Raw genomic sequence first — 72,089 nt, 5'->3', positions numbered from 1 at the left:
ACTCCACTGTGTATAGATGCCACATTTTTTTTTATCCATTCATCTATTGAAGGGCATCTGGGTTGGTTCCACAGTCTAGCTATTGTGAATTGTGCTACTATGAACATCTATGTGGCAGTATCCCTGTAGTACACTCTTTTAAGGTCTTCAGGGAATAGTCCGAGAAGGGCAATAGCAGGGTCAAATGGTGGTTCCATTCCCATCTTTCCCAGGAATCTCCAAACTGCTTTCCAAATTGGCTGCACCAATTTGGAGTCCCACCAGCAATGTACAAGTGTACCCTTTTCTCCACCTCCTCACCAGCACTTGTTGTTGTTTGACTTCATAGTGGCTGCCAATCTTACTGGAGTGAGGTGGTATCTTAGGGTGGTTTTGATTTGCATTTCCTTGACTGCTAGAGATGGTGAGCATTTTTTCATGTACTTGTTGATTGATTGTATATCCTCCTCTGAGAAGTGTCTGTTCAGGTCCTTGGCCCATTTGTTGATTGGGTTATTTGTTATCTTACTGTTTAATTTTTGAGTTCTTTGTATACTCTGGATATTAGGGCTCTATCTGAAGTGGGAGGAGTAAAAATTTGTTCCCAGGATGTAGGCTCCCTATTTACTTCTCTTATTGTTTCTCTTGCTGAGAAAAAACTTTTTAGTTTAAGTAAGTCCCATTTGTTGATTCTTGTTATTAACTCTTGTGCTATGGGTGTCCTATTAAGGAATTTGGAGCCTGACCCCACAATATGTAGATCGGAGCCAGCTTTTTCTTCTATCAGATGCAGAGTCTCTGATTTGATATCAAGCTTCTTGATCCATTTTGAGTTAACTTTTGTGCATGGCGAGAGAAAGGGATTCAGTTTCATTTTGTTGCATATGGATTTCCAGTTTTCCCAACACCATTTGTTGAAGATGCTATCCTTCCTCCATTGCATGCTTTTAGCCCCTTTATCAAATATAAGATAGTTGTAACTTTGTGGATTAGTCTCTGTGTCCTCTATTCTATACCATTGGTCCACCCGCCTGTTTTGGTACCAGTACCATGCTGTTTTTGTTACTATTGCTCTGTAATATAGTTTGAAATCTGGTATCGCTATACCGCCTGATTCACACTTCCTGCTTAGAATTGCTTTTGCTATTCTGGGTCTTTTATTCTTCCATATGAATTTCATGATTGCTTTCTCTATTTCTACAAGAAATGCCGTTGGGATTTTGATTGGCATTGCATTAAACCTACAGAGAACTTTTGGTAATATCGCCATTTTGATGATGTTAGTTCTGCCTATCCATGAATAGGGTACATTTTTCCATCTTCTAAGATCTTCTTCAATTTCTCTCTTTAGGGTTCTGTAGTTTTCATTGTATAAGTCTTTCACCTCTTTTGTTAGGTTGATTCCCAAGTATTTTATTATTTTTGAGGATATTGTGAATGGAGTGGTTGTCCTCATTTCCATTTCAGAGGATTTGTCGCTAATATACAGGAATGCCTTTGATTTATGCGTGTTGATTTTATATCCTGCCACTTTGCTGAATTCATTTATTAGCTCTAATAGTTTCTTTGTAGACCCTTTTGGGTCTGCTAGGTATAGAATCATGTCATCTGCAAATAGTGATAATTTAAGTTCTTCTTTTCCTATTTTTATGCCTTTAATTTCTTTCATCTATCTAACTGCTCTGGCCAGTGTTTCGAGAACTATGTTGAACAGAAGTGGTGAGAGAGGGCATCCCTGTCTTGTTCCAGATTTTAGAGGGAATGCCTTCAATTTTTCTCCATTCAGAATGATGCTAGCCTGAGGCTTAGCATAGATTGCTTTTACAATGTTGAGGTATGTTCCTGTTATCCCTAGTTTTTCGAGAGTTTTGAACATAAAGGGATGCTATACTTTGTCGAATGCTTTTTCCACATCTATCGAGATGATCATATGGTTCTTATTTTTAAGTCTATTGATGTGATGAATAACATTTATTGATTTCCGTATATTGAACCAGCCTTGCACACCAGGGATGAATCCTACTTGATCATGGTGCGCAATTTTTTTGATATGTTTTTGTATCCGATTCGCCAGAATTTTATTGAGGATTTTTGCGTCTAGGTTCATTAGAGATATTGGTCTGTAGTTTTCTTTCTTTGAAGTGTCTTTGTCTGGTTTCGGAATCAGGGTGATGTTGGCCTCGTAGAATGAATTTGGAAGTTCTCCCTCTTTTTCTATTTCCTGAAATAGCTTGAAAAGTATTGGTATTAGTTCCTCTTTAAAGTTTTGTAAAACTCTGCTGTATACCCATCCGGTCCTGGGCTTTTCTTAGATGGTAATCTTTTGATGGTTTCTTCTATTTCCTCAGTTGATATTGGTCTGTTTAGGTTTTCTCTATCCTCTTGACTCAATCTGGGCAGATTATATGACTTAAGAAATTTATCGATGCCTTCACTATCTTCTATTTTATTGGAGTATAAGGATTAAAAATAATTTCTGATTATCTTCTGTATTTCTGAAGTGTCTGTTGTGATATTGCCTTTTTCATCCCGTATGCTAGTAATTTGAGTTCTCTCTCTTCTTCTCTTAGTTAGCATGGCTAAGGGTCTGTCGATTTTATTTATTTTTTCAAAGAACCAACTTTTAGTTTTGTCAATTTTTTTCAATTGTTTCTTTTGTTTCGATTTCATTAATTTCCGCTCTGATTTTAATTATTTCTTGCCTTCTACTACCTTTGCTGTTGTTTTGCTCTTCTTTTTCTAGGATTTTGAGATGAAGTATGAGATCATTTATTTGTTGGTTTTTTTTCTTTTTTTAAGGAATGAACTCCAAGCAATGAATTTTCCTCTTAGAACTGCTTTCAATGTGTCCCATAGATTCCCATATGTTGTGTCTGTGTTTTCATTTAACTCTAAGAATTTTTTAATTTCCTCCTTGATGTCTTCTAAAACCCATTGATCATTCAGTAACCTATTGTTCATTCTCCAAGTGATGCATGATTTTTCCTTCCTTCTTTTTTCGTTGATTTTCAGTTTCATTCCATTATGATCAGATAAGATGCATGGTATTATCTCTACTCCTTTATATTGTCTAAGAGTTGCCCTGTGACATAATATATGATCTATTTTTGAGAAGGATCCATGTGCTGCTGAGAAAAAAGTGTAACTGCTTGATGTTAGGTGGTATATTCTATATATCTCAATTAAGTCTAGGTTGTTAATTGTGTTATTGAGTTCTATAGTTTCCTTATTCAACTTTTGTTTGGAAGATCTGTCCAGTGGTGAGAGAGGTGTGTTGTAGTCTCCCATGATTATTGTATGGTGGTCTATTAGACTCTTGAACTTGAGAAGAGTTTGCTTGATGAACATAGCAGCACCGTTGTTTGGGGCATATATATTTATGATTGTTATGTCTTGTTGGTGTATGGTTCCCTTGAGCAGTATGTAGTGTCCCTCTTTATCCCTTTTGATTAACTTTGGCTTGAAATCTATTTTATTTGATATGAGTATGGACACTCCTGCTTGTTTCTGCAGTCCATATGAGTGATATGATTTTCCCCAACCTTTCACCTTCAGTCTATGTATATCTTTCCCTATCAAATGCATCTCCTGTAGGCAGCATATTGTTGGGTCTTGTTTTGTGATCCATTCAACTAGCCTGTGTCTCTTAATTGGTGAGTTTAAGCCACTAACATTTAGGGTTATTATTGAGATATGGTTTGTTCTTCCAGCCATATTTGTTTATTAATGTTACTAAACCTGATTTGTTTTCCTCTTTGATTATTTCCCCCCCTTTACTGTCCTACCTCCTATTGTTGGTTTTCATTGTTATTTTCCATTTCCTCTTCCTGTAATGTTTTGCCAAGGATTTTTTTGAAGAGATGGTTTTCTAGCTGCAAATTCTTTTAACTTTTGTTTATCGTGGAAGGTTTTAATTTCATCTTCCATCCTGAAGCTTAATTTCGCCGGATACATGATTCTTGGTTGGAACCCATTTTCTTTCAGTGTTTGAAATATGTTATTCCAGGATCTTCTAGCTTTCAGAGTCTGTGTTGAAAGATCAGCTGTTATCCTGATTGGTTTACCCCTAAATGTAATCTGCTTCCTTTCTCTTGTAGCTTTTAAAATTCTCTCCTTATTCTGTATGTTGGGCATCTTCATTATAATGTGTCTAGGTGTGGATCTCTTATGATTTTGCATATTCAGCGTCCTGTAGGCTTCTACGATTTGGGATTCTGTCTCATTCTTCAAGTCTGGGAAGTTTTCTCGTATTATTTCATTTAATAGATTGTTTATTCCTTTGGTTTGGAGCTCTGTGCCTTCCTGTATCCCAATGACTCTTAAGTTTGGTCTTTTAATGTTATCCCATATTTCTTGGATGTTCTGCTCATGGTTTCTTAGCAGTCTTGCTGAGCTGTCTATGTTCTTTTCAAGTTGAAATACTTTGTCTTCATTGTCTGATGTTCTATCTTCTAAGTGATCTACTCTGCTGGTAGTATTCTCAATTGAGTTTTTAAGTTGGTTTATTGCTTCCTGCATTTCTAGGATTTCTATTTGTTTGTTTTTTATTACCTCTATCTCCCTGTGTAATTGATCTTTTGCTTCTTGGATTTGTTTATGTAATTCATTGTCAAAGTGATCTTTCATTGTCTGATTTTGCTGTCTCATGTCTTCCTTAAGACTCCAGATCATCTGAAGCATGTATATCCTGAATTCTTTATCTGACATTCCATCTGTTGCAGCTATTACCTCTTCTAGAGTTGAGTTGACCTGTATTGCTTGTGGTCCTTTCTTTCCTTGTCTTTTCATACTGCTCGCGTTTCTTTCTGCTTGGTGAAACTGTTGTGTTTTTGAAATTTTCCCTCTATTTATTTATATTGCTCTTGTATAGTTGAAAAATCTCCCTTGCAGGGCAGGTAGTGGCTGTGATCCTCCTCCAATTGGGGTGATCTGTCTACCACGCTGGCGGGCCGCTAGGTCTGCTCTGCTGGTCGGTCGCAGGTCCACCTACCCTGCAGGCGCGTGGGGCAGCTCTGTCACTCCGCAGGTTGCTGGGCCTGACCTGCTGGTTGGTCGCAGGTCCGCCTACCTTGCAGGTGCCGGGGGAGGGGGCGGCTCCGCCCCTCAGCAGGCCGCTGGGCCTGATCTGCCGGTGGTCACAGTTCCGCCTATCTTCCAGGCACGGGGGGAGGGGGCGGGCCTGCCCCTCAGCAGGCCGCTGGACCTTTTCTGCTGGTGGGTCGCAGGTCCGCCTACCCTGTAGGCGCATGGGGCAGCTCTCTAGGTTCCTCTTGACTCTTCCCATTTGAACTTAGTTATTGAGAGAAGAATGGAGAGAAGGTTAATTTTGCATTTTGCATTCTCTGTTATTGTTTTAGCATTAGGTAATCTTTCCCAAAATAGTATTTTTGTTTTTGTTCTTCCTATGAATATAACCTTTAAAGGATCCTTTTTGGTTGTTGTTATTTTACTGGTTTTCACACCTTTGAATTAATCCTGAAATTCTCTTTTTTGGTATTGTTATTCAAGGGTCATGCTGCTCTGTAGTATTTAAGTAAATGTACACATCTGTCCATTGTTTCTATGTTGTGTCCTATAGAAAAATACCTCTGCAGTCAATTCTGGCTAATTTGGGTACCTTTCTGTTCTTCCTTCCCCAGTGGGATTATTTAATTATTATTGCATTATTCAATTGTTATTTAAGACAATAGTACTTAACCTGAATAAAAGGAATCCCCAAAGGTAGGAGAAACTTTCTAAGGAACACTGCTGACAAGCACAATTTTATTTCTAAATCCTCAATATCCATTTCTCTTTTCTCCAAAAATTGATCTGCCTAAATTTTTTTAACAAATTCTCCTTTCCCATCTCCCCTTTCGTATTAGCCCTTTTCCCAAGGAAGAGGAGAAAGTTGAAGATCAAAGTGCAAATTCACTCATCTTGCAATTTGTTCAGTGATATAAAAATCTCCATACTACCAATGAGACAATTAGAAATAATTTTTTTTTGTGGAAGCCTCCTGAAATAATTAACCTATTATAGTATTTTTTTTCTTTCCCTGCCTGATGCACATGTCTGTTAGGGTAAGGTATAGCCTTGGAAACTATCCCATTGAGAATTTCTGAATATGTTACAGAATGGGGTAGGAGGAGTGTGACAATTCCCCTTCATTGAATTGCCTCTCCCACCCCTAAATATATTTAAAGAATGAATAGTTCTTGAGAAAGACATGTAAAAGCAAATGAAGACAATGCCTTTAAGAACTACTGAACACAAGGGCTTTGGAGCATAGCTTCGTGGCAGAGCACACACTTAGCATGCCCCAGGCCCAGGTTCAATCCCCAGCACTATAGGCAAAAACAAAACAAAAAAAGATACAACAAACACCAAAAAAGTCTCTCATTTTAACATAACACATTTTTTTCACTCTTCTCAACATTCTTCCCTATAACGTACTGTCAGCTAGAAAGAAAAATATCTTTGAACAGATTAGTCATGCTGATTCTTTAAAATATAACTGGAATGTTCCCCAGTACTTTGAAGATTTTTGAGACATGCGGGATAAAACTTGTGCCCCCATTCTGCACCCCAGAAAAACATTTTGGATTACTTCGGAGTAAGATTGCATTATTCAATAAGGGAGATAAGACTTATTTTTATCAAGTGAGCTCATAAAATAGATACTCTATTTACAGACCATCTTTCTGTGCCTTTGATTCCTCCACTGTAAAATATGGATAATAATTGAACTCTTTGTTGAGATGCTTTGGAGGTTAAATGGGTAAACCCATAATCAATACAAAACACAAACACTATGCCTGATGCATAATAAGTGTTCTTCATATCAGAAACTCCTCCTCCCTCGCCTTTAGTTTTCTTCCATCTGTACCAACTCCCTTTGTAATTTCACCCAGGCTCTTGGCTTTATATGCCTTCTATATACTAATGATGCCCAAATTTATATTTCAAACACCTGTCTGCTTACTCCAGCACTCTAGACTTATATATTAGGCAGCTCCTGAACAGCTCCACGTGGACACTTGACACTTCAAACTCACTCTCTTTAAACTGAGTTCCTGTTCTCTCCACACCTGTCCCACCTTCAGCCTTTCCCTTGTTATTTGATGTCAATATCATCTTTCCAACTGGTAAGATCTAAAACACTTGGAGTTGGGGCTGGAGTTGGGGTTCAGTGGTAGAGTGCTTGTCTCTTATGTGTGAGGGTTAATCTGGGTTAGATTCTCAGCACCACATAAAAATAAAATAAAGGCATTGTGTCCATCTATAACAAAAAGAAAATATAAAAACAAACAAACAAACTTAGAGTTAATCTTCACTCCTTTCTTTCTCTTTACCCCATATCCAATCCATCTTCTACAAAGAGATCCAGAATCTGGTCGCCACTGCACATTCCCCCCTTCACTGCTGCCCCTTGCTGCAAGCCACTGTTCTCTCTCTCCTGGACTGTTGAAATAGACTGCTTCTGCCTTTGCTCCCCACAGTCCATTTGCAGCCAAAGAGCCTGAGTGACCTTCTAAAATAATAATCAGATCATGTTATCCCCTGATTAAATTTTTTCAATAATAATTTCCCCATACATAACACAACTTCTTTTTAAAAAATATTTTTTAGTTGTCAATGGACTTTTACTTTGTTTATTTTTATGTGGTGCTGAGGATCGAACTCAGTGCCTCATACATGCTAGGCAAGCACTCTACCACTGAGCCACAACCCCAACCCCACAACTTCTTTTTTTAAAAAGTTATATAACCTAAGTTTCCATAATAGAAAACTAAGAAATTATGTTATAGTTTGATGACAGGTAATCTTTCAAGCATATATATGTTAATTTTTCAAAAAGATTGTTGAAAACATACAAGTTGTTTCCATTTACTATCTGAGGGTAGTAATATTGCAGATCATCACTTAACAATATTTGCCTTCTAAGCCAGTAACATTATTTTTTTTTTGGGGGGGGGGATTGGGAATTAAACCCAGGGGCACTGAGCTATATCCCCATTCCTTTTTACTTTTTATTTTAAGACAGGGTCTTGCTGAGTTGCTGAGTCTGGCCTTAAACTTGCAATACTCCTGCTGAAGATATATCTGGGTCACTGGGATTACATTCATGTGCCACCATGCACAGCCCGAGTAATGCTACATCTAAGAATTTACCTATAGGAAATAATCAGAATGTTCTCTTCCACAAATTTTAAGTTCAAGGATGTTAATCACAGCAATATTTGTAATAGGCAAATACCCTAAGTGTCCAGAAATTGAAAACTAAGAAACTATGTCATAGGTAATCTTACAACATTGAACATGGTTTTCAAAAAAATTAATCATACATTGTTAGTGGAAAAAAAGGTTTATAAAATATCAAGTACATTACAAAATCAACTTTATAATTAATAATTATAATCTTATATAACTTTATAATTTATTTTATAATTAAAAAATGTATATGAAGAGAGGAAAAGACTATTAGGACATGCACCAGAACATTAACAGCAATTGTCATTTAGGCCATGATTCAGAGCCAAACAGGGAAGAGCCCTACTTCCCATTAGTAAACCTGCCTGGAATTCACTAACTCAGAGCAAACGTGCCAATTCTAACCAACACTTGCTGCAACATTCTACAGTGTCAGTTTAAACAACCATCTTTTTTGCAGGCTGCAAATGCACTCAGTGTTTCATATGAATAAAATGTCATTTTAACTCTGAATTTATTGTAACAAAAATCAACCTTATGCATCATACTTAGCAAATAGGAAAAAAATGCTCCTAATGCTTTTAGGAATTTAGACCCTTTAAGTCTTTGCCAGATTAGAATGAGTTGAGCTATTTTTGCAAGGACTGATAAGAGTTTCTCAATAGTTTCTTATCAGTTCTGACTTGTTTGAAAGAGTAGCTGCAAGTGCAAGATATAAGTTGCTTGTGCTCCTCAGAGCCATCTTTTTAACGCACACTTTTCTTAGACTTTAAATTTGAACTTGAAAGTTCTTCAAATTTTATATTTCTTGTTAGTTAACAAAAGAGATGATCGAAAGAAAGAAATTTCAAATTCACAGTTCTTTCAACTCTCTTTAGCCGTTACCCAGAGAACACATTAATATGATTAAGAAGTCTAAGAAATAGCTGGTCATGATAGTATATACTTAAAGTTGCACCTAGTAGGGAGGTCGAGGCAGGAGGTTCATTTGAGACCAGGAGTTCAAGGATAGCCTGGACAACAAAGCAAGATTCTGTCCCAAAAAGAAAAGAAGAAAATAGAAAAAGAAAAAAAAAAGGAAAAAAAAGAAAATTTTCAAGAAGTCTAAGAAGTTTTCTCTGTTCGTTATATAACTAAAGCATATATACCCTCTGAAATACCAATTCATTCTCACTGAAAAGTAAACTAAACAAGCAAATAAACAATGGCACCAACCCCAGTCTATCAGAAATGACCTGAAAGTCTAGCTTGTGGACATTTTTTTTTCACGAATAAAGTCATAAAATTCAACCATAAAAGTTTCAGGTACACAATTACATGGGATGACTTCAGCACATTCCTTTGTTTTATCACTTGGTTTTGACATGAGGCAAGGAAGTTGAATAACCCATATATTTAATAATAAGAACATGAAATTTCACAGGACTTTGATTGCAAAACTAGATGAGTTATGTTAGAACATAGGCACTTTGCTCTTTGGTAACATGAAACAGAATTTACTGAAAACAGACCCTCCTGTGATTGTACCACTGAAGTCACCCCACAACTATCAGGACTGAAGACTGCCATTATCAACAGATGAGATTCTTCATGCTGTAATCAGCCAATTTTTTATTTTTTAAACATTTATTTTTTAGTTGTAGTTGGACACAATACCTTTATTTTATTTATTTTTACGTGGTACTGAGGATCAAACCCAGGGCCTCACACGTACTAGACAAGCATTCTACCACTGATCCATAACCCCAGCCTAGCCCATTTTTTAAATCAATGAAATATTTGCTATTTTATGCAAAGTATTCCTAAACTGAGTAATATAATGTACTTGTTGTTCTTGTTTTTCCAGACTATTTTGCTGTTGTTGAGAACAAGGTAAAATTCTATTGTTTTGGAGAGAGAGAAAATAAGAAATTACTAACATTAAAAATGAGCTGCTCACAATGTCAAATATGGATAAACTTCAGTCTTACTTGGAGTGAGTAAAATAAAAGGAATGCCCATTTGGATTATCTCCAAAGACATGTGCATAGTGTATGTTCACCCAGTTTAAAATTTGAACGTTAACAATATCTAAATTAAAACAAAAACAAAAATAACCTCTATGAATATGGGTAAAGCGAAAATCCTATTTATTTAGTTCCTAAATAAATTTAATTCCTAAATAAATTCTTCCTGTTTATTTAGTCAGATCTAAGGTGCTATGTCTCTCTCTGAATTTAAACTATGTTTTCAGTTTAGGAATTGTGGTGCTTTGGAGGAGATTTTAAGAATACTAAGGTCTAAACTTTTATTATTTTTCTCATGACAGTTAATTTTAAAGCTATACTTAGCACAAAATAGGAAATATTTCACTGATTTAAAAATGGATAGATTACAACTTAAAATATCTCATCTGTTGATAATGGCAGTCTTCAACCCTATACAGTTAGGTGGTAGTTAGTGGTATTTACAATCACAGAGAAGTAAAAAGGGCACTTGTTTGTCAATTTATAATCATCAAAACTACATAAGGAATTAGCTCAAACAAGGTAAATATCTGATATATGGCTATTAGGTATTTTCTGCAAATTTAAAATATTTATCTAAAGGTGAAATATGTAAGCTTTTAATCACTATAACAAAATACCTGAGTAAATAAATAACTTATAGGGAGAAAAGGTTTATTCTAGCTTATAGATTTAGAGGTTCCAGTCCATGATCAGGCAGACTCATTGCTTTTAGCTCTCTGGTGATGGTATCAGATTACAGTGGTTGGAAGCATGTGGCAGAGCAAGCTCTTCACCTCATGTTCAAGAAGCAAGAGTAAGAGGGGGGCTGGGATTGTAGTTCAATGGTAGAGCACTAGCATGTGGGAGGCACTGGGTTCGATTCTCAGCAACACATATAAATAAATAAAATAAAGGTCCATCAACAACTAAAAAAGTATATGTATGAAAAAAAAAAAAGAGGAAGGGACAAGGTCCCATAGTCCCCATTGGGGGAACATCCCCAATGACATGACGACCTCCCATAAGGCCCCCTTTCCTTTTCCTTTTCCTTTTTTTCCACAGTACCTCCCAATAATGCCACCCTGGGGCTTAACCTTCAATAATGGACCTCTGGGGGACATTCACCTTCCAAACTCTAGCAAGGGATAAATATTTACCTCAGCATTGAGGATTAATTCTCTGGGCCTTTTGCACAGCACTTAGTTGCCAAGGCTCCTTTCTATTTGAGAACTAAAACTTGACCTCCTTCGTGAACCTTGCAATTGGCAGATTTATGCTCAGTACATCCTGGATTTTTGCCCCTGCTTCCTTTCCTTCCTGTCTTTCCCCTCCCTCCTTCCTCTGCCCCCTCTTCTTCTTCCTGCTCCTTCTTCTTTTTTCCCCTTATCATTTATGTGTTGTACTGACTTTGCGGAACTCCGCCCAGTGTATGCTGAGATGGGCAGTTCCTTCTAGTCTTTGGCAATCCTCCCCTTTCCCTGCCACTCATGTCTGCTAGCCCCTCCCAGACCACAAGCTCCTTCCATTTGGCCATCCTGCTTTGGACTCTTTTGTATTGTTTTGGGGGTTCGGAAAACTGATGGGTGCAGAGTATCCTGGAGGGTGGGGAATCACTTGCCTCAGCTGTGCAGTGAGCAGGACCCTCGTCAGTGAGCCCTGCTGGCAGCAAGGTGAAGGCTGTGCTCTAAGGTCTTCCTGCACCCCAGGGAATAGCCAGTCCTCTATGATGACTCAGGAGAGCCCAGGTGGGAGGATGCCACCCTTTATTGGAGACCTAAATTCTAGTCACATGCTTTCAGATGCTCTTCCTCCTTCCAGCATGTTGAACTTTCATTTCCTTTTGGTAGATAACTGCATACCTTCTAACTGCATACCTTCTAATTGCATACCTCCTAACTACATACCTCCTAACTGCATTCCTTCTAACTGCATACCTTAGGTTTATGGTGTAATCTTTCTGCCCTGAGTCTTCCAAGCTCTTGCTCATTTTGAGCTTAAAAAAAAATGTCTTTCCCTCCACGTCATGTACAACCACAAGAATGGGATCCTAATTAGAATAAGTTATTCTCCATGTGTGTATGTCAAAATATACTCTACTGTCATGTATTTCTTTTTTTTAAGAGAGAGAAAGAAAGAGAGAGAGAGAATTTTTTAATATTTATTTTTCAGTTTTCGATGGACACAACATCTTTATTTTATTTTTATGTGGTGCTGAGGATCGAACCCAGCGCCCTGAGCATGCCAGGCGAGCGCGTTACCACTTGAGCCACATCCCCGGCCCGTACTATCATGTATTTCTAAAAAAAAAAAAATTTAAAAATGTGTTTCCTTGCTCAAAAAACCTTACCCTCATTACAAAAAGACTATGGCTTCATCTTAGATTTTAAAATTCCATTCAGAAATGTAGCTGTCTTCTTTCTTGTTCTTGGATATTACCCTCATCCTGATGCAATGAATGATATAGAATTAATGGATGGCCTGGTAGTTGGGAGGAGAACAAAAGATCTGAGAAGAGAAACATCAATTATGATCTCTGAATTGTGTCCTACTACATTTAGCAAATGTGTGTGATAAATGATAATCAGAGTGACACAGGCCCCCTGGTGGGCATTTGGAAATGTGCAGGACATCTTTGTCAGTGACTGTGACAGGAATTTGTGGTATTTGGTGGGTAGAGGGGTAGGTAAATACCCTGAAATGTGCATAACAACTCCATAGAAAATGCTGACAGCTTCTGGTGAAAAGTATCAAAAGCATTCTCCTGTTGGGGCTTTTCCAGACTCTGGCCTTGTCCATGTTACTCTATGGTACAGCCCCAAGACCCTCTTTGTTTTCAGGCCTTACTTACTTCCCTCTTAAGGCCCTGACTCGTTTTTTTCTCCACAATTCCATGGGACTAGCCCTGAATCTCCCTGCCATGTCTGCATCTGCCTGCTGGAGTAAGTTTGGGAGAGGAGTGAGGTGCCCTAACGGGAGAATATTAGATGTTCTAGCCTTTAAGTTCAGGTTCTTCTGTCCTGATTCCATGGAGTAACTTAAGGACTTGCTTGGTCAGTCATCTATAGAGAGTTTCACAAAAATCATTCTCTTGGTTCCCACCATCATTCCTATTATTGCTATGCGTAAGAGAAAATGTGATGGATCCTATATTTTGGTCTTGTCACTAACCAAGATTTTCAGCCATTTAGTTCCCCAAGCTATTTAGTTTTCTCATTTGTAAAAATGATTGAATTGGCCTAGAGATGTGGCAATTGCCTAGCATGCATGAGGTTCCGGGTTCAATCTCTAGCACTGCAAGAAAAAGGAGGAGGGGGAGAAGGAGAAAGGGGAGAGAGAAGGAAGGGAGAAGTAGTAGTGTTAAATGATTTATAAAGGCATTTAAATCTGTCCTTCCTTCTAAGCAATATATATATTATATATACATCAAGATATATTATATGTATCAATATATGTTATATATTACATATATGTATTATATATCATTATATCATTTTTTCTTCAATTTTTTTGGGGGGAGGGCACTGGGAATTGAACCCAGGGGTGCCACTGAGCTAGATCTATAACCCTTTTTATTTTGTAATTTGAGAAAGGATCTTGCTAAATTGCCCAAACTGACCTCAAACTTGTAATTCTCCTGCCTCAGACTCCTCAGAAGCTGGAATTACAGGCATGTGCCACCATGCTCGACTTGTTCTTTGATTTTGCAAATTTCACATCTTTTCCTTGACATAGGTATTTTAATGTCTTTGCTCATAGAAGTCAGTAGAGTCTTCAGAAAAGAAAATGACATCATGAAACTAGATTTTCATATCATTTTGTGGTATGTTGGTTAATTATTGAGCTAGATACAGTAAAAAACACATATTTTTGGTTACCATTCTATATTCTACAAAGGATTAATTTCCCATCTGTCCTTGTTTTTAAAATATATTTTAGAAATATTTACTGATTATCCACAGTGTTCCAGGCTCTGTTATACCTACAATGGTGTTGAAGATGTAACAGTGAAAAAAAAAGAGGTTCACTGCTTTCATAGATGTATCAGCTTATACTCTAGGTTATCAGAATGTGGTCCCTGGATCTCTGAAGTTACATAAAAAATATCTCAGGAAATCTGAGATCAGAAGCATTTTTGTAATAATTTTAAGTCATAATTTGACTTTCCCAATGTATTCCCATTTGCAGTGATGGTACAAAAACAATGGTGAGTGAAACTGCTGGTGCCTTAGCATGAATTAAGGGTGGGGTGACAACTGAGGACTGTATACTTCACCATGACCCTGTGTCATTCAAGATGCATTCAGTGCTAAAGATTACTCACTGTATATTAAATTTCACACCTTGATAACACAACTTTTTAATATTCTATGTGACATAACAGGAAATACACACAAAGCACTTCTGCTGCTTACGTAAGAACCACATCGAATTTGAGGAAAACTATGCCTCTGATGGTCTGGATCGAGTGCTGAGCTGTTGCTTTCTCAGGACACTTTATCCTATCTTTATGTGAAAGGGCAAGTAGAGTACAGATCATGGTTATTTAGACTTGGAATTTTGCAGATATTTTTCTGAAAATGAACCAAATAAATCTGTGAATTCTAGGAAAATAACTTGACAGTAGATATTAAAGAGATTTGAAAATGTAAATAACAATAACAATAACTTGTTAATGATAAATTTAAGCTTTTGAGCAAAATCCCCAGCCCTTTTAAAGAAAATTTTATTTTGACACAGTTCTTGCTAAGTTGCTGAGGCTGGCCTTGAGCTTGCAATCCTCCTGCCTCAGCCTCCCTTGTAGCTGGAAGTGAAAGTGTGTGGCACCATGCCCAGCCATAGGGACTTTTTAAAGATTTTTGTGGTAATATTAGTAAATATATATATTTTTTGATATTATGTAATGAATAAAACATGCCAACATGTAAAAAATCTGCACAACTTAGTAAAGTAATATTTTCTAAATGACCAATAAATATGTGATGTTACAAAATCATGTGTGGATTAAAAATCCATTAAAAGTGTGAGACAGACCACTACATTTTAATGTAATAGTATAAGAAGTTCATTGATATATTTTCAGATTGTATATTGCAATTAATTTTTAAGAAACTATTACTTGTTGAGTATCATATTAAAGAAAAATATCTTAACTATCATAAATGCTATTAAAATATTCCTTTTACAACACTACATATCTATGTCAGGCCAACTAAAAAAAAAATTGCAAAAGTTAGAAGGAGAAGCAGATATGATGATTTGTTTATATTTTATTAATTTAGATATCAAAGAGATTTGAAAATGTAAAGAAATGCCAGTCTCCTCAGTATTTTTTTAAAGAGAGAGTGAGAGAGGAGAGAGAGAGAGAGAGAGAGAGAGAGAGAGAGAGAGAGAGAGAATTTTTAATATTTATTTTTTAGTTCTCGGTGGACACAACATCTTTGTATGTGGTGCTGAGGATCGAACCCAGGCCGCACGCATGCCAGGCGAGCATGCTACCGCTTGAGCCACATCCCCAGCCCCCTCAGTATTTTTTTTGAAAATGTAATTGTTTTTCAGAAAAACATGTTACATATGGTTATATATCGCAAATTTATCATTGTAATTTTCAATAAACTAATAAATAAATCATTTTTATGTCCAATAAGATAAAGACACATAGCTATGGACCATATAAACAAAAGTTCCTTGGTGTCTTCAATAATTTTTAAGAGTGTAAAGGAATGTGGGACCAAGTAATTTTAGAACCACTGGTCTAGAATAAACTTAATGTGCTTTTATACGGTCATAAATATCACACCTCTGATAAAAGTCACTATTAACATAGATTTTCAAAAATCTAAGAGAGGATTTTAATGTTTTTACCATAATGAAATAATACATGTTTGAAAAGATATTTTTAATCTGATTTGAACATTAAACAATATATACATTTATCAAAATACCACATGATAATCCATTAATATGTAAAATTTTTATATTTTTTATCTATGAGTTAAAAATAAATGTAATTTTCTTTTTGTAATAATGAGGATTGTATCTCAGGACACTTTACCAGAAGCCATATCCCCATTACTTTTCAATTTTTGAGACAGGGTCTTACTAAATTTCCTTAGCTGACCTCAAACTTGTGATTCTCCTTCGTTAGCTTCTTGAGTCCTTGGGATTACAGACAGGAACCACCATGCCCAGGAAAAATAATTGTAATTTAATTAAAAAAACTAGTAGTAATCAGTGAAATATTTTGTGGCTTGTACAAATAAATTGACTGAATGCTTTATATAATAATTCCTTAAAGAGGAACTTATTATAATAATTTAAGAATAGCAAATAATAATACTGTTATTTATGAAATAGCAATACTTAACATGGCTCTTGAGGACATTTTCTGTTGACAGTATTAAAGCTGTTAGCTTTTAATATTTTCAAACTAGTCCAAATACATATAATTCGCTCTCCTTGGATTTAGCCTCTTTTATTAAAGAAGTTATAGAATACATTACCTTTTGTACTTGATAATATTTATTATTTTTAGGAGGACAATGGACATAATGTGTTATCAAACGGCTTTAACTTGTCTTTTTGGTTATCTTTATTAGAGGGACATTTAAATTTTCATGTTTATATTACTTAGGTGTTTTAGTCCTGAGTACCCATACTTACATTTGAAGTTAATTTGACTACACATATGAATACCTAGTAAAAATTTTAAATATCATATGTATATAAAATTTTTTATAAATCATTCTTTTTTTATAAGTTTATTTTGTTCTGTTTTGTTTTAATGTGGCACTAAGGACCAATCCCAGTGCCTCACACATGCTAGGCAAGCATGCTCTACCACAGAACTACAACTCCAGTCCTCATATATATAATTTATTACATACTACAGAGAAAGATAAATATTTGCTATCAACTCTCCAAATTGCATTTCCATTTGCTACAAAGAACCATCTGGAATTTCTATTCCTCTTTTCTACCAATGTCATCAAACATATGGCTTGATTCTGAACATCTTGGACTAAGAAAGAAACTTCTGAAATTATAATTAAACATAATTTATTCCTCTGTCTTTTCTGTCTCTTTTCTTCTTTAGCAGTGAGTATGATAAGGTATCCTCTGAAGCTATATCCCAATTCCCAATTCTATTTTTTTTAAATTTTTGGTACTGGGTATTGAACCCAGGGTTTTTTTTTTTTTAAACCTACATTCCCCAGCTACATTCCCAGGCTTTTTAATTTTATTTTGAGACAGAGTTTTACAAAGTTGCTGAAGTTCTATCTAAGTTGCTGAGACTATCCTTGAACTTGAGATATTTCTGCTTCAGTCTCCTTGGTAGCTGCGATTACAGGCCCAATTCCCTATTGAGTGGTTTCCATATCATTTCCTGAGATAAAAACCACTCTAGAATAATCTGTCATAAATTACTAAAGTATCCAACTAAGGAAACCCAATAGGAAACAAAAACACTAAAATAATAGTCACTTAATACATGCCAGGTACTTCTAGTCTCACAATCGGATTTATTATATACACTTTTCTAATGAAGAAACTAAGCTTCAAAATTCTGTCTAAGGTCTGGTTGCTAATAAGTGGTAGATGTGGGATTCAAACCAAGCACTCTTTTTCTTGCTATTATTCATCAAATGGTCAGAGCTAAAAAATGTAGAACAGGGACTTGAAACCAACTCTTCTGACGCTGTGTTTATTCCAGTACCACCAGGAAGCATCATGGATGCTTTATGTTACTGCAAGTGACAATTGTAAGCAATAGATACTGAGCTCTGAATACATCAGACACTGTTCCAAGTGTCTACATGTAGTAGTTCATGAAATCCTCCCAACCATCCTATAAGGCAGGTCCTTTTATCAACCCTACTTTTACCAAAATGGAAAGTGAAGCTCAGGGCAATTCAGAAGTTTCCCTAAGTCCCTTATATGTTCCTTCTTTCCTTATTTAGGACATTGGAGAATATATACAGGTTATTAAAAATTATTTGACAGAATTATTAATTCATTTTGAGGGAAAAAGTCATTCGTTTCTTCACTTATCAACTCTGTACTAAAGATTGCCAATTCTACATCTTTGGTCCTAATATTTAACTGAGATTTGATTTCCTATGATTATCTCAGTATTTTCACTTCTCTGAAAGTTGTCATCTTTCCACAGTCTCTATTTTTTTCTCTAAATTTTCCTAACTACCTAATGTTTTGTTTTCATTTATTTACTTTATCACCTTCTTTATATATTTTTAAAAAAAATTTATTTTTTTAGTTTTAGGTGGACACAATGTCTTTACTTTTATATGGTGCTGAGAATCGAACCCAGTGCCTCACACACACTAGGCTAGCGCGCCTAGCCACAACCCCAGCCCCCTTCTTTCTATCTTTGAAAATGAAAGCCCTGTTAGATATCACTTACTTCTACTTCAGGGCTGTTCTCTTACTTGAACTTTGAGTTACCTTGTGCTTACATTCTTCTACAATTTATCTTGCAACTGATGTCAAACTAGTCTTACAGCTTTCCATAAGTGTGGATTCTTTTTCTTCAAAGAAACACAAAACAAAAGAGGATAGCTTAGTAGTAGGAGTTTGCCCAGCACATATGAGGCCTTTGGTTCCATCCTCAACACTGCAAGAATAAAATACAATGCATACATATGTACATATATACATATAATATCCTGTAATTGTCTTCAGAGTCAAGAGAGTCTGCCCTTCATTATTCTCCAGTTTGCTATGATGTGGTCCAATTTATACTCTCAATTCTATTTGCTACTGCTTAATTAAATAGCTTACTGTGGAGGCAGGGTCCTCTGCTGTTTTCAGAATCCATTCTCACCTGTTTGCTTCTGCTTGTGTTGGTCCCTTCTGGAATAAACTGTTTTCTCCTCATGTTGGCCATCCTTCTAGACCCAACTCAAGTTCTACCATCTTTGTGAATACCTATCCACTTGATCTTCCATTTAAATGAATATCTAGTACAATTTTAAGAGGAAGACAAAATGAATAACTGAATTGAATAAAGTGTTAAAGTTTCTCAAGTTTATCATATGTTAATTATAACTTCTTTCAGGTCATTTTCATCCTTTATAACACTTTCTAAAATTGAGATATATAAAATTTCCTCCTTTATAACACTTTCTAAAGTCACCATTTAAAGCATACTTTAATTAGGTTTAGTATATTCACTGTGTAGTGCAAGCATCACTATAATCTTTTCCAGACATTTTTGTTGTTCCCAAAAGAAACTATATACTTTAGCAGGTAAATAACACATGGTCTGTGGTGCTTCATTGTGTGACCCTTCCTGGAATGACATGCCTCTCATTTCTTGATCAGTTGACCTCATCACACCCGAATTAAAAAAAAAAAAAAACTTATTTATAAAACAATGATGAGTCCATGTAGGTTCATTAGTTGTAACAGATGTGCCATTCTGATGTGGAATGTTGATATGGGGGCAGGTTGTATATGGCAGGAAGTCAGGAGGCATATGGGAATTCTCTGTGTTTTCTGCTCAATTTTTCTGTGAACCTGAAACTACTTTAAAAAATAAAATCTATGTTAAAAATTGGCAAATCCAAGGTCATGATGGTTGACTCCTATGTTTCCTTTTGCAAGCTTTAATGCTTTCGTTATTGTATTTAGTTTCCTGACCCATTTTTAATTAATTTTTGCATATGGTATGAGGCAATATTTTAACTACATTCAGCTTAATGTTGACTAGAACTAGTGAGAGTGGACATCCTTGTCTTTGTTCTTCATCTTAGAAGGAAAGCTTCTAATCTTTCATCATTAAATATGTTGTTATGTCTGATTTTTTCATGCCTCCCAGTAAGTCACAGGCACGCTCTTTATCTTATCGAGAAGGTTCTTTTCTATTCTAGGTTTTTTTTTTTTTGTATGCTTTTATCATGAAAGAACTTAGATTTGGAAAGTTTGGTCATATATAATGCCATTCCTTTCCCCAACTTTGTGTTGCAATTGCCACAAATTATATGTCGCGTCTCACAACTAAACTAGTCAGGGTCACTCCAAGTGAATTTGGACAATAAATAAGACAGACACAGGAAGCACCTTTTCTTTGGTTTCAATGATGGCGGCACCTCAGCTGCACTCCCACAAGGGGGGCAAGGCAGGCAAGAAAGAGAGCAAGGAGCATACTGAACCCTTTTATTGGGAAGAAGCCATTCAAATGAGGCAAGGGGTAGGATTACAAAGGAATAGGTGAGTGTAAATCAACCCCAATGGGTGATGCCTGTACCTGGAGCCACGCCTCATTACCTGAGCAGGGTAACACCAAGTTACTGCTACCTGGCACTACCGTGCCAGACTGAAGCCAATAATTGGTCACAACCTGGTGTTTCAGGTCTTTAGGGCATTTGCATCCAAGGCAGCTCTCAACATACATCTTTATATATTGTGTGTCCATCAACTTAGATTTAGAATTAGTGCTATATTCAGTTGTCATTTATGTATTTATTTACTATGTATTTTGAGAGTCTGGAGATTGACTCTAGGACCTGGCATATGGAAGGCAATGATTTTACCACTAAGCTACATCATCAGCCCTTGATTGTCTTATTTTTTTTCACATTTTTTTATCAGTGCATTATAGTTGTACATAATGATGGAATTTGTTGTTTCATATTCATACATGCACAATATGACAACATAATTTGGCCAATATCATTCCCCAGCATTTCCCGGTTCCCATCCCACCTCCCAGCCCTTGGTCCCTTTCCTCTACTGACCTCTCTTTACTTTTTGTGAGATCTGCCCCCAACTCTCTTTTCCTTTTTCCTCTCTAGCCTCCACATGAGAGAAAAGATATGACCCTTGACCTTCTAAGTTAGAGACTTATTTTGCTTAACATAATGGTCTCTAGTTCCATTCATTTTCCTGAAAATGACATTTTGTTTTTCTTTATGGCTGAGTAAAACTCTATTGTAAATATATACCACATTTTCTCTATCCATTCATCCATTGATGGACACCTAGGCTGGTTCCATACTTTGGATATTGGGGATTGTGCTGCTACAAGCATAGGTATGCATGTATCACTGTAGTTTGATGACTTTAATACCTTAGGATAAATACCAAGGGGTGGCATAGCAGGTCATACAGTGATTCCAGGCCTAGCCTTTTGAGGAACCAACATAATGATTTTCATAGTGGTTGTGCTAATTTATAATCCCTCCAACAGGGTAAAAATGTTCCTTTTTCTCTACATCCTTTCCAGCATTTATTATATTTCTATTCTTGGTGACTACCATTCTGACTGGTATGAGATGAAATCTCAATGTAGTTTTGATTTACATTTACTTAATTGCTAATGAACATTTTTTCATATATTTGTTGGCCATTTTATTTCTTATTTTGAATAGTGTCTGTTTAATTCATTTGCCTATTTATTTATTGGGTCATTTGATTTTTTGGTGTAAGGATCTTGAGTCCTTTATACATTCTAGTTATTAATACTCTGCCAGAAGGGTAGCTAGTATATTTTCTCCCATTCTGGAAGTTCTCCCTACACATTCCTAATTGTTTCCATTAATGTGCAGAAGCTTTCTAATTTGATGCCATTCCATTTATTAACTCTTGGAATTATTTCCTGAGCTTTATGAGTCCTATTGAGAAACTTATTTGATTTATAGGTCTTTGATTTACTTTGAGTTGATTTTTGTGCAGGAGAAGAAATATGGGACTAGTTTCATTATTCCACATATGAATAACCAGTTTTCCCAGCACCAGTTGTTAAAAAGCTTGTCTTTTCTTCAACATATGTTTTTAGTATCTTTATCAAGAATCAGAAGGCTATAGATGTGTGGATTTGTCTCTGTGTATTTATTCTGTACCATTGGCTTATGTGTCTGTTTTTATGCCAGTACCATGCATTTTTGTTACTATAGCTTAATAGTATATTTTAAAGTCAAGTATTGTGATGTCTCAGCATTACTTTTGTTTTTTTGGTAGTTCGTTTTTGGTATCAGGGATTGAACTCAGGGGCACTCAACTACTGAGCCAGATCTCCAGTCTTATTTTGTATTTTTCTTAGAGATAGGGTATCACTGAGTTGCTTAGCGCCTCACCTTTGCTGAGGTTGACTTTGAACTCTCAATTTTCCTGCCTCAGCCTGCAGAGTCATTTGGATTACAGGCGTGTGCCACTGCACCCAGTTCCAGCATTACTTTTTGCTTAGAATTGCTTTGGCTTGCTGGGTGTGATGGTGCACGCCTGTAATCCCAGCAGTCTTTTGGTAGAATTTCTTAGATATATGTATAGGACTCTATCATCTACAAATAGTGACAGTTTGACTTTATTGTTTCCTATTTTTACCCCTTTTACTTCCTTCTCTTGCCATATTGCTCTGGCTAAAATTTCTAGCACTACATTAAGCAGGAATTATGAGAGTGGACATCCTTGTCTTTTCCTAGCTTTTAAAGAAAATGCTTTCAGTTTTTCCTCATTTACTATAAGGTTAGCTTTGGGTTTTTCATATATAGCTTTATGATGTTCAGGTAGGTTCCTTCTATCCTTAATTTATTTAGTGTTTTTATCGTGAATGGGTGGTGGTTTTTATTGAAGGTCTTCTCTGAATCTACTGAAATGATTAAGTGATTTTTGTCCTTAATTATATTATGTAATGAATTACATTTATTGATTTGTATATGTTAAACCATCCTGCCATCTCTAGACTAAAACAAACTTGGTCCTGGTGTAAAATCATCTTAATATGTTGTAGGACATCATTTACTAATATTTTATTAAGTACTTTTGCATCTAATTTCATCAGGGATATTGGTCTGTAGTTTTCTTTTCTTGTTGTGTCCTTATCTGGTTTTGGTATGAGTGTAACGCTGTCTTCATAGAATGAATTTGTAAGGGTTCCATCCCTTTCTACTTCATGGTTTGGTAGAATTCAGCTGAGAATCCATCTGGTCCTGGGTTTTTCTTTTATTGGAAGGCTTTTTTTTTCCAATGGTATTTTTTAGTTGTCGAGGACCATTATTTTATTTGTTTATTTATATTTGATGCTGAGAATTGAACCCAGTGCCTCACATATGCTAGGCAAGTGCTCTAACACTGAGCCACAACCCCAGCCCTACTGGAAGGCTTTTTAATATCAGTTTTATCTCATTATGAGTTATGAGTCTTTTAGATCTTCCATGTCCTCTTGATTCAGTTTCAACAGACAATAGTCTAAAAATGTATCCATTTCTTCTAGATTTTCCAACTTATTGGAATATAATTTTCCAAATAGTCTCTAATAATCTGCTGAATTTCTGTGATGTCTGTGCTGATTTCTCCTGTTTCATCTCTGATTTTATTAATTTGGGTTTTCTCTTTTTCTTTTTGTTAGTTTGGCTAAGGACTTATCAATCTTATTTACCTATCCAAAGAACCAACTCTTTGTTTGATTTTTGTTTCTGATCTTAATTATTTCCTTCCTTCGACTGGTTTTGGCATTGGTTTGTTATTTTTCAAGGGCCTTGAGATGTATCATTAGCTTGTTTATTTGGGATCTTTCTTATGTGGGAACCCACAGCTATAAAATTTCCTTTTAGAACTGTATTCATAATGCCCCAAAGGTTCTGGTATGTTGTATCACTGTTCTCACTTGAGTCTAAGAATTTTTTAATTTCTCCCTTGAATTATTTTTAAAAATTTTTTGTAGTTGTAGATGGACAGAATGCCTTTTATTTGTTCATTTATACGTGGTGCTAAGGATTGAACCCAGTGCCTCACACATGGCAGGCAAGTGCTCTGTCACTAAGCTACAGCCCCAGCCCCTCCCTTGAATTCTATCACCCATTCATTATTCAAAAGTGTACTGTTCAAAATCCATATGTTTATATGATTTCTATAGTGTCTTCTTGTGTTGATTTCTGATGTCATTCCATTATGATCTGATGCTAGAAATTATATCATTTTTTTTGTATTTGCTAAGAGTTGTTTTCTGGCCTAAAATAAGATCTCTTTTGAAAAAATTCCATGAAATGCTGAGAAAAAAGTCTATTCAGCTCTCATTGGTTGAAATATTTTATAGCTGTCTTTTAAGTCCATTTCATTTATAATATTTTTCAGGTCCAAAGAGTCTTTAAGGAGTTTATGTCTTGATGACCTACCTACCTAATGGTGAGAGAGGTACATTGAAATCAACCAGTATTGTTGTACTGGGGTCTGAGGCTTCAATTTAAATAATGTCTCTTTTAAATAATTAGTCGAATCCACATTTTGGCATAAATATTTATTATTGTTATATTTTCTTGTTGGATTGTTCCTTTTATCAGCATGAAACAACTTTCTTAGATTTTTTCTGATTAATTTTGGTTTGATGTCTGCTTTGGCAGATATGAGAGTAGCTACTCCTGCTTGTTTTCATGCTCCAATCACATGGTATATCAATTTCCATCCTTTCACTTTCAGCCTGTGGCTGTCTTTGCCAGTAAGGCATGACTCTCACAAACAATATATAATTGGGTCTTGTTTTTTAATCCATTATGCCAGCCTATGCTTTTTCATTGGAGAGTTGAGACTATTTACATTCAATATTATTAGCCAGGAGTGGTGGCACATGCCTGCAATCCTAGCGGCTCAGGAGGTTGAGACAGGAGGATAGTGAGTTCAAAGCAAGCCTCAGCAATGGAGAGGTACTAAGCCTTGAGGTCAGCTCATCAGATGACAGGTAAGAACCATATGTAGATTTGGACAACCTAAGACAGGCACGGTCCCTAAGCCACATGCTCATTGTTTAATTAAAAGAAGGGGGGAGATGTTGAGAGCCACAGCCCTTTGGAGTTCCTGTGCAGTTCTCGCGGGGGTTCGGGGAGAGTGGGTGCACGGAGCCCGGTGGAAGTTGTGTGCAGCCCTGAGTAGTGTGTGTGCAGTGCCAGTGAGAGTTGGGGAATAAAGAGTTGCTGTTTGAACCTACAAGGCTTTGTGGCGGCTTGGTTATTTGTGCCCAGCCAGACTGCGGCATGTAACAAATCTGTCCATATTGTCTCTCCACTTTGTGGTGAACCAGGACTACTACCACTGCCACTGCCACAACCAGCTCGGCTCCAAAATACTTTCTTCTTTGTTTAATGTACTCAAATTTCTAAGTCTCTAAGACACTCTGACTATCCAGTATTGAGTTTTAGTCAAATTCTTCTTTCACCCACCTTTCAGAGAAGTTGTATTCCTGTTGCTTGAATCCTGAGCCATGGAGCAACTAGGAATACAGACTTCCTATGATCTACTGTCTTGAATCAGCCCCCTAAATTGGCTTTTAAATCAGGTAAAGAAAAAGAAGACTCACAAACCAAAAGTATAATAATATTGGCTCTTATATTTACATTTGTTTTTGTACTTATGAGTGTTTCTGTTTCTTCATGTGGAATTCATTTATTGTCTAGCATGAAGAATTCCCTTTAGCAAATGTTGTAGGCCAGACCTGCCAGAGACAAACTCTTAGTTTTTGCTTTTCTGTGAGTGAATGTTTCCATTTTAACAAATACTTTGCCAGATATAGAATTGAATTTATTTATTTTTTGTGGTTCTGAGGATTCTTTGTTAACAGTGTTGTTCTTTCAGCATTTTATGTTATCCCCTACCCTCAGGCTTCTGTGGTCTCTAGTGAGCAATCATTTGTTAATCTTTTTAAGTATTCTTTGTAACTGATGATTTTCTATTCCCTTGCTGCTTTCCAGAATCTTCCTTTTTCTTTAGTTTTGCATAGTTTGATGATGATGTGTGTTGGTGTCAGACTCTTTGGTTTCTTTAAAAAAATATTTTAGTTGTAGATGGACACAATAGATTTATATTATTTAATTATTTTAATGTGGTACTGAGGATTGAATCCAGTGCCTCACACATGTTGGGTAAGCACTCTACCACTAAACCAGCCTGTTGGTCTCTTTGAATCATATTATTTGGAGTTTGTTGAACTTGGATGTGCTAATTAATTCTTTTAAAAATCTAATTTGAGTGGGGTGCAGATGCACACACTGGTAGTTCTAATGACTTGGGAGCTGAGGCAGGAGAGTAGCAAGTTGAAGGCCAGCCTCAACAACTTAGGGAGACCCTTTCTCAAAGTGAAATATAAAAATGATTGGGAATGTAGCTTAATGGTGTAGTGCTTCTGGGTTCAATCCTTCAATCCTCAGTACTGTTAAAAAATCAAATTTAGAAAGTTTTCAGGCATTATAAATTCCAATATTTATTTTCCTCTTCTTGAATTTCCATTATTGGTATTGATATGCTTGAGGGTCCCTCAGATCTCTGAGGCCCTGTTTATGTTGGTTAGTTTCTTTATTCTTTCTCTTTCTCAGACTGAGTAATCTTAATTAACCTATCTTTGAATTTTCTAATTTATTCTTTTGTCTGCTCAATTTAATTGAGTCCAGAAAATTTTTCATTTATTATACTTTTCAATTCCAAAATGTAAATTTGGTTATTTTTCATATTTTAATCCCTTTAGTATTCTCAATGGTAAGACATTGTTCTTATATCTACCTTTGGTTCTTTAGACATTGTTTCCTTTAGCTCATTGATAATATTTAAAAGAGCTGATTTAAAATCTTTTTGTAGAAAGCCCAATGTCTTTAATTTCTCAGGCATTTTCTATTCTATTAATTTCTTTTTTTCTGTTTATGGGCTATAAAAATGCCTTACCTTTTTTTTGGTTGAAACTGGTCATTTAGAATATTATACTGTGTTAACTCTGGAAACCAGCTTCTTCCTCTTCCCTAAGATGTGTTATTGCTGCTATTGTACATATCATTTGTTTAGTGACTTTTTTGAACTAATTCTATCATCTATTCTTCATTGTGGGGTGGTCCCTGAAGTCCTTGTACCTTACCTTGGTCGTCAGCTAATGATTGGGCATAGGCTTCCTTAAATATATGGAACCAAAAAACTTCCAGTTTTTTAGTATATCAAATGCAGTCAATATATGATTTCTAATGTCTTATACTATATTGTTACATTTTATGGTATATAATTAAAAATTATATACTAGCAAATATAGTGCTTATATAATAGCACCATATATTAGTACCAGAGCACTGACTGCCCTGGAGAAACACCAGAAAATTCTAACTTTGCAACTCCCACTTTCATTGAGTCACAAAATAATTCTGACTATAAATGTGAATCACAATATATTAAGCAAAACATAATTCATTCACATTTTTTATATTTACTTATTTTATATGGTGTTGTTCTGACTGGATATATCAGAGACCCTGGTCTTTAATGGCAACTCATTTGTAAACCATTTCTTAGAACTTCTCATTTCTATAAACAGAGCCATCTTACCTAGTATCTTACCTTCCTCCACTACCAGTTAAAGAGGAGGCTTTGTGGCTCTTTCCTCATTTTGCATTTTGGTTTGTGTGCTTCCTCCCTCTGTACTCTTTCCTACATCTTCAACTTACCAACATAATTAAAACCTCCCAATATCTGTTTTTAGACCCAATCTTGCCCACAAGCTGTACATATATTGTCACCTTCCCACTGGAAGTCTTCACTTAAAATCTACTGACGTCTCAGTTACTTAACCAAACACCTCTATCATCAAATCATCCCTCCTACTCCAACCCCTGTACTTGGTATTCTGTTTACACACCTGGCCTCATGCCAGAAGTTTTGGCACTACCTTCAATTTCTCCCTTTTCCTTATGTCCCTGTTACTCCTATCAAGTAATTGTAAATAGTGGGGTTTTTTTGTATATTTCAAATTTTGCTCTTTCAGTCTCTTCCATCTCAGTTTGTCATTGGATATATAATAACTTCCTTCATTCTAGTTGCTACTTTGATAAAAGATGAACAAGATAAACTTGCTTTTTAGGAAGACAGAAAAAATGGATCATTTCCATGTAATAGACAAACATTAGGATGACATTTGTGTTAGCTTTTCTTCACTGTGACAAAATACCTAACAGAAACAACTTTGGAAAAAAAAGAGTTTAATTGGGGCTTATGGTTTCAGAGGTTCAGTCCATAGTCAGCCTTCCCCATTGCTCTGGGCCTGAGATGAGGCAGAACGTTATGGTGGAAAGACATGGCAAAGAAAAGCTGTTCAGCTCATGGCTACCATGAAGCAGAAAGAGGATGAGTTGCCGGGAACAGGATATAAACCCCCAAAGCATATCCCCAGTGATCTACTTTCTCCAGCTTACTTTACCTATCCATAGTTATCACACAGTGTGGTAGTCCTTTCAAATTATTTATCCATGAAATGGATTAATCTACTAGTTAGGATATAGCTCTCATAATCTAGCCATGAGCTTTATATATTTAGTTGTAGTTAGACACAATATCTTTATTTTATTTATTTATTTTTATGTGGTGCTGAGGATCAAACCCAGCACCTCTTGTGTGCTAGGCGAGGGCTCAACTGCTAAGCCACAACTCCAGCCCCTAGCCATGAGCTTTCAGGGAACATTTCATATCCAAAATATAACAGCAGCTATGCCCAGAGGACTATGACAAACTGGACAAGAAATGCTTTGCCTACATTAGGAATTCAGAGAAGCTTTTCTGTGGGTAGAGAGTGTTAAACTGAGTAAGGATGTGACAGAATGAGTAGAGCAAACTGAGAGTTCTGCCTTAGTATAGGTGTGGATGGAAGCAGTGAATTAGAAAATGTTTTTAAGGCATGAGCCAAACCATGGAGCCTGAATTTAATTAAGTAACTTAGACTTAATATTCTAGAACAGCAATTTCAGACTGGGCTTAATAAATAGTGATCCTTCAGAGGGTGGGGGAAGAGAGAGGTCAATGAGCATTATGGTTTCTGACACCTACTTCAACTGAAGCAGCTCAGTTGACCTGCATCACACCATCAGAATAATAATCTCCTTACCTGGGGCTGGGGATGTGGCTCAAGCGGTAGCACGCTCGCCTGGCATGCGTGCAGCCCGGGTTCGATCCTCAGCACCACATACCAACAAAGATGTTGTGTCCGCCGAGAACTAAAAAAATAAATATTAAAAATTCTCTCTCTCTCTCTCCTCTCTCACTCTCTCTTTAAAAAAAAATCTCCTTACCTAAAGGTGTTTGATGCTTATGAAAGTCATGCAAATGAAAAGGTTATCTTTGCCTTTGATAGCATGAGGAATAGCTGGCATGGTGGTACACATCTGAAATCCCAGCAGCTTGGGAGCCTGAGGCAGGGGGCAAGTTCAAGGCCAGATTCAGCAACTTAGCAAGACCCCTCTCAAAAAATAAAAAAAAGACGGTAAAGTGTTCCTGGGATCAAGCCCCAGTATCAAAACCAAAACAAAACAAAAAGAATGAGGCCTGAATAATAAGAGTATCCTGCTCAAAAGACAAATCACAAGATGAGTTAGTATTTTTGCAGGCCTTTATCTGTGTGGTTCATATCCAATCTGCATTGTGCACAAAAATTAGTCTTCTGCAGGTCACAAGGGCTTGTCACACAGTCCAAGATCAATCCTTTAAGGTCCATTTTACCATGAAAACCACTGTATCTATTCCCTTTCCTTAAGCCAACTGTGGGAGAAAACCAAATTAAGCACTCATTCTTAATCCAGTAATAAGGAAGTACTTGTGTTCTTTTTGACCAGTTGTAGGTCTCAAGAGCCAAGCATTGTCTATAAATTTTGTGACTGGCAGCTGATATTGGCTTTTCTTTGGTGGAAGTCTAGCTCGTTTGAGAACCATGATATAGGAATGACAATTACAACAATGACAGCAACTTGTTTTAATGCATATACAAAAATGTAACAAAGAATTACACTATTATGTATAATTATAATGAACCAATACAAAAACTGAAAAAGAAAACAACTAACACTCATTGAAAGCCTAGTGTGTTTAAGTACGGATGTATAGTAACTCATTTAATCCCTAATAAGGCCAAGAGATGTACTGTGTGATTCTCATTTTATGGATGAGGAAATTTAGCTATATAACTTAGCTTTTCAAAATTCCTGTCTCTTGGCCTTACATAGTAAACAGCAGGGCTAGGTTTCAAATTCAGACAGTCTTGATACAGTATTTGATTCTCTCCTCCTCCTCTTCCTCTTTCTTCTTCTTTTGGTGCAGGAGATTAAACCCAGGGCCTCATGTATGTTAAGCAAGTGCTCTACCACTGAGCTATATCCCCAGCCTCAGTATTTGATCTTCTAATTGATGAGCTATAGATTCCTTTAATGCAAAATTTGCAAAAGGCCAATCAATCCCAGTAATCCTAGGCTGTGACTAGGACACAGACTATTAAAAATCAATGTGTTAAAAAAAAATCAGTGTTGGGGCTGGGGATGTGGCTCAAGCGGTAGTGCGCTTGCCTGGCATGCGCGGGGCGCTGGCTTCGATCCTCAGCACCACATAAAAATAAAATAAGGATGTTGTGTCCACCGAAAACTAAAAAATAAATATTAAAAAAATTCTCTCTCTCTCTAAAAAAAAGAGACCTTTTCACTGTGCTTCATATTTTCCCTCTCTGTTAAAAAAAAATCAGTGTGTCTTATCTCTGCTATTAGATGAGAAAGCGTGTACCCTGATGGTGTCATTCCTCCAGGAGTGATACAAAAGTTGAGGCTGTGTCCTCATCCTCATCAGTTCATTTCCTTCTGAGGGTCAATTATTTGGCTCAACTATTTTATTTCATTGAGGAAGGACACTAGACCTAAGAATTCTTGTATGTTTTGGTTATTAAGGAACCTCAAATGAACTTTATTTACTAAAATAATACATTCTAGTCTAAACGACTTCTGTGTCTAACCTAAAAATTCAACATGACTCTTCCTTCCCCTTTTCTAAAAAAGCAACAACTGTATATTTAATTAATCTTTAATTTGGATTTAGGAAATTCTCCACACAAATAACTAAGAATAAAAAGGTTATAATACACAGTTACAGGTGGTGGAGAGCCACTGAATGTAAGACTTGCATTTTAGGCCATTCTATCTGCAGCATGGAAAATGTATTTAAAGGGTAAAAGACTAAAGATCGATTATGAAAAGGTCACTCTAACAGATGAGGTGAAAGATGAACAGAATCTGAATGAAAGCAACAGTAATAAGGATTGATAGGAATGGGGATATTTAAAAGATTTAATAAGTAAGAAAGGTAAAACTTGGTAGTTATGTGGTTGTTTTTTATTTACCCCATATAAGCATTTTCTACTCTTCTTTGCCCTGTTCTATGTCCTGAAGGGAAGTGGACCTCTACAGATTATCTCTGACAAGTTCCCTTATGACTTGCTTTGGATAAGATTGTTCTAAGAAGTGTTCGGTAGTAGTAAGGAATGAACAGTGGAATGCAAACTAATAACAGAGAAGGGTCATTTTTTTTTAATTGTTTTTAAGGCTAATGAATAAACAAGTAACTTGCAGAAAAACAACAGGTGTACTAACCCTGAGAACAAATAGGTGGAAACAAAGGGAGCTAATTATGAAATATGTCAAGAAGGAAAGATCAATGGGGCTAACTTCTGACAAGGTCTACTGGGGCATTGTAAAGTTAGAATTTATGGTCACAGGTTTCTCAATGTATTTCAGAAGGGAAATTTCCTTAATAGTGCAGGTGCTTTAAGATAGTTTGCCTGGTCATTGACCCTGGCATTGACCTGTATTAATATATGACTGACTTGTAGATAAAATCCCTTGAATGAGATGGTGCCGTGACAGTTCCGGAAAGCCCTACCAGGGTCAAAACTCTCCCACCTGAGATAAAGGAGGATTTAAACATCTAATTGGTGAAGACTGCAGAAGGTAGACCCCAGTTCTCCTGGAAATCAAGAAACAGAAATAAATTTGGAAGATATCTATCTATTTATATCTATATCTATATCTATATAGACATTCTTTGCCATTCACTGATGGAAGAAGCATCCCCCTCCTCCTTCTCTCTCCAGTGTTCTTCACTTAAGCCTTACTTTACTTTCACTTATAATAAAAACCCCTTGTGTGTTTTTGTGTCTGACTCTAAATTTTCCTTTGTCAGGACACAAACACTGAGGTTTGGAGCTCTGGATGCCTATTCTTCTTTGCCTTGCTCTGTGCCCTCAAGGGAGGTTGACTTTTATAGACTATTTCAGACAAGTTCCTTATTGACTGACTTCAGATTGAGTTCTGCTAATGAAGGAATAAAAAAGAGATTATAGAGCAGAGGGAGGAAAAGATCAGTGAATTCTACATGGTACTGGCCATACTTCAGGTGGCCCTTCTTCCATGGTTGTTTTTCTTTCTGTGTTCTGGTAATATAGCTCCCCCCATCTTTTCTTGCTGTGTTGGGGATCAAACTAGGCCTTGTGCAAGCTAGGGAAGTGCTTTACTACTAGCTATACCAACAGTCAGGTGCCCTCTTTTTGCTTCTATGGGACTAGGAATGCTAATAGCTTTTAATTATTAGCTTAGTTTGTTCTAGGCATGTATGTGTAATAATTCATTTAATCCCTAATAAGGCCAACAGACATGTACTGTTTTTTTGGGTACCTCACAAACTTTGATAAATCCTTCCTTACCTTTCTTACCTCTGTAAATACTTTCTTTATTAAAATTCTCTTGAATTAAGTTCTTCAGGTGATGCCATAGAACAATTAGAAAAGGGCTATTATAAAGCCACAAAAATCCTAATTGTAGTTCAATTAAACATATTTAATAAGCTAGGAATACTTAGCACTAAAAATGCAACAGTATGCTTGTTTTTTTTTTTTTTTTTTTGGTCCCGGGGAATGAACCCAGGGGCACTCCATCACTGAGCCACATCCCCAGTCCTTTTTTGTATTTTATTTATAAACAGGGTCTCACTGAGTTGCTTAGGGCCTCACTAAATTGTTGAGGCTGGCTTTGAACTTGTGATCCTCCTGTTTCAGCTTCCTGAGCTGCTGGGATCACAGGCCTGCACCACCACGCCGGGAAGCATCAGTGCACTTTCAGTGCTCACTTGGTCAGGGTTTGTTGTTCTAATTATAAAATTTTCTCTGCAACAAGTAATTTTATATGGTGAACATTCTATTTCTCATCACATAGCAATTGCTTCAATTCAAAAGAATTCAGGAGAAAGAATCTTCACAATTCTTTTTAAGCCATAAACAAACTATACTTCTACCCCCTACATTGATCTATGTCATATATCACATCCCTACATATCTCCACTATCCTAACAAGCTCTAATCCAAACCTGCTTGCATGCTCCTCAACCCCAGCATGGACATTAAAATTACCCAGGAAGAGTTTCTGAAAATACTCATGCCCAGACCTCACTGCAGCATCTCTAGGGATGATGACACTGATACTGTCTAAAATCTCTTTAAATATCCTAAAATGAAGAGTTGAGAACAAAGCTACAAAATAAAAATAAAACAAACCAGATCACACAAAATGATATGACTACTCTCAGGTTGGGGCTGTAGCTCAGCAGCAGAGCACTTGCCTAGCATGCTTGAGGCACTGGGTTCAATCCTTAGCACCACATAAAAATAAACAAATAAAATAAAGGCATTCTTTCCATCTACAACTACAAAAAATTTTTAAAAAAGACATGAGTCTCTATATTCATACAGAATATTTTGTGTCTAAGAAAGCTGATTCTTTCTCAATAAATTTTCTACGAGCTTTTTAAAAAACTCCACTAACCTTCAACTTTTGCACATTGAAACATTGACTGAGAAACCTTCAGCTGGTTTGCCTTTCTAGTTTGGCATGCATGGTTTGTTGACAAACCATCCAGAATAAGGCGAAAGAAGGTCACAATTAAACAAGCCCCCAAGTCAGCAGAGGTTTTCTACACCAGTGAGGTTTCTCTTAGAATCCTAAGAAAGGGTAAAAATGCATATATAAATGTTCAGGCAAATAGAGAGTTTGCTTACTGGTGTGGGGGTGGAGAAAAAGCTATTGTGAACAAAGAAGTGATGCCTTCAATATTTTTAAAGAACTCTTTAAGGATCAAAAAGAAGGTACACTGTATATTTGTTTTGCATCATATTTTTGAGTTCTTTCTTATGGAACAGAGGGCTCTTCTAAAAAGACTAAAAGGCAATGACAATAAACACAATTAATTTGAAATAAAGATGGAACAATCAAATAATTCTCAGTCTAAATTAGGACTATAGTAATATGAAAAAAAGCAGTCAAATATATTTTCTATCCCAGTTTGTTAAGGTGACCCAATGTTCTGCGTTTTGTCAGTTCCACTTTTACAAAGGGCCTACTCTATGTAGAGAGTGTCTTTAAGCACTATTTTACAAAGAAATGCAAATACCTGTGCTTCCTCTATTTAGCTTAATAATATCTTTTCTTGGACTGGGGCTGTAGCTCAGTGGTAGAATGCTTGCCTCACAAGTGTGAAGCACTGGGTTCGATCCTCAGCACCACATAAAAATTAAAAAAATAAAGATATTGTGTTCATCTACAACTAAAAATAATATTTAAAAATAATCTTTGTGAGACTTGGCAGCTCACAAAATAATGGAAGTATTTCATAAGGGGCAGGAAGCTTTCTCATACCTCTTTGACAGTAATCACTGCCTACAGGTTGCTACTGTGATTGTACAAACAATGAAACAACTGAAGTTGGCTTCTTTCATTTCTGATCTGCCCTCACTCCACTTCCTTCCAAGTCCCTCCTTCATCTCTTAACCTACATTGACTTAGTAAAAATTTGTTTCCCTTTAAGCTTCAAGTTGTCTAAGTATTTTAGGTACTTGGGTTATCTCAATTAACCACACAGACCCCAAAACTAAACTAAACAAAGAAACCCTGCCCTCCTGGAAGGAGTTGTCCTTGAGTACAAGAAAATTTGTAAATTAAAGTGATTCAGTTGAAGTAGGGACTCATGGTGAGTAGAATGATAAAGTATAAGTGACTACTCCTCCCCCCCCATCTCTGGAAAGAAGACTTGGAAAGTCTTCCTTTGCTTTCTAGAAAGCAGTTTCAGTCAATTACATTTGACTTTTAAATAAAAGTCATGGATTGCATACACGTCTGTTCAGATGCTTACCTACAGGTGTCAGTAACATAATATTTTAACAATCCATGTAATTAAAAATGATTCTAGATAATATTAACATGAAAAAAATCAATTGTACCTTTGTATCATCTATCTCTCTTTCTCTCTTTCTATATATATATATATATATATATATATATATATATATGTAAACTTTTTTTTTTTTTGGTAGTGCTGGGGATTGAACCCAGAGCCTTATGCTTGCTAGGCAAAAGCACCATATCCCCAGCACCCCTAAGCTACTTTTATACATTTATCTCATTTGGTGGTCCTAACAATCTTATGACTAAAGAAAGAAAAGTAGCTTTATTAGGCCTTTCTGCTCATAATAAGTCTTAAAGAATTTGTATTACTGGATGAACTTGAAAGGACCAAGCTTGCATGAGAATACCCTTTAAAAAATTATGTCTAGTTGCCTTTTCATGTTCTATTGAATCCTACTTGGTATAAAAAGGCCTTAGCCCTACGTGTTTCAGTCTTGTTAGGGAAATACCATAGGGTTAAGTCCTAAATTGTTTAGTGCAGAAAGTAGTAATTAAGAATGGAAAAGAAATAACTTGAGTAGCTGGGAACATTTACATGTAAAACGGGCGTGGGGACGGTCATGGGGGGCGGCTTTTGTACTTTCCATTACATTTAAGAAACTTCAAAGTCCTTACTTTGTGTCATACTTTGCTGGGTGAGAAGTTTACAGAAGCAGTTAGGACTAGTTTCTGCCTTGAAGGATCTTTGTGTATAGGGAGTAGGTCACAGTGTCCTGAACTTGATTCTGAAGAACTGATAAGGATTCACATGGGCCGGCGCTCAGAAGGAAGAGTGGGTTAGAAAAGGAGATCAGAAGACAAGATACAAGGCATTCAAAGGATAGATCTTTGAGAATTTAAGGAACCCCCCAAAGTTTGTTTGATATGCAAAAATGCTCTGTTTTTCGTTTCTTGTTAAGATATTCACCATGAACATATTTGGAAGCGGGGACAAAAATGACTTATTTCAGTTGTAAATCCTATGCCTCCCCTCTTTAAGCTTAGAATTCATCCCTTAGCGGCCACACTCAAAGTAAACTCTCTCTATTAATATAACAACAGGTGGTCAGAAAACTTGGGATTTGGGCCATACCTATGCCACTTAGTTTGCGTCACCTTTTCCTTCTCTAAGTCGAGGCTAATCCAAAAGGCCGCCTCTCAGGGTTTTGTGAGAGTGATTTAAAACAATGTCTGTGAAGGTACTTTCTCTACCACACGCAAGGCGCTTTTATCTCCGGGTTCTTCCCAGTCTTGACGACTGTGAGATTTGGGGCATCACTAATCAATACGGATTACTAAGCATCTCCACAAAGGCCAGACTGTGTCTCTCAGGTCTTGTCACCCACTCCTGGAGGCAAGAAAAAAAATGAGGCAACAGACAGCTTTGGTCACAGCCGGGGTGGGAGGAAGAAAAAGCTTAGAGCGCGGAAAACTGCAAATATCCACGCAAGCACAAGCGCACAGGCCACGCCGCGCTTTTCCCCTAGAGGGCAGGGCAGACGATGACGTACCCACGTCGTGCGCGCTGACGTCCTCATTGCGCGCGCCACCGGTCTGCGTCTGCTGTTGCCCTGTGCATGTCGCACGCGCTTCCTGCCCCGCCGCTAGAGGGCGGAGCTTCCTCCTGGACCGGGGTGGGCGCGTTCACCCGCTGCGCCGGAGTAACTTTTCTTTAGTTGTTGTCCAGCTGTAGTCACGTGAAAGTGTGGCGTCGAGAGAGTGTTCTGATTCTCTTTGCAAAGTCATCTTCTCTGTGGTCGTACAAGCGGTGACTCCGTCATGCCGAACTCGAGGTCCAGGCCTCGCCGGGGCGCCGGGAATGGCTCTGGGGCTGCCGGCCGGGACGAGTTGGTGTCGCGGTCCTTGCAGAGCGCTGAGCATTGTCTGAGTGCCCAGGACTTCGGCACTGCTTATGCCCACTACCTCCTGGTGCTCAGCCTGGCGCCGGAGCTGAAAGACAACGTGAAGGTGAGTTCTCTTCTCCGTTCTTCTACAAAAAGTTAAAAACAAAATGGCAGGCAGGTGAAGGGTCCTGGGTACCTGGTAGTTGCTATTAGTATTTATTGTTCATCCTTGCAGCCTTAATTTTATTCACATTCATGATCTGCCAGCAGAAAATCCTGTCGGCTCCACCTTCAAAATTATGTCGAGAATCCTATCGGCTTTTACTGTTCTGTCCTTTATACCCTGGTTCAAGAATCCACCTGCAGATTGTTGCAGTGGACTCTCTACTGGGTTCCTTCCTGTAGTCAGTCTCAACACGGCCAGCTTTTTGTTACAAAAGTAAAAAACGATGTCACTTCTCTGTTTCAAAACGTTCATTTCACTTGAAGTTCCCACAGCCCTCAGATCCCAAATGAGGCCTTAGGTGATGTGCTCCCTCATGCCCCTGTCGTGGAGCCTTTGCATTTTTGTGGGTCTCTGTAGTCCAATAAAATGTACAATTAACCTGGAGTAATCATTGTTTGATGATGCATCTTTTAGTTTCAATTATTATTTGCAACAGTTACTCTGTTGAAATACTGTTGTTTTTTTTCCCAAATGGTTTTAGAATCCACATTTTGAAAAATGATTCAACTTAAATTTCATAGGCAGTGTTCAGTTGCAAGCTAGTTGGCTTAATTTAATTTAACCTAGGGTTTCTCATCCTCAACCTTGTTGATATTTTGAATGGAAAAACTTCTTTGAGGGGCTATCCAGTGCATGGGTAGAATATTTTAGCAGGTTCCTTGTTCTCTGCCCACTAGATGTCAGTAGCATCTAGACTTTCATAGTTGACACAAATTATCTTAGTGTAAATTTCAGGAGCAACTGGCTTCTTCAGAAGGAGATGATAGTTTGCCTCTTTGTGTAGGTGTCTTTAGGGTAATAAATCAACCCAAGTGCTCTTTACTCAGTTCTTTGTTTTTTAGTTTCTTCTGTAAACAGGGACAATATCTGTCTTTAAAGTGTATATGGACCAGTGCTGTGGCACATGGTAATAATCCCAGTAGTTTAGGAGGCTGAGGCAGGAGGATCGTAAATAAAAAGCTAGCCACCCCAGCCTCAGCAAAAGTAAGGTGCTACGCAACACAGTGAAACCTCTAAATAAAATACAAAACTGGAGGTGTGCCTCAGTGGTTGAGTGCCCATGAATTCAATCTGTGGTACAAAAAAAAAAAAAAAAAAGAAAGTACATATGAAATTTGTATTGCAATACCTGGCATTCATTGAGGTTCAGTAACTGGTTCTGTTTCCTTCAGAACGAAGTTTGTGTGTGTGTGTGTGTGTGTGTGTGTGTGTATAAATTTTTTAAAAACATTTATTTTTTAGTTGTAGGTGGACACGAAACCTTTATTTTATTTTTATGTGGTGCTGAGGATCGAACCCAGTGCCTCACACATGCTAGGCAAGTGCTCTGCCATTGAGCCACAATCCCAGCCCTGTATAAAATTTCTTAAAAAATTTATATATATATATATATATAGTTCTAGGGATTGAGCCCAGGGGGACTTAACTACCCAACCCTTTTTATTTTTTATTTTGAAACAGGGACTCACTAAGTTGCTTAGTGTGTTGCTAAGTTGCTGAGGCTGGCTTTGAACTTGTGGTTTTCCTGTCTCAGCTTCCCAAAGTACTGATATTACATACCTGGCTATCAAGTTCATATTTCTTAGCAAAAGTTTCATTTGCAGAAATTTCATTTCCTGCCACTGTCTCCGTTTCCCATACCCACACTCAGGCTGCACCAGGCTACTTATCTGTAGGGCCTCTGATCATTTCATATAATTTCTGTGTTTCCCTCACAACTGAGTCTCCTTTCTTATCATTGTCTGTGTAGTAATTTCCATTCATGTTCAACTTCAAATATCAGCTCTTCTGTATAAAGTATGTGAAATTTTTGATTTAAAATATCATGGAATGTCAGAAGTGTACTCTCTTTGCAGAGTTGCCTTTTTTTGTGTATGTTGGGGATTGAACCCAGGGGTACTTTACCATCAAACTATCCCCAGCCCTTTTTATTTGTTTATTGGTCTTATTAAGTTGCTGAGGGCCATCCTAAGTTGCTGAGGCCGGCCTTGAATTTGTGATCTTCCTGCTGAGTTGTTGGAGTTACAGGTGTCTGCCACCACATCCAGCATCTTTTCACAGTGTTACCATGTGGAAATTGGTTTGAGGGAGATGAGAATGGAGCTAGGGTGACAGAGAGGAGGCGATTGCTGTAGTCTCACAGGTGATTACAAGAAACAAATTAGGTTGTAACAGTGGTATTTTAGAAGAGGGGACAGATTTAAAGATATTGAGTGAGGATTGGCTGAATATGAAACATCACAAGTGGAGTTGAAATAACATTAAAAGGTGGCGACTTTGTGTGTTGATGCTGATTGGTACCCAAACCTTAAATCCTCTGAAGATCCTCTGAAGAATGTGGTAGATCCAGTTTAGAACATTTTGAAATTTTTCAAAATTATTTGTGAATTTCTCTATAGGGCCTCAGCATAGGGACAAGATTTATGTTGTTTTCATTGTGGTTTGGCCCCAGTTCTTTGCACACTGATTGCTGTGGAATATTTGAATTAAACTAAATTTGAGAAGTATGGGAATTAAGTGCCTGTCTGGTTGAGATGATTAGCAGGAAGCTATATTTATGAGTCTGATGACTAGAGGAGAGAGTTTTAATTGGAGATGGAAGCGTAGCACCATTAACACATAGGTGATAATTAATGCATTGGGGATGGATAAGACAAGAGGGCTAAGGACAAAGTCAAACTCAAGTGCCCACAAAAAAGAAGGAAGAAGAGAAATAGTAGAGTGATATGGCAGCTAAGAATGGAAGGAATATACAGAGTGGCCAAATTGTCTAGTTCTGTATATAATTGCCATGTAGGTGGTAAAATTCCTTCATTTGTGTATGTGTTTGTAAGCAGTACTTACTGCAGTTAAATGAAACTTCAAATGATTGTTTAATAGTAAGTTCCAGTCCCTGGAATCTTCAGTATTCTGTATTCTTTCATCTCTATTGACTACCTTTTTTTCTTTGTTTCTAAAGGAAACTTTTCAGTATATGCTCTTGAAATGGGCTGAAGAGCTTGATGCACTCAGTCGAACACAGGACTTACTTGGTTGCTATGAGCAGGTCTTGGAACTCTTTCCTGATGATGAAGTAATTTGCAATAGTATGGGGGAACATCTCTTCAGGTTTGTAATGATTTCTGTATTTCTAGTTAAGAATTATTCTGTATCTGTCTGAATCAGAGATCAATTATATAGTAATTTGAATAGGGGAAGCTTAATGTAAAGAATTAACCATTATAGGGGATTGAAGTAATGAGGGATTAGCTAATAACAAGAGAACTTAAAAGAATATGAGAATAGCAGATATAGAATGGAATATCAGTTTTAATACTATATAATCATCCCTGCACCTATGGCTAGGATAGAGTATTCAAGGAAGAGTCCACCTAATGGACTGAGAGGGCATAGCTGTGATTCACAGGGTGCCAGATAACTTATCATTTGGTTCTCTGGAACTTGCTGGAATTTTGCTGGTTGGGGTGCTAGAGAGTCTCATGGAGAAGTATCAAATTGGAGACATTCTGTTACAAAAGCACCCAGGAGGGGGATTCTTGGGGGATGCAACCAATCACTGAGTACTGTTGCCTCCCTCAGGAGCCTGATGCTGGAGAAGCCCTGTGCTTCTAGGACTCTAGGACCTGGAAGCAAAACCCTTTCCTCCTGTAGTGTCCCCAGCATTTTTTAAATGTGGTTGGAAAAATATTAAAGAGCGAGATACATTTTTATGCACCGCAGGCAAAAGGGGAGAATTTAGTAATAAGTCAATAACTGGCTGTCTTAGGAGTCTTTCAGACCATTCCCAAGTTTGCTGATTTGTTAGGATGGCTCACAAGCCTCAGTATATAGTTGTCATGGCTGTGATTTGTTATCGTGAAAGGACATAAAGCAAAATTAGCAAAGGGGAAAGGTTCATGGGGCAGTCTGAAGGAAACCAAGTGCAACTCTCCCAAGGTACTCTCTCAGTGAAGTCACCTTGGGTATACTTCCTTCACCTTGCAACGAACACAAGTGGAATGTTGCCAATCAGGGAAGCTCATTAGAAACTCTATATCCAATGTTTTTGTTGGTGTTTAGGACATTTGGGTATCTACCTTCTGTGTAACATATACCAAAGTTCTAGACTCCCAGAAGAAAAGCAGATATTCAGCATGAATCACACTATTTGTACAAACTGTGAGCTGCTCTTATTAGTTAGGGCAGGGGAAATGTCCCAAAATCCCAGAAACCAGCCAAAAGCCAACCTCGTAAGCAGACCTTTCAAAGGGTTATCAGTTCCACTTGCCATGTTAACTCTTTTTGCATTCCAGCACACATGAATAAAAAGATTTGAGAAAATATAGGAAATACAATGAAAGGTTAACATCGCTTCTACTTCTGAATTAGAAAATTTCAAAGTAATATGGTGAGATCATGGTTCTGCCAAGTTGGGAAATGGCTATTGTATAAATTTGTAACAATTTATGAATTAATGAGTCTCATTTTACATTTTCCTTTTAGTTATTTTTATGCATTTCTCTGTTAATTGCCTCTTCCTCCATTCAAGTCATATTCACCTAAAATTTGGTTTCATTCATAAAGAACTACAGAGCTCTTAAGGGACAACAATTTCTCTTAAGTACATCTTGATTCTATTAACTGTCAGTAATCAATTTGATACACTTGTCTCAATGCCTGTGAGCCTCTAATTTGACTCAGTGAACAGTAGTAGTACAAGGTCAGGGCTCTGGGGAAAGGTACATATATAATTTGTGCAGTTCTCAGAGTTAATTGTTCAAATAGCTCATTGTTACACATACATTTTTATTTCAGTATAGAGACATATGTTTTATAAATAACTTTTATATTTCATTTTGAGACAGGATCCTGCTGAGTTGGCCAGGCTGTCTTTGAACTTGTGGTCCTCTTGCCTCAGCTTTCTGAGAAACTGCTGGGATTACGAGCATGTGTCACTGAACCCAGCTTTGATGTGTAGAATTTTTTGTTAACAATTACTTGTTGAAAACAAGTAATATCCATTCAAATCATATCCACTTTAGCTGCTGAATAGAATGCCTTTCTGTTGAGGTTGCTTAAAATGTTGATGAAAAAGTGAGTGGAGATTGATTTTATATTATGTATTAATGTGAGTGTACATAAGTGTTTTTATAAGTGAAATATGACTTCTTTCTATAGAATACACTTTTTTTTCCACATTGGAATTCTTGTGTACTCTCCATGGGAACGTTATTATTAGGAAACCTGGAAGAAATAAAAATCTATTCTTTGAGATTTGCCTTAATAACTGGGCTCACTGCTTTGTCTAAATTAATAGAATTCTTATTTAGGAAAATAATAGAATTCTTATTTAGGAAACACCATTAATGCTTTATTTTCTAAAGAAATATCATTTTAACATATTCTAGTAATTGTTTTCTAGTATTTTTCTTTCCTTTTTGGGTTGTATTAATTTTTATTCAATTAAGAGTTTTGTATAAAAAATACTCTTATCAAATGTTGTTAGTCCCAGTGATACAGCAGTGTTAATTAACATGGTCTGTGGAATCAATGACTACTCCTTTAAGAGACAAATATTTGATAATTTCTAATATGATTAGAATCAGAAAAAATATAATTAGGAAAATAAGGCAGATTGTTTTGTTTTCACATTAACAACTAATCTGATGAGGCACCTTTTCTACAAATTAGCAGTCTTCCATTTAAATGAAATTTATTTAAAAATATCTTTCAATAATTCCTCAAATTAGTAAAAGCCTACAAAATTTTAATTTAGAATTTTTTTTGTTCTTAAGTTTAGATAAGGGGCTGGGGTTTTGGCTCAGTGGTAAAGTGCTTGCTTAGCATGTGTGAGGCACTGGGTTCGATCCTCAGCACTACATAAAAATAAATAAAATAAGGTATTGTGTTCATCTACAACTAAAAAATATTAAAAAAAAGTTTAGATAAGGAGAATTATTCTTGAATTTCATTATATTTCTAGATTATACACACACAGTGTTCATAACATTACAAGACAGTGTTGCAGAATAAACTCAATATAACAAAAATTATTGTAGGTCTATACAGTTTTGGCAGATTAAACATTGACTTTAACAGTACAACTGCCATAAACTGGTCTGGCAGCAAATACAGCTGACTCTTAAATGACCATTTGACTCAGGTACTGGGAGAAAAGGTCTGCAGGCACACTAAAGAGGACCCACTAGTCCTGGGCATTAGTATGTTTTACAGAGGGAATGGTTTTAGAACAAACTGGTATTTCAGCAGGTGGATTAAGTGGAGGATGCCTGTAACAGTTGCTTCTTAGTTCAATATTTATTCATACTCAAGTACTTATTAAGGTTCTGGGATACATAAAGACAGTAGATATTTAGAAAAGAAAGAATTCTTGAGAATTGCAGTTCCACAGAAAGCTTGCCAGAGGAATTAGTTTCCTATCTTCAGGATTTGGAGTGTTGGTATAGGCCAGGTGAGTGGCATGAACAAAGGCAGTAATTGCTAGCACAGAGTTGAATGTATTTTGTCTTTTTCATTGTTTTACTCTAGAATGGGCTTTAGAGATGAAGCAGCTGGATATTTTCATAAAGCAGTGAAGCTAAACCCTGATTTCAGTGATGCAAAGGAGAATTTTTATCGTGTCGCAAACTGGCTGGTGGAACGCTGGCACTTTATCATGCTTAATGACACCAAAAGGAATATGATTTATAATGCAGCAATCCAAAAGGCGGTATGCTCAGGATTCAAAAGTGTTTTGGACATTGGAGCAGGAACTGGAATTCTGAGGTTTGTTATAGTTGTTTAAATTATATATACATATATATTAATGCACATCAAATATTTGCCAGATATAGAAAATTTGACATTGGAATTTTAAAATAGCAGTCACTTCTCTTAATCTTGCTAGGGTTATTCATACAATCATTATTACTGTATTTTTCTTTATAGCTTTTACTTTATCAAAGGCTGGAGAAACTATGAAGTTTGGGGTTATTATTATCATTATTATTATTTTTTGTATATATTTTATTTTTATGTGGTGCTGAGGATCGAACCCAGTGCCTCACAGTTGCTAGGTGAGCACTCTACTGCTTGAGCCACAACCCCAGCCCTGGGATTATTATTGAAATTGTATTTTTTGTATTAATAGTCTATTGGAATTTATGAAGCCTGTTTTGTGTTTTTCATGTCAGTTGTGCTTCTTAATAGAATAGATGTCATGATTTATGTATAGACAAGAATGTTCATTTTTAAAGTGCAGAATGAGTAATAGTTGTGTTAAAAAAGAAAAGAAAAAGCCTACGTTTAAAGCATTATAATTCCATTGAAATTTGAAAAAATACAGTGGATTTTTGTGTGTGTGTGTATATGATGGAACACTTTTTTTTATAGCATGTTTGCTAAAAAGGCTGGAGCACAGTCTGTGTATGCCTGTGAATTATCTAAAACCATGTATGAACTTGTCTATGATGTAGTGGCTGCAAACAAGATGGAAGCAGGAATAAAACTTCTACACATGAAGTCACTTGACTTAGAAATTCCAAAACACATTCCTGAAAGGTACTGTTTTATAAACTGATTTTATTATTTATACACTGCTTTTTAAAAAATGTTTGTTTATTTATTTTAGTTGTAGTTGGACACAATACCTATATTTTATTTATTTATTTTTATGTGGTACTGAGGGTCAAACCCAGGTCTTACACATGCTAGGAGAGCACTCTACCACTGAGCCACAAGTCCAGCCCCTATAATTCACTGCTTTTTAAAAAAATTAAGATACCTTTCTAGCTTCTAGACCTGACAAAAATTCTGTCTTTGTAAAGATATGGTTATATGATAAAGTCTTGAGAAAAATTTGTGGAAGGAATAAAATATATAAACGACCTTTACTTTTGTTAATGTCAGTGTTCTAATTTGTAAAAATGGATAATAATCCTGTATAATCAATAACTATTTGAAAATTGTACTTAAAACCTGAACAGATTAGAGTCAATGGACTTATCACATTTTCTGTTACTATCTTTGTTTATAGTGAGAGCTTTGGAAGTATCAATTGTCAGTGTAGTTTGGCCTGTGCCCTTTAAATGCTTTGAAAATAATCCTATAAATTTTGGCTTTTTAGTATATATTAGTATGAACTGTATTATGAGGGTGATGAAATTTTAGAATTAGAAGATATTTAAGAATCATCTTGTCTAACACTGTTATTTTAAAGATTTGATTTATTTTTCAGTCTTCCATATATAATGATGTTTGCATAGTACTTGTGTACTTTTCAATGGTTTTATATTTGTTTTTCATGAAAGAAGTCTATTAGGTTATTAAGACAGGTATGCATCCATTTTATAGGGAAAAAAGACACTGTCCTGAATTATCTTAGTCTGCATAACAAAATACCACTGACTGGGCTGCTTAAACCACAGATCTTTTCTCAGGTGAGATTCTCTTCCTGGCTTGCAAATAGTTACCTTCTAACAACATCTTCACATGGCTATTTGTATGTGAATGAGAGAATGATCTCCAGTGTTCCTTCTTTGATAATGACGCCAGACCTATTGGATTAGGGCACCTGTTTATCTCATTTAGTCTTAATTCCTAAAGGTTCTGTCTTCAAATACAGGTGTATTAGGGGTTAGAGCTTCAACATAAGAATTTTGGGGGGATATAGTTAATTCCATAGTATGAATCAAACTTAACTTTAATTCAATTTGTATTTTTTTTAACAGATAAAGGTATAGAAAAGTGTACTGACCTTTTATCAGGAAATAAGAAGTTCTATACTCTTTTCTTAATTCATTTTGACCTTAAGCAGACTGCTAGATTTTGAGATGTTGGGTAGATGTTTTGAGATACCTTAAATATTCTAAGTGTATGCAACTCTAAATACTGAATGTTTCTGTATATATGTATAATATTGGGTTTAAGCACTGTTGGGGATACCACATAGGCATTCCTGCAGATAGGAAGATAAGAGCTGTTCATTTATTTTCAGACTGCATGGTACTGGAGATAAGAGCTAAAGGAGTTCAGAGAAGGGAGGAATTATTTAGAAGTATCTTTTGAGTAGAATTTTCCAAGAATGGACAGAAATCATGGAAGAGCATCAAAAGAAATGATGAGTAATGAGAGGCACAGTCAAACTTGCAAGAGGCAAAGTTGGGCTGTGCAGTATCACAGAAGATAGAGGTTGGCTTTTTGAAAGGAAAGGCTCTTAATGGCATTAAATAATATTTGTAGCTCAAGAAAAATTATAACTAAGAAAGATTATTTGTTTTGATAAGGAAGGAGTCATTGTTAATAGATAATACTTTTATACAGTGTTAGAGTTAGCACTCCAGTTGTTTGATATTGGGAAGGGGACTAGGAAAGGCAGTGGGCATAAACAGCTCTTGAGAATTTAGGCAAAGAACAGCTTGAGCAGGCAGCAGTGCCAGGTGTTGTCAGCTCTCTTGCCCTCATACTAATGGGAAGGAGCCAGTGGAGCACAAAGGGAACCTGAAGAACATTAGAGTCAAGTTACTCAACAATTTAGGCTAGATACTAAAATAAAATATATTAGAAAGATTTACATGTGGACTGCTTCTATAATATACTCTTCATTTTTCTCTTCTCTCAGCTTGAACATTTTTATATAAATAGCATGCTATTTTACTTACATGTATCTTTAAAAAATCGTTCTATAGATTGTCCCTAGTTGTAACCGAAACTGTCGATGCAGGTTTATTTGGAGAAGGAATTGTGGAGAGTTTGATTCATGCTTGGGAGCATTTACTTTTGCAGCCAAAGGTAAGCAACATGAAAAAAAATTTGAATTTCATTAAGAATTCATTATTCATTATTTCAACAGAGATTTATTGAGCCCCTAGAGCATTTGCAAAGCAATATGAAGTTTATTTCCTACTGTCAAGGTACATAATGTGTAATTGGAAAGAAATCCATGCCAAAACCTTTGAATAGCAACATAACACAATATATATTTTTGTGCCCAGATGAGCATTATAAAGGTAAAAAATACTCCAGGAAGAAATTCATAGGAATTGGTGTTACCTTGTGGAGGAACTTCCTATAGAATGCTTAAATATGGTTGTGAAAAGGAGGTACTTTCAGTCCTTCTGCCCTCACTGCTGGGAATTTTGGCAGCTCACCAGAAGGGCATATAGTGATGCTGGGTTAGTAGAGTTTTAAGGTGATTGTTGAACTCAGGCTGCTGACTGGGCAGCATTAACTCTTACATTTTGTATTGAAATCCTCTGTGGTAGGTCACAAATCATAGATATATAACATTTATTATGAAGGAAAGGATATTAACATTGAATAAAACTTTGCTATTTACAGAAAATAATTTGTATTTAAAATAGCTAAAGGCTGAAAAGAAGAGCAATTTATTTTTCAAGCAGATAATGATAATTTTGATTTTTAAATTAAAGTTGTACCCCAAAGTCCTATGTTATTTAGACTTACAGTTCTTTCCCTCCCTCCCTTCTCTGTAATTATATTAAGAAAATGTACATACATACATAGTAAATTTTTTTTGAAAAATTTCTTAAAGTGTTTATTTTAAATTTTAAATTTTTTCTTTTTCTTTTTTTGTGGTGTTGTATTTTGAACCCTTTCTTTTTAACTTTCATTGCTTCTCATTCATGTATATTGCATACATGTGATAGTCATTTTTATTATTATATTTTCAGACCAAAGGTGAAAATGGTAATTGTAATAAGTATGGGAAAGTTATACCAGCAAGTGCTGTCATATATGGGATGGCAGTAGAATGTGCAGAGATAAGAAGACATCATAGGTAAGTAACTTAATACTAAATACTAAAAAATAATAATTTTAAGCAGAATACTGTAGTTCAAATGTTACTTAGTACATATTTATTTGGGTGGGGATCTGAAGGTTTTTTTAAATCCTTATTTGTATATGACAGCAGAATGCATTACAATTCACATTACGCATATAGAGCACATTTTTTCATATCTCTGGTTGTATACAAAGTGTATTCACATCATTCATGTCTTCATACGTGTACTTAGGGAAATGATGTCCATCTCATTCTACCATCTTTTTACACCTCTTGCCCCCTTTCTTCCCCTTCTTCCCCTTCGCCCTATCTGGAGTTCCTCTAATCTTCACATGCTTCCCCTCCCAACCCCACTATGAATCAGCCTCCTTATATCAGAGAAAACATTTGGCATTTGGTTTTTTGGGATTGGCTGACTTCACTTAGCATTATATTCTCCAACTCCATCTATTTACCTGCAAAAGTTATGATTTTATTCTCTTTTAATGCTGAGTAATTTTAAATTGTGTATAAATACCACATTTTTTAATCCATTCATCTACTGAAGGGCATCTAGGTTGCCATTGATGTGGCTGTGTCCCTGTTGCATGCTGTTTTTAGACCGAGGAGTGGGGTAGCTGAGTCCAAAGGTGATTCCATTCCCAGTTTTCCAAGAATCTCCATACTGCTTTCCATATTGGGTACACCATTTTGCAGTCCCACCAGCAATGTATAAGTGTGCCTTCCCCCCCACATTCTTGCCAACATTTATTGTTGTTTGAATTCTTTTTTTTTTTTAATCCTTATTTATATGTGGTGCTGAGGATCGAACTCAGGGCTTCACATATGGTAGGGGAGTGCTCTACCTCTGAGTCAAACTCCAGCCCTGTTTGTATTCTTAATAATTGCCATTCTGACTGGAATGAGATGAAATTTTAGAGTAGTTTTGATGTGCATTTCTCTAATAGCTAGAGATGTTGAACATTTTTTAATATATTTGTTGATTGATTGTGTATCATCTTCTGAGAAGTGCCTGATCGGTTCCTTGGCCCATTTATTGATTGGGTTACTTATTTTTTTGGTGTTTAGCTTTTTGAATTCTTTATATACCCTAGAGGTTAGTGTTCTATCTGATGTACAAGTGGAAAAAATTTGCTCCCATTCTGTAGGCTCTCTATTCACCTCACTGATTGTTTCTTTTGCTGAGAAGAAGCTTTTTAGTTTGAATCCATCCCATTTATTCTTTTTTATTTATTTATTTTTTCAAACTTCTTTTTTTTTATTGGTTGTTCAAACATTACAAAGCTCTTGACATATCATACTTCATACAATAGATTGAAGTGGGTTATGAACTCCCATTTTTACCCCAAATACAGATTGCAGAATCACATCGGTTACACATCTGCATTTTTTACATAATGCCATATTAGTAACTGTTGTATTCTGCTACCTTTCCTATCCTCTACTATCCCCCCTCCCCTCCCCTCCCGTTTTCTCTCTCTACCCCATTTACTGTAATTCATTTCTCTCCTTGTTTTTTTCCATTCCCCTCACAACCTCTTATATGTAATTTTTGTATAACAATGAGGGTCTCCTTCCATTTCCATGCAATTTCCCTTTTCTCTCCCTTTCCCTCCCACCTCATGTCTCTGTTTAATGTTAATCTTTTCCTCCTGCTCTTCCTCCCTGCTCTGTTCTTAGTTGCTCTCATTATATCAAAGAAGACATTTGGCATTTGTTTTTTAGGGATTGGCTAGCTTCACTTAGCATAATCTGCTCTAATGCTACCCATTTCCCTGCAAATTCCATGATTTTGTCGTTTTTTAGTGCAGAGTAATACTCCATTGTGTATAAATGCCACATTTTTTTTTATCCATTCATCTATTGAAGGGCATCTGGGTTGGTTCCACAGTCTAGCTATTGTGAATTGTGCTGCTATGAATATCCATGTGGCAGTATCCCTGTAGTACGCTCTTTTAAGGTCTTCAGGGGATAGTCCGAGAAGGGCAATAGCTGGGTCAAATGATGGTTCCATTCCCAGCTTTCCCAGGAATCTCCATACTGCTTTCCAAATTGGCCGCACCAATTTGCAGTCCCACCAGCAATGTAGAAGAGTACCCTTTTCCCCACATCCTCGCCAGCACTTGTTGTTGTTTGACTTCATAATGGCTGCTAATCTTACTGGAGTGAGATGGTATCTTAGGGTGGTTTTGATTTGCATTTCTCTGACTGCTAGAGATGGTGAGCATTTTTTCATGTACTTGTTGATTGATTGTATGTCCTCCTCTGAGAAGTGTCTGTTCAGGTCCTTGGCCCATTTGTTGATTGGGTTATTTGTTATCTTATTGTTTAATTTTTTGTGTTCTTTGTATACTCTGGATATTAGGGCTCTATCTGAAGTGTGAGGAGTAAAAATTTGTTCCCATGATGTAGGCTCCCTATTTACCTCTCTTATTGTTTCTCTTGCTGAGAAAAAACTTTTTAGTTTAAGTAAGTCCCATTTGTTGATTCTTGTTATTAACTCTTGTGCTATGGGTGTCCTATTAAGGAATTTGGAGCCTGACCCCACAATATGTAGATCGGAGCCAACTTTTTCTTCTATCAGGTGCAGAGTCTCTGATTTGATATCAAGCTCCTTGATCCATTTTGAGTTAACTTTTGTGCATGGTGAGAGGAGGGGATTCAGTTTCATTTTGTTGCATATGGATTTCCAGTTTTCCCAACACCATTTGTTGAAGATGTTATCCTTCCTCCATTGCATGCTTTTAGCCCCTTTATCGAATATAAGATAGTTGTAACTTTGTGGATTAGTCTCTGTGTCCTCTATTCTGTACCATTGGTCCACCCGCCTGTTTTGGTACCAGTATCATGCTGTTTTTGTTACTATTGCTCTGTAATATAATTTGAAATCTGGTATCGCTATACCGCCTGATTCACACTTCCTGCTTAGAGTTGCTTTTGCTATTCTGGGTCTTTTATTTTTCCATATGAATTTCATGATTGCTTTCTCTATTTCTACAAGAAATGCCGTTGGGATTTTGATTGGCATTGCATTAAACCTATAGAGAACTTTTGGTAATATCGCCATTTTGATGATGTTAGTTCTGCCTATCCATGAACAGGGTATATTTTCCATCTTCTAAGATCTTCTTCTATTTCTCTCTTTAGGGTTCTGTAGTTTTCATTGTATAAATCTTTCACCTCTTTTGTTAGGTTGATTCCCAAGTATTTTATTTTTTTTGAGGATATTGTGAATGGGGTGTTTTCCCTCATTTCCGTTTCAGAAGTTTTGTCGCTGGTATACAGAAATGCCTTTGATTTATGCGTGTTGATTTTGTATCCTGCCACTTTGCTGAATTCATTTATTAGTTCTAGTAGTTTTTCTGTAGACCCTTTTGGGTCTTCTAGGTATAGAATCATGTCATCCACAAATAGTGATAATTTAAGTTCTTCTTTTCCTATTTTTATGCCTTTAATTTCTTTCGTCTAATTGCTCTGGCCAGTGTTTCGAGAACTATATTGAATAGAAGTGGTGATAGAGGGCATCCCTGTCTTGTTCCAGATTTTAGAGAGACTGCCTTCAGTTTTTCTCCATTCAGAATGATGCTAGCCTGAGGCTTAGCATAGATAGCTTTTACAATGTTGAGGTAAGTTCCTGTTATCCCTAGTTTTTCTAATGTTTTGAACATAAAGGGATGCTGTACTTTCTCGAATGCTTTTTCTGCGTCTATTGAGATGATCATATGGTTCTTATCTTTGAGTCTATTGATGTGGTGAATGACATTTATTGATTTCCGTATATTGAACCATCCTTGCATCCCAGGGATGAATCCTACTTGATCATGGTGCACAATTTTTTTGATGTGTTTTTGTATCCAATTCGCCAGAATTTTATTGAGGTTTTTTGCATCTAGGTTCATTAGAGATATTGGTCTGTAGTTTTCTTTCTTTGAAGTGTCTTTGTTTGGTTTCGGAATCAGGGTGATGTTGGCCTCATAGAATGAATTTGGAAGAGCTCCCTCTTTTTCTATTTACTGGAATAATTTGAAAAGTATTGGTATTAATTCTTCTTTAAAGGTTTTGTAAAACTCCGCTGTATACCCATCCGGTCCTGGGCTTTTCTTGGTTGGTAGTCTTTTGATGGCTTCTTCAATTTCATCCATTGATATTGGTCTGTTCAAATTGTGTGTATCCTCCTGACTCAGCCTGAGCAAATCATATGATTTAAGAAATTTATTGATGTCTTCACTATCTTCTATTTTATTGGAATGTAGGTTTTCAAAATAATTTCTAATTGTCTTCTGTATTTCTGTAGCATCTGTTGTGATATTGCCTTTGTCATCCCGTATGTTAGTAATTTGAGTTCTCTCTCTTCTTCTCTTAGTTAGCATGGCTAAGGGTCTGTTGATCTTATTTATTTTTTCGAAGAACCAACTTTTAGTTTTGTCAATTTTTTCAGTAGTTTCTTTTGTTTCAATTTCGTTGATTTCCGCTCTGATTTTAATTATTTCTTGCCTTCTACTACCTTTGCCGTTGTTTTGCTCTTCCTTTTCTAGGGCTTTGAGATGAAGTGTGAGCTCATTTATTTTTTGTAATGTTGAAAATGCCATCCATTTTGATTGAGTAGCTCTGTGTGAGTCAGGTCCAGAATTTGTGTTTTTGAAATTGAGCAGTGTGGGTTGAGGATGGTGAAGAAAGATGCTGAAAAAGATATATTTGAGTGCAATTGTTTTACCTGGTAGAAATGTTTGTAAATCATAATTATAAAATTACCTCAGGAAACCTAATCAGCTGAGTCTGTTGATTACCTGAGCAAACAAATATTTAAAAATAACAGAGAAAGCTGAAACTCACCTTTTGATTATAAAAACCTAGGAATAAAATGAATAATGTATTGATGCAGAGGAAAGTGCATGAGTGATAGTAGAAAATTTCAAAGGCCTGTGATGCACAGGCCTTTGTAGATTTCAGATATAGTATTTCAAATCAGTAGGGAAAGATCAAACTGATCAGTAAATGTGGTGTTAGCTTCATTTGGGGAAAACAGATCCTTACTTCTAATTCAGTAAGATCTTGCAAAACAGGGTGGTATCCAGAAGCCATAAAATATTGACAGATTGGACTACATTAAAAAGAAAAAAAAATCAGTCTGTAAAATATACAGTACTTTTAAAGACAGGTGACAGACTGATATAAAAATTTTGTAACTTAAAACAAAGAAGGAATATAATTGTCAGAATGGAATTTGGATGGGATAATATTTTTAACTGCTTTTTTGAAGATGTGGGGAAAATTTACACACTTTGGGTGCAATATTTTAGTAGCTCAATTTGGTATTTTCTTTCTTTCTTTTTTTTTAAAGAGAGAGTGAGAGAGGAGAGAGAATTTTTAATATTTATTTTTTAGTTCTCGGCGGACACAACATCTTTGTTTGAATGTGGTGCTGAGGATCGAACCCGGGCCGCACGCATACCAGGCGAGCGCGCTACCACTTGAGCCACATCCCCAGCCCAATTTGGTATTTTCTAACAATAAATTAGAGATGTTTATAAGTCCTTGGCACTGCATTTCTGCATTTTGGAATCTCTCCTGACAAACACTCATTTGTATGTATGATGATTAATGTACAAGGGTATCCACTGTATTACTATAACTGAAAAAAAGAACCCAAATCAAAAACCTATCTGAATGTTTATCAACAAGAAAATATTTAATAGATTAGAACAGTCACCTATTATAATATTATACAAGTGTCCAAAAGAATTAGCCAAGGTACATGAACAACGAGGGAAGAAGTTTATGGTATTCCATATATGAGTCGGATAAGGCATAATCCTAGGAGCAAGATTCAGGACCTTATATCTCCTTGGAGAAATGGCTGATTCTAGGATTAGGGCATGTTAGATTCAAGATGACTCTAAAGCATCTTGTGTCAAAAAGCAAGAAAATGCTAAAAGCATCATCATCATCATCATCATCATCATCATCATCCTGGGAATTTTAAAAGAACACAGGAGCATGCTTGAAGGGTTAACCACTGGTCCAATCTGGGACAGTTTAAGTACCAAAATAAGTAAGAGCTGTTATTTAAGATTGAAGCTATTGAATGAGAGTTCATGAATCTCTGCTTATAATATGCAGATTATAAATACATATGTGGGGGTAAAAGATACCTTTTCCTTACAGTGGAATGCTGACTAATAATACAGAAAAAAATGATGCAGAATGACTATTATGCACTCCTCATGCACAGATGATAGAGGCAAGAATCAAGAATTGACTCTAAGTCAAGGGAAGGAATTTAATGAGAAGCAGGGTATTCAGTGGTTTTAAAGTATCTTTCAAATATGCTTATTACAGAAGGAAAATTGTAAACGTGTAGTGAAGAAACCATACAGCATTTTAATCAAGTGATCAAGCTAAGATTCTTGGTGAGGAAACCCCCTTTATATAGATAGTATTGCCTCCCAGAAGTATGCACTTAATTATGAGGAAACCATAGACAAAGTCAAGATGGAGTCAAAAAATGTACTACCTTCTTAAAAAATTTCATTGTCATGAGAGAGAAAAACGCAAAGATAAGGAACATTAAATCTCCACATTAAAGGAGATTAAAGAGATAGTTGAGAGATATTGAATGTGGATTATAGATTGGAAAATACTGATTTGGTAACTATGGTGATTAAGAGAATATCTTTACTTGTAATAAATATACACTGAATGTGTATCTGTTGAGGGATGAATAGGCATGATGAATGCAACCTGCTTTCAGATAATTTAGAAGAAAATAAAGAGTGTGATAAAGCAAATGTGGCAAAATATCAAAAAATACGGTATGAGAAATTCTGGTTAAAGGGTATGAGAGTTCTTTATATTGTCCGGGAAACTTGTCTATAGATTTAAAATAATTTATGAAATTAAAAAGTTAAGAGCAAAGCAAAATATGTGTAATGTATCTTTATATATATTTGAGCAATATATGTACATATTACACTCAAATGTAAAGAAGAAGGTATGGAAAGATATACATTAAACACCAGTGAAGAAATAAGGATAGGAGTACTGTGAAGGTTGACATTCTCTTTCTATGTGAAGTTGTAGCAGTAAGTCTATATTCATGTGTTTTGTAATAAACTAAAAGGAACTTATTTGTCACATCTTTTTTGTTTTTATAACTTGTGACTTAAGTTATTAAAATTCTTAATTTTATTTGATGACTCATTTTTTGAGAGTATAATAAAAAGATTTCTAGAAGGGAACTAAAGTTCTATAACTTTATGAAGGCAAATAGACTAAAAAAATAAATGCTTCTGGGGGCTGGGGATATAGTTCAGTTAGAAGAGTGCTTGCCTTGAATGTACAAGCCCCTGGGTTCAATCCCCAGCATTCCCACCAAAAAAAAAAAAAAAAAAAAAGCTTGTGAGGTGAGGTGAGATGAGGTTGGAGTGTTTTCTTTTTACAAAATGGTGTTGCCAAAATGGTCATGGAATGTTATTTTCAACGTAAATTTTTATTGACACAGACATCTTTACACTAAATGCATAACCTATACAATTGTGAATTTTCATGAAATTGATATATACCTGTGTAACCAGTATTCAGATCAGGGACCAGAACATTACTACCATCCTGGAAAGTCTCCAGGAAGAATCCCTTTCCTTTGCCATTGTCTGCTCCCTCAAAAGTAGCCATTATCCTGACCTCCAGTACTACACATTAGTGTTGCTTCTTTTGAATTTTACACAGATTAAACTATATAGTGTGATTGTGTGTGTGTATGCCTTGTTTCTTTTGTGTAACATATCCATGTTGTTAGGCTCAGTTTGTTGAATATAAAATTCCATTGTATGAATATATTACAGTATATTTATTTGTCTGTTTCACTATTTATGGACATTTAAATTGTATCAGTGGACTCTTGGTAAAATATTATTGCTACAAACATTCCTGAATGTTCTTTTAATGTATGAATTTCTTTGGCTATAGTCCCAGAAGTGGAAAAGCCAAATACCACATTAAGGGTGATTCTCTAATAGATATGTTTCACTTGAGTGGGTACTGCAAAACCATCTTCCAAAGTGGACTTACTAATTTATATTCCTACAAGTAGTATGGGACTGTATCCTCATCAACACATGAACAAATAAAACTTGACTTTTATTTTCCCCCTTCTAGGGGTTGTGTACTATACATTATGGTTTTTACTTCATTACCTTGGGGATTATTGAAGCCAAGCAACTGTTAATGTACTTACTGTATTTGTTCTTTTTTTTTTCCACCCCCCCGGTACTGGGGATTTAACCTAGGGAACTTTGCCATTGAGCTACATATCCTGCTCTTTTTATTTTTTATTTTGAGACAGTCCTAGTAAGTTGCTTAGTGCCTTGCTAATTTGCTTTGATCTTGCCATCCTTCTGTCTCAGCCTCCAGCTTCTTTGGGTGGAATTACAAGTGTAATTAGATGTGTTCTTCTGTGAAGTGTCTAAAATTTGATTGAATATGTGTATTACAAATATTTTCATTCAGTTATTTTCATTTTTACTTATTAGGATGTCCTTTTCTGAGCAGAAGTTCTTTACTTTATATCTATTTGTCATTTGTTGTCTTTTATAGCTAGTGATTATGTACATAATTTAAGAAACCTATGCCCATGATATCTTATTTCATTTTTTATATGTATTTTTTTATGACTCAATATTAGATGATATTACTTGATGTAAAAAAAAAAATCTTTCTTCCCTTATTTTGTCTCTCAACAGAGTGGGCCTTAAGGATATTGTTGGTATCCATTTGACAAAAAATGTGAAATTTTAGAGTCCAGCTTATTCTTATATAGATAATGAAGAAACAGTTGAACCTTATACAACTGAAAAGATGAGTCGAGTTCCTGGAGGATATTTGGCTTTGACAGAGTGTTTTGAAATTATGAAAGTAGATTTTAACAATCTTCAGGTAAAAAACAAAAAAATTCAATTATGATTTTTAAGCATTAAATTTTATGCATTGTTTAATGGATAGGACAATCTTATTTTTATGAGTTTGCATAAGATTTGGCTTCTGATATATAAAGAATTGATAGGACAGTAATTAGAATTCCCTCCTGAAATTATTCACTCACTTCAAGCACAAATAAAAATTTCCTAAGATTGATTGGGATGTATAGTGTGCCAAATGCTTTCACATTTGTCTTAGAGAGCTCTAATACCATGTTTCAGAAGAATTAGAATTATCCTTGTGCTATATAGATGAGGAAACTTTTTTTTAGTTGTAGATGGACACAATACCTTTATTTATTTTATTTATTTTTCTCTGGTGCTGAAGATCGAACCCAGTGCCTCACATGTGCAACGCAGGCACTTCACCACTGAGCTACAACCCCATTTCCAGATGAGGAAACTATTTATCACATTAAACAGTTTCTGCCAGAATATTCAGCATGGAAATACAAGGGCAAGACTACTAGACCAAGTTTTTCTTTTTTTTTTCTCTATGTGTCATGATGCCTTTTTAAATTAATAGTATTCCTTGAAATGAACACTAATCCAAATTTCAAGATTAAATTTGCATTATGGTGACTAGCCATTCCATTGCCCAGGACTGAGGAGTTCCTGACAGAGGATGTTCAGTTTTAAAACTAGGGTGGTCTTAAGAAAAGCAGGGCAAATTGATCACCCTAGCTTATATTTGTGTATGTGGTACAAATTGAGAAAGGCCACATAGAACACTTTTATGAGGTCTTTTTTTTTTAGTTGTAAATAGATCTTTTATTTAATTTATTTATTTATATGCAGTGCTGAGGATCAAACCCCAGGGCCTCACACATGCCAGGCAAGTGCTCTACCCTGAGCTACAACCCCAGCTCCATGAAGCTCTTTAATTAAGGTTAAATGTTCAAGTATACAGATGTTTTAGATGAAGCCACCTGGGGACCGAAGATTTTGTGAAGGTCATTTTAGCCTAAGATTTAAAAAATTTAATAGAAGCTTTATCCTCTAATAACTGTTGCTTGGTTATTATTGAGGTATTCTCCAACTAATTTTAATATTTTGGTTTTGCTTCTGAGGCAGAGCAGTCTTCTTCCTAAGTATAATTCTCAGGAAGACTGAAAATATAAGTATATAATCTGAGCAACATTCCAGTAGAGAATTACACCATTGTAGCTGCTGATTACCTCAAAGCTATCCTTTTATTATTTTAATTTTTATTTGCCATATACATTACTAAGGTTTTAATTTTGAAAGCATCACCTGCCTGTTTAACAACACTTTCAAGCCATACAGAATTGAAAATGAAAAAGCTCTAGTATTTTTCTTCCCTTTTTAAATCTTGGCCCCTTTTCCTCAGGTCAGGAGTTTGGAGTGCATCTTTCAGACTAGAATTTGCTGTTTATACACCTTTTTTTAAAAAAAATATTTATTTTTTTTAGTTGTAGTTGGACACAATACCTTTATTTATTTATTTTTATGTGGTGCTGAGGATCGAACCCAGGCCCTCGAACGTGTCAGTCCAGTGCTCTATGGCTGAGCCACAACCCTAGGCCACCATCATCCCTTTTTAAACAAAATAATCCTTGTGACTTTGCTACTTGCTTTGTCATCCAATATATCACGAAATTTCTTGCATTGGTGATGTCTATCTGCCTATTCTTTGAGTAGCTGAGTGATACTCTAATATAACACATCAAAACTCCTGATCCAGTAGTCTTGAGGTGGTTTTAGATGTCCACATTACTGGTTGCTTCAGAGTGCTGGGAAGGCTATTTCAGGGATGTTCAGTGTATGAAATCCTCTCATTCCTTTTACATTTTTTCCCCTAAGGAATTAAAAAGTCTTGCAACTAAAAAACCTGACTCAATTACTATTCCTGTTATTAAAGAAGGCACATTAGATGCTGTTGTGGTTTGGTTTGTGCTTCAGCTCGATGATGAACACAGTTTATCCACAAGTCCTAGTGAGGAAACATGTTGGGAACAGGCTGTTTACCCTGTGCAGGATCTTCCAGGTAGGTCTTGTCTAGTTTTTGTTTTGTTTTTTAAAAAAACGTGTTGCTTGAATGCTCTGATTCAAATCATGACTAAAAAGGGAAAAAACAAAACTCATAAAACTTTGGATATGAAGTTTTCAGTCAAGGGAAGTTGGTTACATCTTTGAGAAGTTTTTTTTTTTCAAAAGTAGATATACATAATTAATATAAGTAGTTAAAGAAGAGAGATTAAAACCAACTCTGTTACATACCACTAAAAAATATTTATCACTGTTTTTTTAGTTATCAGTAAGTGAAAGAAATGCTGTTTTTGCTGTTGTTTGTGTTTTTAAAGGAAAGTATTGGAAAATGCTTTTAGTGCAGGAGTTTTAACCCCTTGATGTATCTGATAACATCTGTGGAGACTCAGTCATAAATATGCACATACTAATATAAACAAAAGCTGGCACTTCAGGGAGTTCATGGATGAGTGAACTTACTAAGGAAGTTCTGTATTAAAGATAATTTTTGCGTGGAAATTTTTTTTACAGCAATTTGATGAGTTTTAGTGAGTTTACAGCAGTTGAATTATATAGAAAAGCTCTACCCTTTTTAAGTAGAAAGGCAGTACATTTCGTTTTAGTCTCCTAAGGATCTAATTTGATAAGGTCATTAGGTTATGGATCTGTATAGTGTGTGGCTAGTGTGATGTTTTTAATCGGTAGATTTGGATTCATATCTCAAATCTGCTACTTACTGACTCCCTGTAGACTGGCCTTGCTAGTCATTTCTCCATTTTTGTTGTGAGATATATATATATAAATGACATGGCACTGTCTACGTTTTAGCGGTATTATTGTAGGAATTATTAGAGATAAAGGGTATGAAATGTCTACCACAGTGATTGGCACTCAATAAATTATACACACACAAACATATATTTTATATCTGTATATTTATTTTCTATCAGAGTTAACTTAAATGTCATTTTTTTAAAATTTTTTTTTATCAATTGTTTTTCATAACTTACTTACTTAATTAATTAATTAATTAATTAATTTATTTATTTATTTTTATGTGATGCTTAGGATCGAACCTAGGGCCTCGAACATGCTAGGCTCTACTGCTGAGTCACAAACCCAGCTCGAATTGTCATTTTTTTTAAAAAAGTATTTTTGGAGAAGGGTCATTTAAAATGTTTAAATGTAAGAATAACAACTTGTACTTTTAACTGGTTCTAGAGCTGATGAGAAGGTATTATGATTATACATTTTCATTGTAAAGTTTTACCACATGTGAAACTCATAGAAAAGAGTACTTGTAGAACATAGTTCTTTCTTACACTTTGAAATTCCTAAGCATGCAAGAATATCTAAAAATTAACTGATTAGAAATATTTCAAGGGCCTGGGGATGTGGCTCAAGCGGTAGCGCGCTCGCCTGGCATGCGTGCGGCCCGGGTTCGATCCTCAGCACCACATACCAACAAAGATGTTGTGTCCGCCGAGAACTAAAAAATAAATATTAAAAATTCTCTCTCTCTCTCTCTCTCTCTCTCTCTCTCTCTCTCTCTCTCTCTCAGCACCACATACCAACAAAGATGTTGTGTCCGCCGAGAACTAAAAAATAAATGTTAAAAATTCTAAAAAAAAAAAAAAAAAAGAAATATTTCAAACAGGATTCTGATGAATGCTGACTTGTTTTTTGGAAATTTTTCTTAGAGAAAAGAATGTCATGTTAAGTTAAAGTGAAATTTGATTTTGATTCCTGAATTTTTTCTATGGCCATACCACCCTGAATGCGCCCAATCTCATCTGATTCCTTAATTTTGTCTCTCTTTAGTTTTGTTAGCTTTATTACTAAAGATGATTGAGAATTCCCTGCAGCCATCTGCCCCGCCTCCCTGACCCATCTTCCCTATGATGGTACCTATTGATAGCAATAAACAAAACAAAACAAACCTATAATACTGATAGTGTTACAGTCCAGTAATAGAGCTCTTAAATATTTCTGTTATGGTACAAATTAGTTGAATTTCCAAATTTTAGTTTTTCCCTAGTAAAGCTGGTGAGATTTTCCTAGTTTTTTAAAATAGTGAATTAATAGGTGTAATCCTTTCTGTAGTTATTAAAAGAATTGGGGATTAAATGGGGGCATTGGAGATGTTTATGTGATCTTCAGGCTAACAAGCATTCCATATTAATCAGTTATACTATTTCTCTCTTATTAATGAAGACTACTGGATGAAGCCTGGAGATCATGTGACAATGGAAGTATCTTGTCAAGACTGTTACCTAAGAATCCAAAGTATTAGTGTTTTGAGTTTGGAACAAGAAATGGAAGTTACAAAAAGTTTCACTAAGGATACAGACTTACTATCTTCAGGAAATGAGGCTGAACTCTGTAGTGCCCTGGCTAACCTTCAGACCAGCAAGCCAGATGCTGGAGAGCAAATATGTGTATTGGAATCCACAGAAATTGCTTTGCTTAATAACATCCCATATCATGAAGGCTTTAAAATGGCAATGAAGAAGGTATTCTCTTCATTGAGTCCAGAAAAGCTATGTCAGGTGATGGATCCTCACTGTGAGGATAATGAAATGAGCTCAGGAACTGGAAGGCAAAACACTGTGCAGAGCACCTCAGAACCTTTATATGTGTTAGATGTGTCTGAAGGCTTCTCTATTCTGCCTATAATTGCTGGTACACTTGGGTGGGTTAAGCCTTACAGTTCTGTGGAAAAAGACCAGCATCGTATTGCTCTGGACCTCATATCTGAAGCCAATCACTTTCCTAAAGAAACACTTGAGTTTTGGCTGAGACATGTGGAGGATGAATCTGCTGTGTCGCAAAGGCCCAAATCAGACAAGTTGTGGAGCATAATCATACTGGATGTCATCGAGCCATCTGGGCTCATTCAGCAAGAAATAATGGAAAAAGCTGCAATTTCGAGGTAAACCACAAAATAGGAATTTTTAGTTTTTTCAATCTCAGACATCACATAAATTCTTTTAGTTCTTTAAGGGTACAACCATAAAAATGAAAGACCATTGTGTATTTGTCAAGCATTGTATTTGTTATTTCATGTTTACCTCTGTGTGCATATTATTACTGATTTTTTTTTCCCTGAAGAAATCTGTACTGTAGGAGTGAAGAAGAAAGTCTACTTTGTGTTAGGATAGCCTATGTTAATATAAGGACTTAGGTAAAAATCTATTAAAATAGGTAAGATGTTCAGGGTGAAAAAGATTAAAAAAACAAATTTATCTTTTATGATGTAAGAAACGTGTTCATGTTTGATGATATATTGGGAGAACTCATTCTTGAGAATGAGTACCAGTACTCCTGGGTCTTAATGTCTTTATTTTATAATATAGTTCTCTCTAAAGCTAAAGGTATTTCTCCTTTAACTTACGTTCCTCAATGTAAACTTGGCCTTATTATTTAATATAGAAAGTAAATTTGGCTATGTTTCAAAGTCCTTTAGTTATGATGCTGAGATCTGCAAAGAAGGCAATATATAACAGTTGGAAGCCCAAACTTATGAAAAATAAATTTTTACAGATTAAAATTTTACATTATAGGGAGAGGGTTGTTTTGTATTAAAAGAAAGAACGGTGGGAATGCAGACCCAAGATTGAAATAGTATAAAGTTAAATTATCTATTCAAGAAAGATACTTGACAAACCTGGGGAAAAAGTATTTTGCTTGTATAGTTAATTATAGTCAGATTTTATATGCAGTTCCTTTTGTTACTCACATTTATTGCTTGTGTGTGTGAACCAATAAAAACAACCACTGTGATTTTCTTTTTAAACAATCTTGTATGTATATATTATTATACTGGCTCTGATCTTAAATAAATTATGGAGCTATGGAGGCTTAAGTATATATACATATAATTGTGTGTGTAATTTTAAACAGATGGACCTGAAACAAGATCTAAAAGAGTTCATATCCAGTATCAGATTTGTTCCTGAATTTACTAAGTTGTATAATTTCTTTGTCAGATGAGAATACTGGGTTAAATGTCTTTGAAGATAGTTCAACTCTGAATTTCTTATATAGTGAAGTTTAACTTATTTGGTATAGTCACCTTGGAAAGTCTTATATTTTCCAAATGATTTATTTTTAGTTTTGATTTAATTTAAACTTACAGGAAAATTGCAAGAACAGTACAGAGTACTTTTTACACATATTTACAGATTGTTTACATTTCTTTTATTTATTTTATAATTTTCTTTGATTCTTTATTCTACTTTTCTTTTTTGAGAGTAGGTTAGAGGCATAGTACTCCTTTACTACTACATAACTTATGTATGTATTTTTTTTATTAGAGCATTATAGTTGCAAACAGTAGTTGTGTACATTTTGAAAAAAATCATACATGTAAGGAATTTGATTTTAAACTCTCTCTCTTTTTTAAATACATATGTATTTGTCATTATTAAACTCTCTTCCTTTGCTTCTTCTCCTACTTCCCATTATTCTCTTCCTCTGTGTTACTGATATTCCTTTCACTCATTTATTTAGTTTTGACTTGTTCTTTCTACATGTACATAAAGGTGAAATTTACTGTGTATATTCATATATGTGTATAATGTGATTTTGTTAAATTCATTTCGTATTTCTTCCCTTTTCCTATCTTTTCTTTCTCCCTCTTGTTCTCCTCCTATTCCATTGATGTTACCTATCTTTATGATATTAAACCCTCCTCCCCCTTACTGCTTTCTTTCTGTTATTTTGCTCTAGCTTCTACATATCAGAAAAATATTTGGCTCTTTGTTTTCTGAGTCTGGCTTATTTCACTTAGCAGGACTGGTATTACTTCTGAGATAACTCAGCAGAAAGTACATTTGGTCCTGGGCTTGCCTTTTTTACCCCTAAGACTTTTCATCTGTTTAGGGTTTCTGTATCTTCCTGGTTCAATTTAGGCAGGTCATATATCTAGAAATTTGCCAATATCTTCTAGATTTTCCGGTTTATTAGAGTACAACTTTTCAAAAGAGTTGTTTTTTCAGTCTTTATTTCATTAATTTGGCTCTGATATTATTTATTTCCTATCTTCCACTGACTTTGGAATTAGTTTGTTCTTCCTTTACTCAGGCTTTGAATTAGAGCATAAGCTTATTTATTTGGGAATCTATTTTTTTTTTATTTAGGTACTCAATGTTATAAATTTTCTTCTTAGAACTACTTTATACCATCTGAGAGATATTGATATATTGTATGTCCTCACTTGTTTCAAAAATTTTTCTTGAATTCTCTTTTCTTTTTTGATCCATTCTTTATTTAAAAGAGTATTCTTCAATGTTTATGTGTTTATGTGGTTTCTGTGGTTTTTCTTGCTGTTGATTTTTAGATTCATTCCATTATGATGTGATAGGATATATGGATTATAATCAGGTTTTTTTTTTTGTGTGTGTGTGTGTGTGTGTGTGTGTGTGTGTGTTTGCTAAGACTTAAACACTGTGACCTAGAAGATGATCTGTTTGGAAAAATTTGCATAAGTTGCTGAGAATAGGGAAATTCAGTTGTTTGGGGTGAAATATTCTGCACATTTCTATTAGGTCCATTTGATTTGTAGTATTATTTAGGTTGGACATACCTTTATTAATTTTATGCCTTGAGAACCTGTCTGCATGATAAGGGTTGTTGAAATCACAATATTACAAGTATTATTTTATTGGTGTTTATCAGATATGATGTTCAGCATTTTTTAAAAAATATAATTGGATGTGCTGACATTTGTGGCAAATATACTTACTATCAAATATACTTACTATCTTCTTGTTGGATTGATCCCTTTGCCAGGATGTAGTGTCCTTTTTTTTTTGTCCCATGATTAATTTTTGCTTGAAATCTGCTTTGTCAGATATGACAAAGTTTTCTGACTCCATTTGCATGGTGTATTTGTTTCCGTCCTTTTTCTTTCAGCTTGTGTCTTTGCTAATGACATGAGTCTCTTGCAAATAGCATCTAATTTCATCTTGTTTTTTTTTTTAATATTTATTTTTTAGGTGTAGGTGGACACAATACAATGCCTTTATTTTTATGTGGTGCTGAGAATCTGGGTCTGCCCGTGCTAGGCGAGTGCTCTACTGCTGAGCCACAGTCCCAGCCCTGCATTTTTTTTTACCCATTCTGCTAGTCTGTGTCTTTTAATTGAGGAGTTGAGACCGTTTATATTCAGGGTTTTCATAGATATGAATTTGTGGTTTCCTGCCATTTTGATTTCTTGTTATTGATTGCTCCTCTATTGATATTCATTTATTTAGACACTTTGGGATTTGTTTTTGGATTCCTCTGTGTGCAGTTTATCTTTGTAGTACTGGATTAATGGTCATGGATTCTCTTAGCTTACCGTTGTCATGAAAAGTTTTTATTTCTCCATTTTAAAGAGAACTTTCCTGGGTATAGCAGTCTTGGCTGGCAATAGTTTTCTAATAGAGCTTGTAATATTCTTATTTCAGGACCTCCTTGATTTTAGTGCCTGAGGCGAGAAGTCAAAGTTGAACTCTAAATATGACTTGATGTTTCTCTCTTGCAGCTTTCAATATTCTTTATTATTTTCTATGTTAGCCATTTTGATTATGAAGTGTCTTGGGAAAACTTCTTTTTTGATCTGCTCTATTTGGGGACTTGTATGATTCCTGTGTGTGAATAGCTATCTAATTTCTGATATGGGGAAGGTTTTCTGTTAATATCTCTTTGACAGTTTTCTTTATGCTTTTATACTGTATATTTTATGATCTCTTCTATACCGGTGACACTCATGTTTGATCTGTTGATGTTGTCCCAGAGTTCATCATTTTTTTTCTCCTTTATTGAATACTATTATACTCCAGTTCATGTGCCTTGTATTCAATCCCTGGTGTTTTATCTGTAAGGGCTGAAGTACTATTTTATTTTTACTTTTTTAATATTTATTTTTTAGTTTTTTTAGGTGGGCACAATATCTTTATTTTTATTTTTATGTGGTGTTGAAGATCGAACCCAGTGCCCCACGCATGTCAGGAGAGTGCGCTACTGCTTGAGCCACATCCTCAGCCCTGAAGTTCTATTTTCTACACACTCTAATCTGTTGTTGATACTTCCAAGTGAATTTTAAATTTGATTCATTGGTTTTGAAATTAAATGATTCATTTGATTCATTCATGGTTTTGATTCAATGAATTCTGATTTGCTTCTTTTCCATATTTGTATTTCTTTATTGAAGTGGTCTGTCATCTCCTGTATTAGCTCTTAATGCATTCCTTAGATCTTCTTTTAGTTCATTGAACATTTTAATGAGACAGAAAGAAGCAAATTTTTAAATTTTTTTTTAATATTTATTTTTTAGTTGTAGTTGGATACAATACCTTTACTTTAGTTATTCATATGTGGTGCTGAGGATTGAACCCAGGGCCTTGCACGTGCTAGACGAGGCCTCCACAGTTGAGCCATAACCCCTTGAAAACAACATTTTTAAGTGCCCAAAGGCAAAACATGTAAAACTGAAATTTTATATTTAGAAAAACATTCTTTAGGAAGGAAGGCAAAATAAATATATTTTCATATAATGAAAAGCTAAGAGCCAGCAGATTTGTTTAAAAAATAATTATTGGTCTTCAGACAGAAAGAAAATGATACTGGAAGGAAAACTGGGCATCAGTGATAAAGAGAAAGCAACACAATAACAAATATGTGGGTAAATGTAAGAGGTTATCATCTTTTTGTCTTCTTTAAGATATGTTTTTGACTTTTGAAAGGAAAATTAAGAAAATATCTAAAACTGAACAGAAGGGAAAATACTGCATATAAAAATTTGTGAGTGCAATGAAAACAGTGCTTAGAGATTTATAGCATTAAATGCTTATATTAACTAAGAAGAAAGTTCTCAATAATTTTAAACTTCCTAAGTTTAAAATGATGATCAAAATAAACCCAACACTAGCCCAAAAGTACATACTGTACAAACTATACACCTTATAGATTTATTAGATCAATTTCTGGAAGAGCTTAAACTACCACAAGAACATGAACATTTAGATGGTCCAGTGACCATTAAAGAAAATAAGGTCCTAATAGGAAAATCTCTAAAAAGATCTTCAGGTATAGATATCATTGGAAAATTTTACCACACATTTGAAGAATTAATACCAATTCTTTACAAACATTCCCAAGAAGTAGAACAGGGAACAATCTACAGTATACTTTATGAAGCTGGTATTACAGGATGGTTAAACCAGAAAAGACAGTGTCAAAATAAAACAATGAAAGATTGATAGACCAAAGTCCGTCCTGTATAGACACACAAATATTGACAAACAATAAAGACCTATGAATGTATAGATTGATGTAGAATAATTATGATAAAATTCAGTATCCATTGATAAAAACTTTCAGAAAAATAGGAATAGAGAGTATTATGGAGTGTTAAATTATATCTCTCAGAAGATATATTTAGGTTCCAACTCCACACATAGAAATAAGGCACCGCCTTATTTTCCCCCAGAAATGGTATTAGTATGACTTAGTTACCTCAGGGACTGGAGTTAACATCATTCATGGTTCAGTGGGGCTTGCATCCTTATAAAGAGATCAGGGCAAGTTTTGATTCAGTGTGATTAGGAGTCCTTATTAGATTATCTTCATAATAAACAAAGATTATTATCTTTGATTTACATTTGTAGTGAAATATTTTAATTCCCTTACCTGTCAGTGTGGGTACATTCCATAGGTATTTCTTTGTGGTTCCCATGGGTGTTTCATTTACATACAGGGGGATACCACTATAGCAGTGTCACTCTACAGCAGTGTGACTTCAGTAGTGTACAGAATGCTGCTGCACCTCTGCAACCCTACCCCCTCAGCTACTTATGTTACATGTGTGTACACTGTGTTTTCCATCTTGTGGAAAACAAAAAATAGCACTAGCTTTTACAATTGTCTTGAATTTGCTTCCTAGAGATATCTAAAAAACTGAAAACCGAGTAATTTTATAAGTGTCCCACTAATTCCTATAGGGTTTTTGTGAGTGTTCTAAATAGGGTAGTGGTACATAATGGTTCAATCCGGAGAGGTTCCTTAACCTTTGATTGTGTACTGTGACATTGATATTTTTGAAGGATTTAGGCTAGTTTTTTGAAATAGTATGGCCTTTTATTTAAATTTGCTTCTTCATGATCAGATTTATGCTATGTATTTTTTAAAAAAATTTTTATTAGTTGCTCAAAACAGAACAATGATCTTGACATATCATACATTTGATTGCAGTATCACATTGGTTTTACAGCCACGTTTATACATATAGCCATATTAGTGTCTATTGTATTCTGCTACCCTTCCTATTCCCCCCTCCCCTCCCTTCCCCTCCCATCACCTCTCTCTACCCACTCTCTACCCACTCTACCCACTTTTCTCTCTCTTTTTTTCTTCCTCACACCATCTTATGTAATTTTGCATAACAATGAGGTCTCCTTCCATCTTCTGTACGATTCCCCTTCTCTCTCCCATTCCCATGCATCTCTCATCCCTATTTAATGGTAGTCTTCTTCTCATGCTCTTCCTCCCTGCTCTGTTTTGAGTCGCCCCACTTATATCAAAGAAGACATTCGGCATTTGCTCCTTAGGGATTGGCTAGCTTCACTCAGCATAATCTGCTCTAATACCATTCATTTCCCTGCAAATGCCATGATTTTGTTATTTTTTAGTGCTGAGTAATATTCCATTGTATATAAATTCCACATTTTTTAATCCATTTATCTATTGAAGGGCATCTGGGTTGGTTCCACAGTCTAGCTATTGTGAATTGTGCTGCTATGAACATTGATGCTATGTATTTTTGGTGGGATATTATAGATATGGTGTTTGAGATCCCAGTGCATCGTATCAGAAGGCACAAATCTATTTTTCCTGTTATTAATGATGTAAACTTTGATTACTTGGTTAAGGTTTTTTCCACCATGCGGCCAGCGCAATGGTTTCATTAATGAGGTTCTTGGCATAAAAGTTAGCTAGCAAAAATTGAAGTAAAACACAGACTCAGTTACCTTATTTCTATTGCCAGGTCCGAGACGGCTCCCCTCTCTGGTTCCCACCTCTAACCGCCTGGCAGGGCAGCAAGGATTACTCAGGGCTAGCAGGAGAGAGAGAGAGAGAGAGAGAGAGAGAGAGAGAGAGAGAGAGAGTGAGCATGCCAGGGAGTAGCCTTTTATTGGGGAACAAGAGATTCAGGGGAGAATTCCATCCAATGAAGGTTGGGGGGGTGCACTCCAAGGTCAGGGTCAGTGATTGGGTCCCCGGGGTCAGTGGTCAGTCACACCCCCACACGGACGGGTTCTCTCATCAGGAGAGGGCCAGGAAAGTTCTGACACAGCCAGAACGCCTCAGACCCAAACCGGGAGTTGCCCAGTGTGAGGATGGCTCCCCACATATCCCCCCTTTCTTTTCTTAACAATGAGGCGGCGGTTTACTCTCTGGAGTTTCTGTATTCTTGTTCCGAAGACTCGCCATCCTATGGTTACAACACAAAAGAGAATTAACGGCAAAGAGAATAATCCACTAATGTACCAAGCAGAGTGTTTAAGAATATTTCCAGGGTTGAATTCATTCAACTCCTTTAATATTTGGTTAGCCAAAGAAGAAGGATCCGAAAAATCAGCTCTATTATTTTGAATGTCTTGGATATGGTGGTGAAGTTCCAGAATATCCAAGCTATTATTACTATTTTGCCAAATACCTAACAAATGGTTTTTAACCTTTTCCCAATCCCAGAGAGAAGCATTGTACTTGGCAGCTGTAACACACACATACTTATAATTAGCATGGCATTTAAGCCTTTCTTTAAATTTTAAGGCTGAAAGTTCATTACCTATGTCTATAACAGTTGCCTCTAAGGCGTTTAATTTAGTTTCAATCCTTTCATCAATATTTACTTGATTATGCAGAGCCTTGGAAGTATTTTGAGCTAAATTATTAAGAAATTTTGCATGCTGAATATTTTGAGACAATGTCAGAGACGCAGAGACAGTTGAGGCAATAAAGGAGACTAGCGCCAAAACACCAACAATTATAACTCCAATAGCACGTTTAGGTCTTGCTAACTGGGCATGAATTTGCTGCAAGACTTGTAAACCAGCATCAGCATACCATGGCTCTGAAATATTTGCAGGTAATAAAATGAAAGAGGGCTGATGAAGTATCAGCACTCCTTTTCCTCCATTATACCTAGTAATACAATTGATTAGGTTACATTTATTACAAGTAACAATATATCTGTCATCTATCCATTTAACTTTTACATTTCCAATAATTAAAACATAAGGAGATTGGACACAGGCTCGTAAGCCATAGCAAGATCCCTCTTTACAGTTCTTGCCGACAAATTAATTATATCATTATACTTTTGCTTTGATTGTATATAAGGTATGTTGACACCAAATTCACATCATCATATTTTGTATACTGATGAGGGTCTCTATAGTATATTTTAAAATAAAGGATTGCAATGCCTACATCCTTAGTCCTTTTGCTCAGAATGATTTTGATTATTTGTGGTCTTTGTTCATTCCAGATGAATTTTAGGATTATTTTTCTATTTCTGTGAAGAACTGTGAAAGATGTCATTGGTATTTTGATTGTGATTGCCTTGAATCCATAGATCACTTTCAGCACTATGGCTGTCTTAACAATATTAATTCTTCCAATCCATGAACATGGAAGATCTTTACATCTTCTACTCTCTAATCTCTTTCTTCACTTCTTTCCAATTTTCACTGTAGCAATCTTTCGCCTCCTTGTTCAAGAAACACTGATTTCTTTCTCAGTCCATACATTACTGATATATAGAAAAGCTATTGATTTTTGTATATTGATATTGTATCCCTACTACTTTGCTGAATTTATTGATCAGTTTTGAGTCCTTTGGTGGAATCTTTAGGATTTTCTCAGAATATAATTGTATTATCTGCAAATAGGGATAATTCAACTTCCTCCTCTCATATTTATATCACTTTATATATTTTTCTTACCTAATTGCTCTGGCTAAAATTTCAAGCAATGTACTGAATGAAAAGGTTGAGAATAGATACTCTATTTCCTGATTTTAGAGGAAATGCTTTCAGTTTTTCCCCATTCAGAATGATGATGGATATAGGTTTATCATATATAGCTTTTATTATAATAAGGTATTTTCTTTCTCTATCTAATTATTCAGAACTTAATCATGAAGGACTGTTGAATTTTACCAAGGACTTTTTCTGCATCTATTGAGATGATCATGTGGTGTTTACTCTTGATTCTATTTATGTGCTGTATGCTGTATTACATTTATTGATTCATATATATTGAGCCATCATTGCATCCTAGGAATGAAACCAACTTGATCATGATATATGCTCTTTTTAATGTGCTGTTGAATTCCATTTGAAAGTATTTTATTGAGGATATATATCATCTATGTTCATCAGGGATATAGGTCTATAGTTTTTTTTGTTGTTGTTGTATCCTCGCCAAGTTTTGGTAACAGGGTGATACATTGCAGAATGAGTTTGAAAGGGTTTCTTTCCATTTTAATTCATGGAATAGTTTGAGGAGCATTGGTGGCAGTTCTTTAAAAATCTGGTAAAAATTCATCAATGAATCTGTCTGGTTCTTATACTTTTTTGTTGGGAAACTCTTTATTACTGCTTCAATCTCATTGCTTATTATTGATCTATTTAGATTTTTTTATGTCCTATTGGTTCGATTGTGGTAGGTCATCTGGGCCCAGAAATTTGTTAATTTCTTCTAGAATTTCCAGTGTATTGGTATATAGTTTTACTCAATATTGCTAATGATCCTATGAATTTCAGTGATATGTGTCATATTATCCTTTTTTCATCTCTTTATTTGTTAGGTTTTCTTTTTTTTTTGGTTTGTTTAGCTAAGTATTTGTCAATTTTGTTTATCTTTTCAAAGAACCACCTTTTAGTTTAATTGACCCTTTCTATCCTTTCTATTCATTTATTTCCTCTTATGATATTTATGATTTATTTCCTGCTACTGATTTTGGATTTGGTTTGCTCCTGTTTTTCTAATGCCCTGAGAAATATCATTAGATTATTTGTGTTTGCTGTGGTGATTTTTTTAATATATGTCCTCATAGTTATAAAATTCCATCTTA

General features: G+C 35.7%; 1 protein-coding gene across 1 annotated transcript; it reads left to right on the top strand.

Annotated features, from left to right (window-relative positions):
- Nucleotides 1–40,273: 40,273 nt before the first annotated feature.
- LOC308634504 (protein arginine N-methyltransferase 9-like) lies at nt 40,274–61,899 on the top strand (the record flags this gene model as incomplete). Its single annotated transcript, XM_081268363.1, is given in 9 exon segments — nt 40,274–40,327; nt 43,748–43,984; nt 44,591–44,758; nt 46,885–46,987; nt 47,890–47,996; nt 56,741–56,792; nt 56,796–56,933; nt 58,799–58,982; nt 61,178–61,899. Coding segments are annotated over 9 exon segments (1,731 nt in total). The 5' UTR covers nt 40,274–40,307.
- Between the last annotated feature and the right edge of the window lie 10,190 nt (nt 61,900–72,089).

Source organism: Spermophilus citellus, assembly GCF_964194105.1.
Source record: "Spermophilus citellus genome assembly, chromosome: 15".
Lineage (NCBI taxonomy): Eukaryota > Metazoa > Chordata > Mammalia > Rodentia > Sciuridae > Spermophilus > Spermophilus citellus.
Note: the sequence above shows the minus strand (reverse complement) of the source record. Positions and strands in the feature narration are given on the sequence as shown.